General features: G+C 36.2%; 1 protein-coding gene across 2 annotated transcripts; it reads right to left on the reverse strand.

Moving 5' to 3' along the window:
- Positions 1 to 13,159: 13,159 nt before the first annotated feature.
- LOC111059188 lies at positions 13,160 to 45,577 on the reverse strand. Of its 2 annotated transcripts, XM_039438902.1 has the most exons (5): positions 45,439 to 45,577; positions 36,720 to 36,767; positions 26,243 to 26,335; positions 15,625 to 15,765; positions 13,160 to 13,406 (listed from the first exon to the last, which is right to left on the reverse strand). In XM_039438902.1, exons 2-5 carry the CDS (start codon positions 36,753 to 36,755, stop codon positions 13,326 to 13,328), a joined length of 351 nt encoding a protein of 116 aa, XP_039294836.1. In that variant the 5' UTR covers positions 36,756 to 36,767; positions 45,439 to 45,577; the 3' UTR covers positions 13,160 to 13,325. The 2 variants fall into 2 exon arrangements, with proteins under 2 accessions (XP_039294836.1, XP_039294837.1); XM_039438903.1 differs by lacking the exon at positions 36,720 to 36,767 and having other exon boundaries at positions 45,439 to 45,561.
- Between the last annotated feature and the right edge of the window lie 26,512 nt (positions 45,578 to 72,089).

A 72,089-nucleotide genomic window follows, 5' to 3' on the forward strand; every position in this document is an offset into this window, starting at 1 on the left:
GAATGCTGCAGAGACTCATGTCCCAAGTCTTGCAATACCCTGTCGAATAACTTGACATCATCAGCATACATTAGAAACATGGATGATATGAAGCTTTTAATGATGTTCATAAACAAGTTGAAGAGGAGAGGGCCCAAATGGGATCCCTAAGGGACTCCAGAGGGAGCCAGGAAAGGAGATGACATATGACCCTCATATCTGACAATCAGATTTCTGTCCCTCAGATGGCTGTTCAACCACTTGAGCATGACACATGCACCTCATAACCCTCCAGTTTGGCCACCAGGAGAGAGTGGTTAACTCTGTCGAAGGCCTTTGAGAGGTCTAAATACAGGAAATCGACCTGGCAGGCATCCTCAAAGGCACTCATCACATATTCCTGGAACAGGAGGTGGACACAACCTTGCTATGTAAAACAAATATCTGATTTTCACAAGTGCGATTTAGCTTCCATATTTTTGGAGTTTCAGAATATGAATTACCCAGTTGCAAATTTTGATGATAACATTAGAGCTGAGGAACATTTCAGTAATTTCTGTAGGTATATGAGCTTGACCATCAAGAGGTTCACACTCATGAGAAGGGTTCATGTCTCTAGTTTCCCTAAGTGGTTCCATTGAATTGAGAAGATTGATTGTAGCCAAGAAAACTGCTCATAGAAAGTATTAGGCAATTGGTAGTATTCAGCTCTATGAAGTTTTTTGCAATTTGAGGGATCAATGTCGTGTTTTGACAAGAAGATGTTACAATAACTATTTACTTGGAATAGAGGAATTTTTTTAGACAAATTCTAAATCTTTCTGGACTCATGTGGATGGTTTGAGAAAAGGCTCAGCCAGACCTACTTTTATGAGACTGGACACAAAAAGTGCTGCAACTCCTGTTGATAAGTAGTGTCAACTCTTCGCTGATTATTTTTCATCTATTTTTGTGCAGGACACGGTTAATGTCCCGACATTTGATTTTCGTTGAAACCAGTTAGTTCCATCCTGCTGCATTACTCCAATCAATATTCAACGCAGATTGGAAGCTCTGAATGTTGGCAGAGGAACTGGGCCTGATGAAAAATATCCCTTCCTGTAATTAGGTTCTTCTGTTCTGGCCATTCACCTGGACAGACAATACAGTCTGTAATTGCCATGGTCTATGAGAGCATTGTTATGGACCACCTGTATTTCCACCTGCATAAAATGATGAGCTTTGGTGATAAATAGCCTATTATACTCATTGGAGAGAGTGAATAATTTGAAGAGAGTCATTGAGAGAGATTTCAATGTAATTTTAGTGTTATTGTTTCATAATATTATGTGATTATCACTCATTCTCAGAGTATTTTAATTGTATTTCAGTATTCACTTATACAGTCCTTTGAAGAAAATGACGTTGAGAAATGATGAGTTTTGGTGATAAATATCTATAGGCTGTAGTCATTGAAGATAGTAACATTTTCGAGTTTGATTCAAGTGTCATTTGAAGAGGCTGGAATTTTCGAATTTAGTTTTAATGTTATTGTTTCATATTTTGTTATTCTCAGTCATTCTCAGAGCATTATAATTTAATTTCAGTACTTAATTTTCTAGTCCTTCAATAATGCCGTACCCACTTATTAGGCACCTGTGATTTTCTATACTTTTATATATTATCATATATCTCTCATACTTTGTTATTGAATGTCAATAAACATCTATAAAATACATGGAACAATTCAATAAATTTTTACTATTCATAACTGATCACTCTCAGAATAGCTTATCTCCAGAAAATGATACATTTTTGGAAATTGATTACGGTCATAATAGCGTAACTAGAACAAGGTATTCATTTTTAATTTTATTATTTGAATATTCAATAATTCATCGAAATGAATGCACTGGTAGAAGCACAAGGTTCATACAACATTGACATGTGAATTCTAGGTTGTTGAAATTTATACAGACCTCAGAAATAGTGAGGGAGTGTGAACTCATAGTTGGTTTTTGCTCTCCTGAAAAGTTGGGTTTTTGTAGATACGCTACTATGACTTTTAACCCTCGCAATGTAACTTTTGTTACTGTATCGATTTTTTATTGGATGTAATATTATATAAATTTCAGATTAAAGACATTTGTATTTTATTAAATATAAATTTTATTGAAATAAAAATACTTTATTACACAAATGCAATAATTTATCCATACTTTCAGCTTGATAGACATAGGCCTACTCGATTCAGTGATAGAGCTATTGATAAATTCATCTCAACCAAAAATACTTAATAATAACCTGTATCAGAATCGTAGGAGAGGTAAATCAAAGATAAACAAAATTAGATGTAACTCTTTTTTAGAAAATAGGCTCCCCCAAACCTGAACACATTGAATCTGTAGTATAAAGAAACCCATCAGGAGAATGTTTTTCAGTTAGGTAAAACCTTTATTAGGATGTTATGGATAGTTCCAACACTTTGCATTTACTTTTTAATTTATTAGTTTAAAAGTTTTTTCACACACTTTATTTACACTGTTCTTTCACATTTCAATAATAATTACACTGTTATTTCACATTTTATTTATACTGTTCTCCCAAACTTAATTAAATTTTCCACTCACACGTTATTTACACTGTTCTTCTACACTACTTCATGTAAACCGCGTTGTTTTGTAGAATTGAAGTTCTTCCTTCTTCTCGCTCGTATCCATTTTCTTTTCAAAGTTTCATCTTTTGAAAAATGAAATACTATACGGAAACTTTTGGAGACTTGTTATAATTCCCGCGACAATTATAGGTACACAACAGTATCCCATGATTTAAAACCCAAATTCATTATTACTTTTCACAAACGAATATTAGAAGAATGATAAACAAAACATATTCATTGAAATGGAAGACCGTGAAAATTGAATTTGTAATTCTTATTTTGTTGATTACCATATCAGATGTGATAACAAGCATCAGCGCTCTTATTTCGCTTGCTTACCGCCAGTAGATCATGGATCTACATGTGATGACGTCATAGTTTATTAGAGATCAGTTGTGGGGCTTGAAGCAGTACCTACTATTACTTACTATTACCTATTATTAAGTAATAGTAGGTATTGCCTGAAGTAATAGTAGGTATTGGTATAATTGACTTCAATGATTATGATTTCATTCAATGAGAGCTCATTTCACATAATAATAACAGCTGGCATCAAAATAAAAATGTCTAACATGTTTGAAATTGAAACAGTAGCAATCATCAACATTATCATCTTCATCTGATCTGAAGTATACAAATTACAGTATGATTCACATCAATGTGTCAGCATTTTCTGAATTGGGAGCATTGATGCTATTGAGGAGAATTATTACTGACAGTCAACGAACTGTTATGCATATTCTCCAATATTTATAATGGAAGCTACCTTCTATTTTCTTTGGTAAAACAATCAATGTTTGAGAATAATATTGATGCATGGGAAAAGCGCCTTACTTCTATGGAAGATATTAATTTCTACATTAGGAAAAGGAACCAACAGATATTTGGCAGTTTTAATAAATAACCCCTTTCTTTCGCCCAAGTTCAATTTTGGCCGAATTCCCTCATTCTTTTCAAACAGATTCCACAACGGACACTTCTGAAGGTTTGAAAATACCCTCCATATATCATACTGAATTATTAAAATTTCATCGAAATTGTTTAAGCAGTTATCGCGAACGGATATACAAACAAAATTAAATTAGTCTTGATAGAATAGGATCAATTGATAGAAGCAACTTCCGTCATAAAATTTTGTTTTATGAAAAAAAAACTATCTATACTCCAAGGAATAGCTCCGATTGAAGCAGCAGTTCCCAATCAATTTGTTCCCGATAAATAAATCAGTGAGTCAGTGAGAAAATAATTTTAAAAGTATAGATAGATCCACTAGACATTATAAGATATACAAAATATATCCACTAGACAATGTAAAAGCAAGAGGACAACTAGGAACCTTGAGGTGTTGAGTTCACCTACCCGGGCTGATTCTTGATCAACTGATATCATGGTGATGTAATGTCACCAGTTTTATATAGCAATTTTTACTTTCCTTGCCCTATTACCAAAGGTAAGGAAAATATTGCTTTCCAAAAAAATTAAGGTACCCTGATTTCAAGTTTCCTATACGTTTCAAGGTCCCCTGAGTCCAAAAACATGATTTTTGGCTGTTGGTCTGTGTGTGTATGTGTTGTAACGCTCCTTGAGGAGTTCCTGGCTTTTGACTTGAATAATGCCCCAGACAGAGACCTCACATGACAGATAAAATCTAACACTGAATCCTCGGTGTTGTAATCTCAAATTTATGAGTGTGTGGATGAATACTATAGAACACCAGGCTGAAAGATTCAGTATAAGATTCAATTTAATAGTCCAAATCGCGGGAGGCACAAACTCCTGCACACCCTTCATCTGTTCAATGACTATCTCTATGAGAATAATATTCTTTGCAAGTATGCGTCCTAGTGTAGCAATTGCTAGACACCAGATTCAGAAACCTTAAATTATTACCTGTATTGTAGACAGTGCACAAAATCAAACAGTTCGAGCAAGGAACTTGGTGCATATAATTTGCGGGATTGCGCCACTAATAAATTCCGACGGTCTAGGCTAGGTTTGATATACCAAATGCCGTTCGGAAGATACTTCGCGGACAGAATCTTTCCAAGTTTCAGGCTCTATTGTATGATTCTTTACGCTGTAGCTGCTCTGCTCTGTGGTGGGAACCTTTATTCCTAAGTCGAAGTAGGGCACAGATAGAAGCTGAGATATTGGCAGGTAAGGACAGAGAACGTATAATCTCGATCTGATCCCACTTAATATTTCCACTTGGATCTGTTCCTTGAACCAGATTTGGATCAATTATATCAATGATCGTTTCTGATCGGTGCTTAACAAGTACAAACGTGCCAAACACAAAATCTGAAGGGCTAAAGGAATAATCGAACTCAGGAAATAAAGTATTAAATTTGAAATATATTGAGCAGTAATAATAATTACGGTAACAAACAGTACAGTTTCAAGATTTGATAAACAGGTTTTTGAATAATTTTCTGCTATGATGCTGGGCTATCATGCACGTTCTTTTTACAAAGTTTAAAAATTCTTAAAGATGAATAATTATGATTCCAATGATTTAACTAGAAAATATTACAATATGTGAAATTTAATCAGGGTCGTGGTTCAGGCAGATTAAACGACCACAAAACTTACAATTACAATTCAGTACACTTAAGCTATTTGCGCTTTCGACGTGGCCATTGATAATTAGCGAAGAAAAATTTGAAGTAATTTCTGTACTTTTCGAAGCGTAGGGTGGTGCCCCATAAAATATAAAAGAGAACACACGTGATTCTTCTTGGTATGGTGGTTTCTTTGAATTAATTTAGATTCGATGGTTCGTCCAAACTTCAATCTTCAGCACATGGGAGATTTTTTATAAATTAATTATTTCCTTCATTCATCAAAAAATGAATAATAAAATTTAGATTCATGGAAGTAATCAATTGATAGAATAATTTTACAAATATAACGAATAATATTGCCTCAGATATAGGCTAACATTTAAAATACATAAATTTAACAAATAAGAATCTCACTAGAAAAATTGTCCTTTTTTTATTGATTGGATGTACCCACTGGTCCCGTGCTGTCACCGAATACAATAAAAGCAGCTCATTGTCATTACTACTGCTGCTGTTGGAGTCATCAAACCAAGGTAAGCCACAAGAAAATCCAGATTCACACCACGGGACCGTCGGAGTTGACATCTCCCTGCATACTGACTGGAAACGTAGCCGGTATAGCATCGCAACAGTCGTGGCGGTGTGAATTGGCATGTGGCTAGCGTGGCCGGCGTGGCATGCGTCCAGCCACGCACGCCACATGCTGTGTGGAATGGCATTAAATGCCATTAGAATTTCAAAAACATTAATACAAATTCAGATTTTCAACATTCAAGGTGTAGAGTTTCGACTCTACATGTTTTTCACGGTTTTCTCGAAAACGGCTCTAACGATTTTCTTCAAATTCATAGCATGGATAGCTATTCATAAGCCCTATCAACTGACATGAGTCTCATTTCTGGGAAAATTGCAGGAGCTCCATAATATTCTAGAGAAAAATGACGGATAATTTCTAAAAAACCATGTTTTTCACGGTTTTCTCGAGAATGGCTCTAACGATTCTCTTCAAATTTATAGCATGGATAGCTATTTATAAGCCCTATCAACTGACATGAGTTTCATCCCTGGGAAAATTGAAGGAGCTTCATAATATTCTTAAGAAAAATGGCGGATAGTTACTAAAAAACCATGTTTTTCACGATTTTCTCAAAAATGACTTGACCGATTTATTTCAAATTCATACCCTCTATACTTATTTATCAGCTCTATCAACTGGCATGAGTCTTTTTTCTTGTAACTAATGGAGTCCACCCCATCCTTGAGAAATGTACTTTGTGAACTCCCTCTCCTGCATGAGGTAGTTAGGTAGAGCAGTTTATAAAAAGAACACAAAGTCGAGATATTTCATCTGTAGAGCAGCTGTTTTGACGACTTTAAAAGAATCATCGAATTTCACAATTTACACAAAGAAAAAAGTACTCTGAAAACAATTATATATACACATATACAGTAGTCTGATCGTAGTTTCAAATATGTTGCCACCAATCGTCATTATGTCATTCCCCTAGATTATTCTCATTTGAGAATGAAGCTTACAGTTCAATGAGCAAGGAAAGTTGTGTGAGTGTACCACACCAGATTTTTACTTTCCTTGTCCTATAACCATAGGTAAGGAAAGTATTGCTTTCCGAGAAAAATTAAGGTACCCCAATTTCTAAATTTCTATATATTTCAAGGTCCCCTGAGTCCAAAAAAATGGTTTTTGGGTATTGGTCTGTATGTGTGTGTGTATGTGTGTGTGTGTGTGGTGTGTCTGTGAACACGATAACTCCATTCCTGATTAACCGATTGACTTGAAATTTTAAACTTAAGGTCCTTATATCATGAGGATCCGACAATAACAAATTCAATAAAATTCAATTCAAGATGGCGGAAAAAATGGCGGCTAATCATTAAAAAACCATGTTTTTCACGGTTTTCTCGTAAACAGCTCTAAAAATTTTCTCCAAATTTATACCATGGATAGCTATTTATAAGCCCTATCAACTGACATGAGTCCCATTTCTGGGAAAAATTGCAGAAGCTTCGTAATATCCTTGAGAAAAATGGCGGATACTTACTAAAATAGTTATTTGTGCAACTAGTGCGGAAAGTGACAGTTTGCTGCACCGAAAGAAGCGTTTACGCACGAGCCGTAGGTGAGGGCGGAATGGTTTCTTGAGTGCTTGAGAGTAACTTTGCGCACATATTTCACATTGAATTTTTTCTACAGTTCCCATTGAATATGAAAAGTGGTTGATTCTGGATAAAATGATGGCTGAAGTCCATCAAATGTTTGCCTGTATAATTTTGTTATTAATAACAACTTATATTTATTTTAAACTTGATAATCCAATTGGAAATCAATAATCGATAATATATTCAAATTAAAAATTAAATCAATCCAATCAATTTGAGAATTTGAATAATTTTGAGTAAATCTCAATTTCCAAATAATTTTTCAACCACTCAATTTATGAATGAGAAAAATATTATTTGAAATAATGAATAATTAATAATATTCAAAATGTATAATTTAATGAGTTCTAATTTTTATTTATTTGAGAATCAGAAAAAATATAGATAGAACAAATTTTCATTAAAAATGCACGCAAACAATGTCAATATGCAAAGTATTAAGAGTGTGCAAAGTAATACTTTGCGCACAAGTGCGGAAAAGTGATTCTCTGCGTTCTGTAATCAGTGTAGGAGTGGTCTCGATTCCAGGTAACTGAAGGAAAAAACATGTTTTTCACGGTTTTCTCGAAAAGGCTCTAACGATTTTCTTCAAATTTATACCATGGATAGCTATTTATAAGCCCTATCAACTGACATGAGTCTTATTTCTGGGAAGATTGCAGGAGCTCCGTAATATTCTTGAGAAAAATGGCAGATAATTTCTAAAATATATGTTTTTCATGATTTTCTCAAAAATGACTTGACCGATTTTTTTCAAATTGATACTCTGTATAGTTATTTATCAGCTCTATCAACTGGCGTTAGTCTCCATCCTGGGAAACTAATGGGGGTCCACCCCATCCTTGAGAAATGGACTTTGAAACCTCCTTCTCATGCATGAGGTAGGTAGGTAGAGCGGTGTATGAAAAAACACAAAGTCGAGATATTTCATCTGTAGAACAGCTGTTTTGACGACTTTTGAAAGAATCATTGAATTTCACAATTTACAAAAAGGAAAAAGTACTCTGAAAACAATTATTATATATACACATACTAGCCGTCAGGCTCGCTTCGCTTGCCATATCCATCTAGCCAGAGGGCTCCGCCCCCTGGATCCTGACTGGATCGTCCAAGAATAAGATCAGCAGGCTCGCTTCGCTCGCCTGCATTTTTCATTTGAGCATTTTTATCATATGTTAGGACAATCCAGTCGGGGGTCCAGAATAAACGTCTGGCTAAACGGATATGGCAAGCAAAGCGAGCCTGACGACTAGTTATATAATATTCCCAGGATTGAAGTAGTAGTGCCCAATCAATTTTTCCGCGATAAATGGATTTTAATCTTCAACTTGGTGCCAACCTAACAAAATCAACTCAACTTAATTCCAATCTGACAAAATTATTAATTTAGTTGCCAGTTAAGAACTGTTTCGAAGAGGTACTCTAACTAGATTGTAGTTCTATAGTAACATATGATATGGAAATTAAAATTATAATTGAGAGACTAGGAGAAGAAGAATATACATGCTAAAAGTCGAGCTTTAAACCCTTAAAAACAACCCTTAGAAGTAGATATATATTACCAATCCTGGAGCAAATGTCCCAGAAACGCCTTTAACCTCAAGGTCACCCAAAACGATCCCAACCTAACCTCAAGGTCACCCAAGACGACCCAACCTAACCTAAAGGTCACCCAAAACGACCCAACCTAACTTCGAAGTCACCCAAGATGACCAAACCTAGCCAAGGTCACCCAAGACGACCAAACCTAACCTCAAGGTCACCCAAGATGACCAAACCTAACCTTAAGGTCACCCAAGACGACCAGACCTAACCTCATGGTCATTCAAATCAAAAATAATAATAATAATAAAAAATAAAAATAAATAAAACACATAAAATCGGAAAAAAAATTTAAAAAAAATTAAAAACACATAAAATTGGGAATTAATGAAAAAAAAAACAATGAATAATTAAAAATCAGAATTAAATAAAAATAAATAAGAATTAATTTCACGACTTTTGGGAGTGGTGGGAGACTGTTTGGCTAAACCTAACCTCAAGGTCACCCAAGACGACCAAACCTAACCTCAAGGTCACCCAAGATGACCAAACATAACCTCAAGGTCACCCAAGACGACCAAACCTAACCTCAAGGTCATCCAAATAGAAAAAAAAAATTGAAAAAAAATATTAAAAAAAAAAAGACTGGCCGCCGCCAGTCGCCCCACCACTGCCAGTCACCCCGCCGCCAGTTGTCTGGCCGCCACCAGTCGCCCCACCACTGCCAGTCACCCCGCCACCAGTCGTCCAGCCGCCACCGGTCGCCCCACCGCCGCCAGTCATCCGGCCGCCACCAGTCGCCCCACCACTGCCAGCAACCCCCGCCCCCGCCGGTCAACCGGCCGCCGCCGGTCGCCCCACCGCCGCCAGTCATCCGCCGCCACCAGTCGCCCCACCACTGCCAGCAACCCCCGCCCCCGCCGGTCAACCGGCCGCCGCCGGTCGCCCCACCGCCACCAGTCATCCGGCCACCACTGCCGGTCGCCCCACTGTCGGTGACCATCCCGCTGCCAACAGTCATCCTGCCGAGGCTGGCAATCATCCAAATCAAAAAAAAAAAAAATAAATAAAATAAAACACATAAAATCAGGAATAAATGGAAAAAAAATTTAAAAAAAAAATAAATAAAAAAAAATTCGGGAATAAATGGAAAAAACACATAAAATCGGGAATGAATGGAAAAAAAATTTAAAAAAAAAATTTAAAAACACATAAAATCGGGAATAAATGAAAAAAAAAACAATAAATAATAAAAAATCAGAATTAGATAAAAAAAAATTAGAATCACTTTCACAACCTTTGGGAGTGGTGGGAGACTGTTTGGCCGAACCCAACCTCAAGGTCACCCAAGTCGACCAAACCTAACCACAAGGTCACCCAAGTTGACCAAACCTAACCTCAAGGTCACCAAAGTTGACCAAACCTGAGAAAAAAAAGTGATTGATAAAACAGTAAATCAAATCAAATGTTTATTTATTGACATGAAAAGGTTAAGACAAAAATATCTATCTTCCAGCATTGTCTTCATAATCCAATCGTGGGTTGAGTTGACAATATTGTGGAACTCCATCAATCCAGTGGGGACTGCAATTGGTCTGGGAGATGACTCATTTGCCGGGCAGGCTCCTTGTCTTGCTGCGGCCATCGGTCGCCCCACTGCCACTGGTTGTCCAGCCGCCACCGGTCATCCAACTGCTGCCACCAGTCGTCTGGCCGCCGCCAGTCGCCCCACCACTGCCAGTCACCCCACCGCCAGTCGTCCGGGCCCCACTGGTCGCCCCACCACTGCCAGTCACCCTGCCACCGGTCGCCCCACCACTGCTAGTCACCCCAGCCCCCGCCGGTCGTCTGGCCGCCACCGGTCGCCCCACCGCCGCCAGTCATCCGGCCACCACTGCCGGTCGCCCCACCACCACCGGTCACCCCACTGTCAGTGACCATCCTGCTGCCAACAGTCGTCCTGCCAAGGCTGGCAATCATCCCGCCGGCTGGGGTCAGGATGGCTTCAATTTGGCAGTGACTCTTCATATAGGTAAAAATCACCTTACTTTACTTTTTTTGACAATTGACAGTTGACAGTTGATAATTGACAGTTGACAGTTGATTGACAGTTGACAGTTGATTGACAGGTTAGGTTAGGTTAGGTTAGGTTGGGTTAGGTTGGGTTAGGACTTATCAGTAATTGAACTGACTAACTGACCACTGGGTGGATGACACCCCAACCATGCCCATACAGACATGTGACAGGAGGAGTGAGGGTCATTGAAAATATCCATGTTAAATAAGCCATGTCTATCTTCAATGCTATTTTGATCTCTAGAGCAGCATGGCCATGTTGATCTAGAGTGACGGGTCTCCCATGGACATCTTGATCTAGTAGGTCTACCATGGACATATTGATCTGGTATGATAGAACTCCATGATCATCTTAGTATAGAGTGACAGGTCCTGCATGACCAACTTGAGCTAGGGTGATAGGTCCCTCATTTATGCCCCCAATGCTGGTGGGCGTGGCCATTGGTCATGTGACAGAGGGAGGTGGAGTGGGGGTTGCTGAAATTGCATCGTTGAAAGTAAAGTAAGGTGATTTTTCATATGAAGAGTCACTGCCAAATTGAAGCCGTCCTGACCTCAGCCGGTGGGATGATTGCCAGCCTCGGCAGGATGACTGTTGGCAGTGGGATGGTCACCGACAGTGGGGCGACCGGTGGTGGTGGGGCGACCGGCAGTGGTGGCCAGATGACTGGTGGTGGTGGGGCGACCGGCGGGGGCTGGGGTGACTGGCAGTGGTGGGGCAACCGGTGGCGGCCGGACGACTGGCGGCGGTGGGGCGACCAGCGGCGGCCAGACAACTGGCGGCGGGGTGACTGGCAGTGGTGGGGTGACCGGTGGCGGCCGGACAACTGGCGGGGTGACTGGCAGTGGTGGGGCAACTGGCGGCGGCCAGTCTTTTTTTTTAATTTTTTTTTTTTTTTTTTTGATTTGGATGACCTTGAGGTTAGGTTTGATCGTCTTGGGTGACCTTGAGGTTAGGTTTGGTCATCTTGGGTGACCTTGAGGTTAGGTTTGGTTGTCTGATTTTTTACTATTTATTGTTTTTTTTCATTCATTCCCGATTTTATGTGTTTTTAAACTTTTTTCCAATTTTATGTGTTCTATTTTTCTTTTCTTTTTGATTTGGATGACCTTGAGGTTAGGTTTGGTCGTCTTGGGTGACCTTGAGGTTAGGTTTGGTCATCTTGGGTGACCTTGAGGTTAGGTTTGGTCGTCTTGGGTGACCTTGGTTGGGTTTGGTCATCTTGGGTGACCTTGAGTTTAGGTTGGGTCATTTTGGGTGACCTTGAGGTTAGGTTGGGTCGTCTTGGGTGACCTTGAACGGGTGGCCGTTAAAGTCGTTTCTGGGACATTTGCTTCAGGATTGGTAATATATATCTACTCTTATAGTTAAAATATTGCCAAAAGATTTCTTAGTGCGCCTCTAAAGGACCAACTGAACATACCTACCAAATTTGAACGTTTTTGGTCTGGTAGATTTTTAGTTATGCAAGTGAGTGAGTGAGTGAGTGAGTCAGTCAGTCAGTCAGTCAGTCAGTCAGTGAGTGAGTACCATTTCGCTTATATATATATATATATATATATATATTATATATTATATATATATATATATATATATATATATATATATATATAGATAGAAGATAGAAGATACAGAAGTCTGATCGTAGTTTCAAATATGTTGCCGCTAATCGTCATTATGTTATTCTCCTAAATTATTCTCGTTTGAGAATGAGGCTTTCAGTTCAATGAGCAAGGAAAGTTGTGTGAGTGTACCACACCAGATTTTTTATATAAAATCATAGTAGCCTTTTTTTTATTCCTTCTATTGGCCACTTTGGATAGCAACACTTGTTTGACAATAGCACCAAGATACTAGACTGACTCCACAATATAGAAAAAACAGATTCTAGATATGCATTTGAAGAAAGGAATGAAATGAAAGGTTTTCCCCTGTTTTGTTGCTATTCACCTGCCTCTTGCTATCCACCTCATCTTATGATACGTCAAAAAATCGACGTGCCTGGTTCTAAAACTGGTTCCTGCGTTAACTTTCTATATATTTGTTGAAATACTTTTAATAAAATTCAGACATTGCTTTTATACATTTATTGGAATACTTTCGATGAAATATCGAAGTGTGGAAGTTGATTTGAAGCCTTACAAAGTGGAATGTGTTTTCAACCAGTAAATAACAATAGAATCTCACACACAAAACACAATTTTAATAACAATACAATTGGAATATATTCAGAGTAACCAGTAAATTGTGGCCTATAACATTATGGCCAACTTATCCAATAGTGAACTGTGAACATATCATTGTTATAATTAACAAGATATTGATGATATACGTCTATTTTGTTAGTTCACTTTGCCTTGTTGAATCCAGCTCGAATCTGTTCAACTGTCGTGGATTTCCCAACTCCTTTAGGTGAAACCCAGGATTTCTGTGTTCAATAAAATCAAAAGGTAACGGAGGCAATAAGTTAATTGATTGAAATAAAAAACTAGAACACTAATAAAATTATGTTTCCCTTGCAATGTTTGTATATTGGAATTCACTTTTGTGACTCAGTCAGTCGTTATGAGATGAGTAAAATCAAAGCTACTCAGTCACTTGTTTCAAGACTTGAGCAGCCACTTTTCGACTACAAGGATTGCAGGATGGCTGCCCTTGATGAAAGTGCTTGGTGATGGAGTGAGGCACTGCCTGCCTGACTGACTAGGTAACCTGGCTGCCTGGCAGTTTGCACGTCCTGGATGCCTAGTCTTATAATTTTTCAAAGTGATTTCATAGTAGAAGAGAACCTTGGGAAGTTCTCTTTCCATTTGTATAGAGATCACCTTCGAATGAGTACTTTGTTGATTATGAATTGAGAAAATCCAATGAGTTTTTCATGACTAGAAGTGGGAGAGAAGGAGAGGGTATAATGTCCCTGAGGCCATATGAGGAATATGTCGTCCCCATCTCGTTTCTTTCACTCACCCATGCCAAACTGGTTCACACAAGCAATACCTCCAGGTTTGAAGATGAATATTATCTTCAAACCCAGGGTACAGTCATGGGCACCAGGTTGGCACCATCCTATGCAAGCCTGTACATGAGCCTCCTTGAACATGATTTCCTTTCCAAACAAACCCTATCAAACAAACCTGGATATGGCTCCGTTTCATTGACGACATATTCCTCATATGGCCTCATGGACATTATACCCTCTGCCACTTCCTCAATCAACTCAACTCCAACTACTCTGTCTCCTTCACCTGGAATATTTCTGAATCCTCCGTCAACTTCCTTGATGTCAATGTAATCATTTCCGATTCCAATGCCGTATCCACCAGTACTCTCACAAAAACCACCCACACTCAACAGTTCCTACACTTTGAGAGTTGCCATCCCTACCACATCGAAAGATCCGTCCCTCGTTCCCTCTCAGTCCGAGGCCAAAAAATATGCAGAAATACCCACCATCTTGACCAGTACCTCACCAAAAACCCCACCAATCCCTCCTGAAATGTAACCATCCTCAAACATGTTCATGTAATATGGGGAATATTGAGAGTTTTGTATTGTAGTTTTTTTCTGTGCCTTTCTTTCAGGTTGTTGAACTGATCAAAATTGAACTGAATTTTTCCAATATGAACTCTAATGAACCTTGTTTTTGATTGTTGAAGAATTTATTCATGCACAAAGTAAGCACCTAATTTTTGTGTTGCCATAAAAGATTTGCTAACTTGCTTCTTATCCATCCATATTATTGCAGTCTTCTAGCATTTCCATAGTACTGGCTTGAATTTCGTAATGAAATTAATGCAAACGTATTTAGAAATGTATTTGAACCGTGTGACCCCACGACGTTTTAAACTGAAATCCAGGCCGGGCGTTCCACGTGTTTTCTTGCAAATCAGAAAATTTGAGTAGAAGAGCGGCAGTTCTAATCGAGTCGTCACCGCGAGAAGATGTAGTCGCAGAACAAGTCTCGGTCTCTAATTTAGGCTTCGGCCTAATTAGATGAAAAATCTCCTTATCATTTTATTTTGTATAAATTAAAAGCATGTAGTCTGAAATATAGTACCGTGGTTGAAATGTAAGCGTGAGTGATTGTGAGTGCCGATTTATTTGTTAAATTTTCAATTCAATGGTGAGTGCCAAAATTATTTTATTAAGTTTGAATAGATTGACCAGATAAATTGACCGAGGCCCTGAATTTATTGTAGAGTGGGTTAGCAAATTCTTGTCTAAATATCAAATTCTTATCCAAATATTCATAATTATTGAATTGTTTGAATGCAACTAATAAATTAATGTCAGAAGCAATTCTTCAAAATCTTTTATTTCACGTTCCTGGCTCGTGATAAGTTACTTAGTTGCTAAAACAGGTGTTGTTGAACAATAGTGAAGATCTTGGCATTTGCATGAACGAATCCATCCAAAGCTCCCAACCGTGGATTCAAATAATTTAAACGGTTGAGTGGAGATTTTTAAAGCAATTATTATATATTTTTTCTTTGTTACAAAATGGGGTGCTAACAAAGTCCCTGGCCTCCCACCCTATTACATTCACATTGATTTATGTATAATTCTCCATTATATGATCAATGAACATACACAAGTCTCTTTCACATTTTAAATAGAAATGAGATAGCAATATCATTTCAACATACCTGTACACCATCCTTGTAGAATGAAATTGCACCATCGTATGGGTTATTAAAATGTACATTGAACGAAGATGGATTATGCTCATGTGCATCTTCCACACCATAGTAACACTTGAATTGTGGAAACTCATCTTTGCAGTAGCCCTGTAGAGAGGAAGTAGCACATTATATTATTTTCAGTAGGCTATGAGTAGCTTTTATAAGAAAACTATTATGAGTCAAAAATACAGTGATTCCCAGAATATATACTTCACAAGCTGGCAGGCTCACTAAGCTCGCCGCCTTATTCACCTAGCCTTTGATTAGTTATGTTCTCATATCCTACATGCTTGTAGATATAGAAGTGTGTGTCCCAGATGGGTGAATCAATAACAAACTTATAATCTCTGTTTTTCGAGAAAAACCTTGAGAAACGTTCATCCACTATCAGCTGGTAACCCGTGCTCCGTGAGAGTGTGTTCAAAGTAAAAATAGATTGGTTTTAAATTCATAGTTCCATCCTGATATTGGAATCATTGACAACTGTGATAATTTCACAGTTAAAAACCATTTGATTGAGCTTTTATCGCATGTAAACTTTATGTAACTGAATAAATGAATTTGTTTAAATTATTAACATTATAAAAAACTAGCCAGGGCTCTGCCCTCTGAACCCCCGGTTGGATCTTTCAGAAAAAGGATTAGCAGGCTTGCTTTGCTCGCCAGCATTTTTCATTTGCATCTGCTTTCTTCCGTCAATAAGTCAAAAGAGACAGACTTTTAGGCTGGATTGAATCATCAATTCTATTGGAATCATGCGGTGAGAAATTAAAAAAATCTGGTGTGGCGCACTCACACAACTTTCCTTGGCGTTATGAAAATTGATCACCTGACGCTAGTGTAGCCTACACGAGCATCTCAAGTCCACTTGTAAACAAAGATCTGAGCCAGCTGGTGACAGGACAATAACGCTGGAGACATACGAGTTCTGCTATCTCTTCATAGTGAATCATTTAATAGAATCAACAGTTGCCAACTGTTTGCAATTGGATAATCACATTTTCTCGAATTTCGAGCTTATTTTCAATTTTAGGTGAAAATGTTACAGAACATTAATTTCTAGAGATTTCCATGCTCGATCTTTTCCACTCGAAAATTGTTTGTTTCAATTGTATCTGGAGCCTGATAATCGGGAATCCAAAATCAAACTTCGCATAGATGGAGCGGAGCTCCTGAAATTTTTACATATATGGGACTTGTGACAGTTGAGAGAGCTAATCAATGACTATTTTAGGTATGAATTTAATCAGAATCGTTGAAGCCATTTTAGAGAAAATCGCGAAGAACCCTGTTATTGACAACATTTTCTCCATTTTAGCCGCCATCTTGAATTGCATTTGACCGAAATTGTTCGTGTCGGATCCTTATAGTGTAAGGACCTTACTCTCCAAATTTCAAATCATTACGTTGATTGAGAGACGAGATATCGTGTACACAGACGCACAAACACACACACACACACACACACACACACACACACACACACACACACACACACACACACACACACACACACACACACACAGACCAATACCCAAAACCCACTTTTTTGGACTCAGGGGACCTTGAAACGTATAGAAATTTGGAAATTGGGGTACCTTAACTTTTTTCGGAAAACAATACTTTCCTTACCTATGGTAATAGGGCAAGGAAAGTGAAAATCTCATGCGTGACCTTGGAAGATTAACAAACTTCACATACTTTTTAAATAATTGGTGAGTGACGATGAACCCTGATGACGGAATTAAAATTGGAGAATCGAGGGTTCGATAGATATCAATGGTACAAAATTGATTACTTTTAACAGTTATAACTTCAAATACCAACTTTTATTAAACTCAATGCTCCGCAAGAGTCCAAATAAAAACTTGACTACTAAAATCTTGAAGAATTAAAAATAGGCCTATAACCATCCTCGGTAAATCAAGTATTGGAAAATATCCATTAATAATAAGTCTGAATGAGTAACTGAAAAAAATCTGGTTTGGCGCACTCACACAACTTTTCTTGCCATTATGAAAATTGATCACCTGACGCTAGTGTAGCCTACACGAGCATCTCAAGTCCACTTGTAAACAAAGATCTGAGCCAGCTGGTGACAGGACAATAACGCTGGAGACATACGAGTTCTGCTATCTCTTCATAGTGAATCATTTAATAGAATCAACAGTTGCCAACTGTTTGCAATTAGATAATCACATTTTCTCGAATTTCGAGCTTATTTTCAATTTTAGGTGAAAATGTTACAGATCATTAATTTCTAGAGATTTCCATGCTCGATCTTTACCACTCGGAAATTGTTTGTTTCAATTGTATCTGGAGCCTGATAATCGGGAATCCAAAATCAAACTTCGCATAGATGGAGCGGAGCTCCTGAAATTTTTACATATATGGGACTTGTGACAGTTGAGAGAGTTAATCAATGACTATTTTAGGTATGAATTTAATCAGAATCGTTGAAGCCATTTTAGAGAAAATCGCGAAGAACCCTGTTATTGACAACATTTTCTCCATTTTAGCCGCCATCTTGAATTGCATTTGACCGAAATTGTTCATGTCGGATCTTTATGCTAAATTACAAATCAATCAGTCCAGTAGTTCAGACGTGATGATGCGTCAAACATAATTTTCAAAGGAAAGTTGTGTGAGTGCGCCACACCAGATTTTTATATTTTTATATCTCGTTATCTGGTTATTTATGTTCTCGAAAACGGCTCTTACGATTTTCACGAAATTTGGAACATAGTAGGCTTATGATATTGAAATTCGGTTTCACTAGGTCTCATCCTTTGGAAAAATCGCTGAACGACATTAAAAGGATGATTTATCCATCCTTGGCTGGAACAGCTGAGGCTTCCGTCGTCTGTGGATAGTGAAAAGTGGGCGAGTGATTCTGTGGAAAGTCAAAATATCGCATCCCCGAAATTCATAAGCTGACGTATAGCCAGCTGTTAAATATAAAGACAATCATTTGAGAGAATTGTGTCCTGTTTATCGATAAATAGAAATAACGAGCAAAGCTTGGTGCCCCAATATTCGTTTACAATATGATATCCCAGTAGTGCTAAAGAAGTTTCAGGGCTGAAGGATTATATGATTTGGGATCCCTATTAGGCTGGCTACACACACATAAATTTTGGTCGTTCGATAAAAAATCGAACACCCAAATTCCTATAGTAGCTCAATGAAATAAATGGGTGATTATAAACACGTCGATCAACGATTTTTATCGTACGGACGCCGTGTAGGTAGTGGTCATCTCTTGTCTCGACTAAACACATCCGCCGTGTAGTGGTCGTTCAATGGTCGTGACGAATGTGATCAAAGCGGCATACACATCGAATTTGAAGTTCATATGAACTTTTATCGAACGTCTGAGTAGACTAGTAGTCCAGTCAAGAAAAGGTTATAGAGGGAAAAGTTTGGGAGACAATTTTTGACCCCTCATTTCTGTTTAGGGTAGTAAGGAGGTAAACATATTCAATTCAATTCAATTCAAAAAGTTATTTATTTCACAAGTCTTACAAGCAATCACAGTGGTAGGCTACATCATAGAATAAGAATACACTTTACAATAAAAATAAGACAATGTCAGCACCACAGAAATGACAGCGATATACAAATATATATTAAGAAATATTTACTCTCGCAGAGGCATTACTGCCTGTGTGCGAGAATGAGTATAAGGTAGGAATAGGCATATATAAATATTTCGCAGTACTTGCACAGATCGGTTAAGCTTGTTGAAATTTCAATAATAGTTACACTAAACCCCCGTCCCCCTGAGAATGAAACTACATTTTTCCTCCCTATCCCTATGCCACCCCCTAGAAACCCAAGAAACCCCTTCCTGCCCCCCATAAGTGACGTTCCCCCCATCAAAACCCAAAGACCTTAAAGATGCATAGACTCACATACAGCGCTAGTGTCGTACTTGGAATTGAAATCCGCCATTGAGGGGGCAACCCATAAGATTATTACATACCAATGCCACCAATGCCTTTGTGATCTATTGTATTACAAATATATATAGATATAATACTCGTGCTAAAATACCCCAATGGCGGCCTTCAATTTCAAGTAAGAGCTATCATTGGGAAGGCATAGGCATTGTGGGTCTATATCTCTTTAAGGTCTTTGTCAAAACCAAACAAACAGACGAAGAAACAGATCACCCACAAAGGCGTGAAAACGCCAACACCCACACATACACACACACACACACACACACACACACACACCTTAAAAAAAAAGAATCAGGAGATTCAGAAAAATAGCCAGTATAATGATTAAAATTTGTAATAGTGACCGGTGATAGAATGTGTAAAGACTTATGATTTTATTAGTTTTTTAGCTCATTTGAATCCAGCCCTAGAATCTAAACTCTGAAGTAATCTATATTTCACAACTCTCGCCTCTACCGATACCCCGAATCCACCTTTTAATTGCTATTTTGAATGCAGATGTTTTATAGTTATTGAAGTCTGTTGCAGCTATAGGTAAGTTTTTTAACAGAACATGGGCTATGTAGTATGAATTAGGAGTGAAGATGGTTTTATTTACCCTTGGCATTTGGTTATTGTTGTGAATTACTTTCCTTGTTGTATAATTATGAGTGATAGTATTGAATATGTCAGAATAGTTTTTGAATATGTATGTTGCCAAAGTTCTGATGAATAATCGCCTTACATCAAGCACCTCCATCTCCGCGAAAACCGCCTCAGTCGAGTAGTCCCAACGCCTCCCAAGTGCAGCCTTTAGAATCAGTTTTTGTGTAATGAATAGAGGATTCAAAATAGATCTGAATCCTCCTCCATAAGCTAGGATCATTCCTTCAATAATTGATTGAACAAATGCGTGATAAATTGTTAGGATTTCGTTCTTGTTCAAATATTCTCTAAGTTTCCTAAAAACATAAATCATTTTTCTTAGTCTGCTGTTCTGATAAGCAACGTGTGCAGACCAGTTGAATCTATTATCAATAATCACACCTAGATATTTATAAGAGTCTACCCTTGCAATTGACTATTGACCTTGCAATTGAAATATCAAAAGTCCTCACCACTAACCCTTGTGCTAAGGGGGTGGGGGTGGTTCAAAGGTACCATTTTTTGGTATCTCGCATTTAACACGAAAAATATGTATCTTACGGGGACATAACTGTCAGACACGAAATTGAAGCTTACATAATTTCCTGCAATATTTATATCACAACTTTTCTTCATCTTCTCTAGTTTTCGAGATATCAGCTCTTGACGGTGCGACATTTTTGGAAAAACCACGTTTGCCTCCAATTTTTTTCTATTCTTTCTCTCATAACTTTTTAGAAATCGATGGGGAAAATCCATGCTAATTATTAGCTTATAGAGCATCAAATTCTTTTCAATTTTATGTATAATTTCACAATTTTTTGCATTTCCCTACAACTATTGCAGCAGCTTCAGTATTGAGTGTGAAATCTCCATTTTTGCAACAATAGACCAATTGAGAAAGGAATTTGGAGGGAATGTTTTGAACACAATTTTATCTTTGTAACTTTTGTTGAGACTAGTTAGGAGGAGAACATATCATAAGTCCCAATCCCTAACTCATGTGCTAAGAAGATGAGGGTGGTTTGAAAGTTGCATTTTTCAGCGTTTTTCTCCCGAAAAACAAGTTCCTTTAAGGTTTGAAGCAGATTTACTATGTCAAATGTACAATAAACACAAAATATTTTTCTACAGAACTTGTAGTAAGTTTAATTTTGAAGAGAAAGATGTAGAGTCTATAATAGACAAACGCAACCTTGAAAAAATAATCCTTAATTACATACAAAACGCAAAATATAGAGCTCAACAGATTTTGTCTATTTCTCATGTTCTTTGTATGTAATATTAAGGATTATTTTTTGAGGTTGCATTTGTCCATTATAAACTTATTCTGCATCTTTCTTTTTGGAATTGAATTTTCTATAAGTTCTGTAGAAAAATATTCTGTGTTTATTGTACATTTAATAGTAAATCTGCTTCAAACCTTAAAGGAACTTGTTTTTCGGGACCAAGTTTCGCGTATTTCGTCACATATTTGCGCAAAAATCCGCCATCTTGTTAGGAAGTTCCGCATTGTGATAGTATTGATGGGAGGTTCAGATCACTTAACTGATCCGGATCAATTGATTCCGTTCACTGCCGCGAGCCAATCAGAAGACCAGGATTGGAACTTCCTAAGGTCACGTGACGTGTGTAGTATTTGCACCGTGTAAAAAGTATTGGTTGGATAGGTGTTTGATTGACAGTTTCCATTCTGTACATATTCTGTGTCCGTACGATAAAAATAGTTGATAGATGATGTGTTTGTAATCACCCATTCATTTCATTGCGCCACTATAAAAAATGGACATTCCATTTTTTATCGAATGACAAAAATCGATGTGTGTGAAAAGCTAATTTTGTTTGAACGTCTTGCGTTCCATCGGCTTCACTACCACATAGCAATCAGATGGCTAACAGCTGATGCAAATCATTAAAAATGCACGACCATGATCAAAATCGTTATAAAATCGATGTGTCTGAAAGCTACTTCAAATTTTGGTCGTACGGTAAAAATTTGAACGAACTTTCATTGAACGACCAAAATCGATGTGTGTGTAGCTAGCCTAATTTTTTCGGATGGTTGGTCAAGTCTCTCCTTGTTTTACACAGAATATAGAAAAGCGAAGGAATCGCTCAATAGCCGCCCATCTTTGGCGGAACATTGGCATTTTTCCATAACCCTTCCAGTTCAACATTTTTATACCTTAGCTGAGCTTGTGTACCAAACTTGAGCATTGCCTCTTAATCAGTTCTGGAAAAATATGAGAATACGCTGAAATAACACTGAAATAACGCTAGAAAACGCTAGGTATACAATCTCAGAAAATATCTCAATTTTGGTAGCTCATCCAATGGGGTAGTTGCAGTAATCCAATTTGGAGGTTAAACTTGAAGTAGGACTAGTATCCTGGACTATATCCATACTAGGTGAATATCACTTGATGTAATATTTATTTATAATGTAGAAGGTTCTCATAATATGCTACAAGCAGTTCAGCAGGTGTGCTGGAGTCGAGGAATGGACTACTTAAGCTGTGCTCAATAGACAATTGAATTTTTCATTCTCATTGAACATTAATATTGCCAATTTCCCAATCATCACCTGCCATGACCTTACTTTGAACAAGAGCTGTCTGGAGCATGTCAAAGCATGTCTGGAGCATGACAGAGGACATTAGAGATATTATTAATATGAATAATTTAGAAATTAAGGTCCACGAATATACAAGAGTAACTCGAACTTCACAGACAATTATTGATAATATCCTCACAAATATAGAAGGTTGTAATGTCAGGTTAGGTAGCTCAGATCTGTCAGATCATAACTATCAAATTTTAGATGTTAAGCTGCAGGGCCAGAATCCCAGCAGAAAAAAAACTTTTGTGAAAGAAATTCAGCAATATGAGCTAGGAAATATAAATTGTTTGAAGCAGGAACTGCTTCAAGAAAATTGGAGTAGTGTTTATAACAGTTGTAACCTAAATTACAAATATAAGCAATTCATTGATACTCTAAGATTTCACATTAGTGTATGCTGTCCAATAAAAAAAGTCAAAGTAAAAAGTAAATTAAACAAAGTAGATGAATGGATAACTGAAGATATTCTTACTCAAAGAAATATTGTTAGGGAAGCTTATGAGGAATTTAAATTAGTGAGGGATGTTCCGAGTGAAGTCAAATACAAATGTCTAAAGAAAAACTATGCAAAAGAAGTGAGGAAAGCTAAGTGTAAGAAAACAGCTGAAATATTAACAACTAGTACCAATTTTAACTCTGCTGTTTGGGAGGTAATTAATAGAAATAGGAGAGCAGCTCAAAAAGATACAGTTACTAATGTCCCTAGGATAATCGATGAACATGGAATTTATATGGATGATAGTATAGACATTTGTAACTTTTTCAATAAGTATTATCAACAGGTTGCATATAATCTCCAAAAGTCACTGAACACTAATACTTATAATACAACTACATTAAATGCTGAGCCAATTGAAAAGGTATTTAAATTTCATCCATTATCAAGAGATGAGTTGTCAAGAATAATAAAAAATTTGAATAACAAAAAAACAGTAGGATTGGATGGGGTCTCAAGCAAAATTTTAAAAGAATGTGAAAATGAATTACTGGACCCTTTATTGCATCTCCTTAATACTTCACTAGAGCAGGGTATTTTCCCTGATGATCTGAAACAAGGAAAAATTTTGCCAATTTTCAAGAGCGGTGATTCTGAAAGAGTTGAAAATTATAGACCCATTAGTATTCTAAATGTAATAAGTAAAATTTTTGAAAGAGTAGTTTTAAATAGGCTGTTCGAATAGAATTTCTTCCAAAGCTTGGAAGAAATTAACTTCATATGTGATGAACAGCATGGGTTCCAGAAAGGGAAATCTACTAAGACTGCAATAGTATCCCTTGTTGAAAGACTAATAGATATAATAGATTCAGGTGAGAAGGCAGCCACAATATTTCTTGATTTATCCAAAGCTTTTTATTGTGTGAACCATAGAATATTATTGGAAATACTAAAAACTGTAGGTGTGAATGGTATAGAACTAAAATGGTTTGAATCATATCTCATAGGTAGAAACCAGTGTGTTGAGCTTACCAAGGTGGATGGGAATGAAATAGTAAAAATTAAATCTCAAAAACTGGAGGTCCAGGCTGGAGTACCTCAAGGCTCAATTCTGGGTCCCTTACTGTTTCTGTTGTATGTGAACCAATTACCAAAAGAGTTAAAAGATCACAGAGCTCTGTTGTTTGCTGATGACACATCGCTTATCTTTAACAATTATTTATTAGATAGTCTAGAAATAAATGCTTTTACTGGAGTACAGTCAATTGTCCAATTCTTGAAGCAAAGGCAATTAACAATAAATAGTAAGAAATGTCAATTCCTACAATTCAAAAGTAAATATAATTCAGTAGAGGATAGAGAAATAAATGTGTTTGTAGAGGAAAATGAATTAGACCAAGAAGAGAAAGTAGCATTCTTGGGAATTTTATTGGACCGTAAATTAACATGGCATCCTTACATTGAGAGGATATGTAATAAGATATCATCTGGAGTATTTGTCCTGCGGCAGCTTGCTAGGCTGAATGATAAAAAACTACTGTTAACTGCTTACCATGGACTTATACTATCTCATATTAGGTATGCTATTTTAGTATGGGGTAATTCATCTCAACAAAATATGGACAGGGTGTTTAAGATTCAAAAGAAGGCACTCAGATGTATAGAGAAAGTGAATAGGTTAGACTCTTGTAGGCCTTTATTAAAAAGCTTGGTCTATTAACTGTGCCATCTTTGTATGTATATGAAGTTGTAATGCATGTGAAAACGAGTGGTGTGATCCAGAATTCAGATGTTCATGAGTATAATACGCGAAACAGAGCAGATTATCATATAATGGGTCACAATAGTAGGTTATTTGAACAAAAACCAGATTATATTGGTAGGAAATTTTATAACAAGCTACCTCAAATCTTGAAAAGTAATGATGATTTGAAGATTTTCAAAAAACAAATTAAAAACTATTTAGTTGATAGAGCTTTTTATAGTGTACAAGAATTCCTTTCAAACCTAAACTAGGTTGAACTACTTAGTGTTAGAATTATTATGTAATAACATGACTTGTCTTATACTCCATGACTGGAGTCTTTAGGACGTAATCTTAAAAAAAAAAAAAAAAATGTATGAAATGATATCTCTAAAAAGAATTATCAAGAATAAAATTGAATATAATTTTTTCTCATTCACTGAAATCCGTCACAATAGGTAGCCAACTAAAATGAAATTAAATAAAATAAAATATTTTTATTGGCAGAAACGAAAAATTACAACATCTTAAAAATAGACATAATAAAAGCAATACAAATTTTACAACATTTGAAAATACTATCACAGAATAAAATGAAATGCCAATTGACCTGTTTGAGAAGGTGATATAGAAAAACTAGCGCTAAAAAGTAGGTAGTTACTGAGGCCGACAGTCATAGGTGAAACATATTACATAACAGTATCGATGATTTATCAATTTTAGCTTGGTAGTATATTGTGCATTATTATGATATACAAGGTTATAAGGCTACATGGGAATTCTAAAACAGGTATCTATATTCTCACATTCCATTACAAATCGCTTGACATCTATCAAAAACCTTGATCTTATCTTGCCTTATGCTCATTGCCATTAACGCTTCTATCAATGATAAAACTTATTCTAAGATCAGTAGAGAAAATGAAAATTTTGCCCTCATTTCTTATTTGTTGAGTAACTATAAGGCCCAATTCACACAGAAGTGACTTTCTGCCACTTCCACGCCGCTCCTATTTGGTCCAATGCAAACCGGAGTGGGGTTCACCACGTCACTTCAGTGTGAATTGGGCCCAAGACGCTTCTAATTTGTAAAATTCATAGAATAATCACTTTCACTTATTATTGCAATCTACAATCTGAGCAGAAATACTTTATCTATTTAAATTAATTCATGCTTCCTGTGTACAACTTACATCTAGAACTCCTATATTGTTTGTGGGATCTCCAGGTACTACGAGGATAATTGCGAATGAGCCGCCACTTTTCATCGCTGCTTGAAACTCGTCCTGCAAACAATGTCATTTGTACATCAATGGACTCATAAGAAGCATTTTCTCTTTGGGGAAGACGGTTGTTCCCAACCGTGGCTACAATTTACTTCAGAGAGGAAAAGCACCTCAGTCCTGTTATCCTCAGAATGTTGAGGGTTTGTTGAAGATTGAGCTATGGGGCACAAGTTGAAGGTGAATAGTTAAAGAAAATAGAATGAGATGAAATAAAATAAAATAGAATAGTAATCTATATTTATAAAAATGAATGTCTGTTTGTGTGTTTGTTTGTTTGTTTGTTTGTTTGTTTGTTTGTTTGTTTGTTTGTTTGTTTGTTTGTTTGTTTGTTTGTTTGTTTGTTTGTTTGTTTGTTTGTTTGTTTGTTTGTTTGTTTGTTTGTTCCCTAGAGACTCGAAAACTACGTGACAGAATAGCATGAAAATTTGGGAATATGTTGTGTGAATATTGGTGATGGTTTCTGAACAGAAATTTTAATAGGGGGGCTAATATTAATTGTTTATCAATCCACTTTACAGACCTATGTTTTCGATATTTGCGGCCGAGCGGCTACCGAAGAATGGAAAGATGATAATGATTCAAGATCATATTGTGATAATATTATGATTCAGCATCTAAAGTTACCAGCTGTATAATAAACACGTCACCCTGTGATGAATTGTGTACTGGTATTGAAACGGTAGTTTGAAGTTGAAGATAGTGTAGTTAATTGGTACCAGCTGTTGATAATCGTTCATCAGAAGAGCTATACGAATAATTATCACTCCCCTATAATTGAGAAACTGGAAAATGTTGGAAAAAATTATTTACCTCATGAAAGAAAGTTGTTCATATTGCATTCATTGATTACTGAAGAATGACAGACTAATTTACATTTTTTAAATTTAGCTTAGCTTTTATTCATCCTAAAATAGAAGATGGAAAGAATATGGAATTCTGTGTAATTCATCTTAAATCGCATATTTCCTGGACCATCTATTGACTATCAACAACTATGAAAACATCAAAATCATCTTTGAAATACTGATTTAACCTATCTTTTTTTCAATTGAACACTCTACTGATACAAATATTACCACCAATTGATTGAGAAGAATAATTATATATTTAAAATAATGAAGCTAGAGACACACTTAGCTTTTATAGACTTCACAAAGGCTTTTGATTCAGTAAATCGCAACTTACTATGGTCAATTCTGGATTCGAGAGGATATCCCAAGCATATAATTCAATCTTTGCAGAGCCTATATGTAAAAACGACTATACGTTTACAAGTAAAGGACGGTTTGAGTAAGGTCATTGATATAAACAAGGGTGTAAGGCAAGGATGCTGTATATCTCCGACATTATTTATTATTCACGTGGACGACATGTTACGAACATGGAAAAATTTGGCTGACTCAGGTATACAGCTATCAGCCCATACATCTGTTAACTCAATCATGTATGCAGATGACCTTACAATAATTCAAGAGAATGAGGACGCCTTACAGAAAGTGATGTTTATGCTGGACAGAGTTTCTCAGAAATATAATTTGAAGATATCAGCTAAGAAAACAAAATCAATGGCTTTCAAAGGTAAATATCCATCCAGAATCAAGATAGAATTGAATGGGAAGATAATAGAACAGGTGAAAAATTTCAATTATCTTGGCAATGATGTAACCTATGATACAGATAAAGATATTCATAACAAAGTATCAAAGTTCCAACGAATATGTGGCAATATTCATAGAAACCTCAAAAATAAAACAAGGCAGGATACTAGAATCAAATTCTTCAATACCATTGCTGTACCAACGCTGCTTTACGGAAGTGAGAATTGGATCCACACACGTAGAGTAGACAGCAAGATTCAAGCTGCAGAAATGAGGTTTCTAAGAAGTGTGTTTGGCTGCACTAGAGCAGATAGAATCAGAAATGAGGAGATAAGAAGAGCTTTATCTGTTACACCTTTACATGGAAAAATTATTCAAAACAGAATAAATTGGTGCAGTCATTTGAATAGAATGCCTCCTGGACGAATACCTTTGGAGGCTAAATGCTATAAACCTACTGGGAAAAGAGACATGGGAAGACCGAGGAAACGATGGGTGCCGGAACAGGTTCTTTAACAAACCTAATCCTTGAAGTGAAGAAGAAGAAGAAGAAAATAATGAATGCTGCATGACTAAGCACATAGGAAGTCCACATAGGAAGTCCCCATAGGAAGTCCGTATGGAGATGTAAATGAAAATATTGATTGTCAGATAAATTCCATGATTCACCAAATAAAGTCGAGTGTGACTGAGATAAATTGACTTTTTGGCGGTACAAAGTTCGCCGGGTAAGCTAGTAATGTATAATAATCCAGTCAATGAATAATTATAGAGGGAAAAGTTTGGAAGACAATTTTTCACCACACAGTTCTGTTCAGAGTAGGAAGAAAATAAACATACTGTAACGGTGGGAGGCCAGGATAAATTATGATAGAACCCCATTTTGTAATGAGAAAAATATACTAATAGTTATGTGAACACTTAACTAGACCTCACGCAGTTTTCTCATCCACAAGTATCTAATGTCACCTGTTTGGAATGTTAACAAACTCAGTTCACGTTTGAAATTGTGTTCATCCATTTCCGTGATAATCTTTCCATCTGATGAAAATATTCCTTGAATATTTGATTTTTTCTTCAGACAAAAATATTATAGTTTCTCCAGCATTATTTAGTTCATTCAATTATATTTAGTTTATTAATTTACTAATTTATTCTCATTTATTTTATTTTATTTTTTTAATTTTCATTCAATTATTTCTGTGGACAATATTTATCATAAAAATTAATCAACTAATAAATCAACAACATTTTTAGTTGTAGGCAATATTCTACAACATAAACATTTCTTCAATCCCCAATTTTTTCTATTCAGAATAATCAGTTATTTTTTTAGTTGATTTTTCAACTGAATTTCCAGTTTATCAGGTACAATAATTATTATTTTTATCCTATTCAAATTGAGAAAGACACATTTATTCAAAAGAGAAAGCAATAGGAATGCCTTATACACACATTAGTGCATCAGTTTGGAGTTAATGAATGCAGAATGAATGAATGAATTCGAAATTGTGAGGTCTAGTGGTCTCGCTCCAATTCGTGCTGTATATATGAGACCATGAGACAGCTCATGAAAAAGCGGCTATGAGGTACAATTGGATACAAAGCGCATGCGCCGTTAAACGGTGCATTTCTCTTGTGTCACTCCAGCCATCTGTGTAATCCACTAGTCAGCTGATTGATTATGAATAATTGATTAGAATGTCCTATTCCACCCTCTAGGTTTCCTAATAATTGCGAAGTATTGCTACAACGCGGACTAGCTACAGTCGGATATGGGTCGGGGTCAGTAGCCGTACTGACAGGTGGAGTTACCGGACCTACACTTCTCCCTCTATCCTGATTCTTTACCCTCTGCATCTTTCGCGAGATTTTTAATTTCAGGGGAAGAGTGTTTGTCCGTGCCGTTACTGGCTGATTCGGCCCTCGGCCTTTGGAATACAGGGTGGGTTTTAAGGGAGATTAAGATAACCCTATACAAGGAGACGGATCTGACTATCAGATCCCTACCAATAATTCTATTTATAAAGGTAGTACGCAATCTGAACCAACTGCGAATTGACGGCGAGCAAGCTGTACCTGCAAGCCCGGGATGTGGTTTTTCTATGGGGCTTAAGGTGAGGGCTATGGAGTAACGGTATGGCGAAACTATGGAGTTGTTAGTGATATTTAAGATATCGTCAAATAGAGCACGGTATAGGGTGTAAGCTATAGAGAGTAGGGTGCAGGGTATGAGGTATACGGTATAGGGTATAGGGAACAGAGAATCAATAATAAGATTATTATTCTCTACAGCAAATAAATATCTGCTCAATAATCCGCAATCTGAGAATTGCGCTCTAGCTCTCAGCAAGCTGGACCTGCTAGCTAAATACAGTATATCAATTTCAATTATGTGGTAATTGAAGTTTAGAGGATAAGGTTTTAGGTGGAGGATTTCTGAATCGCGAGCCTGCAGCTGCGAAAGGATTTTCAGCAATTCTGAAACTGCTAAACAGGATTTCCGTGCTAATCTGGTGACTGCGCGCCGGTTATTAAGGGCTAATCTGTGACTGCCCTTAAGGGTATGAGAATCACTCTCAATCGTCCAAAACGCTTTTAAATTAATAGTCAGTATGTCGACTATTATGAGAGGATAGAAAAGATTTTTCACAGACACAGTCTGTAGAATAATATCGGGAAGACAACAGTCTGTCGTTGTCAGGGTAGGAAAGGATTCTTCCAGGATTTTCCACAAGGAAAATATCGAGTCAGAGACTCCTAATTCAGGAAAAGATTTCAATAGACTTTTCCAAGTAATTGCCAGTCTAAGGACTACCACAAGATCGATCTCTAATTTGCAACTGAGATCACGGGAAAATTCGTGAATTTTCCACAGGTAAAGCCAGCAAATAATATTTGCTATTAAAGAAGACAGGTTTCTAAGAATTTTAGAAAGGATTTGCGGTTCTGAAAACCCGCGACTAGGACGATCTCGATTCTGAAACTGAGATCGGGAAGGATTTTAACACAGGAAGAATTAAGAGAAAGAAAGAGAAAGGATGCCGCAGTCTAAAAACTTCGGCGAGGAAGTCCTCAAGCTGTACCTGAGAGCTAGAAGGACTTTAGTAAAGGGAAAGTTGAGAGAAAGAAAGAGAAAGGACGTCGCAGTCTACCAACTTCAACAAGGACGAACTCAAGCTGTACCTGAGTTCTCTAGGAAATTATTGGAATTTTCCTACTAGGAATTACATCAAGTCAGAAACTGCTAAGAAAAGTTAAAATACTGGGCCACTCTATAGTATGAAAACCAAGCGAGGAAAACTTACTATAAATGATAATAATTTCTCTGCAGGGACAAAAATTAATCGAGAAAACTATTCTCAAAAGGAACAGGGATTTTCCCACAAGAATTAAAAATTAATTGAGAAAAACTATTCTTAAAAAGGACAGGGATTTCCCTACAAGAATAAAAATTCAATGAAGAAAAATCACTCTTTAAACTAAAGGCCACCTTACTACAGAGAAGGAAAAATATACGGACTACCAGTCCTGACATACAATTACCTGAATCGACGTGGATACTGATACGGAGAATAGCGAACCAATTCTCACTTCCCGTATTATAATTAAAAACGTCGTGAAGTGACAGAGTCGAGGCTTATAAATTAAGTACTCAAAAATAATCCGCTATAAGAGCCTAGCTAAATTTCCCACTCAACTATTTGTAGCACAAACTTGAGATCCCTCACAGGTTTCAAACCAAGGATAACACGTTCACCCCCAGTGATACGAATTTAGGAAAAATAGCTGACAAGAAAGAAAAACCCACAAGGGAGTTCTAACTCCGAGTTGTCTGGAACTCGGCCTACAATATTCTATGTTAACACAAAATAGAATAATAATTAGTATCGGGAACATCGTAAGGAGAGGAGATTTGCGACCCGATCTCACGCTCAACCACCAAACAACTGCTTCTCTCCCAGGTCATCTTGAAGCAGCACCAGGTTGCTGAAAATTAGGAGGCCGGGGGAAAAGAGATTGCCGACCAATGGGAGTCTGAAAAGACGATCACGCCACTGGTCATGTGACAGGGTTTGAATCCACTAGTGCTGATGCTAAGGGTGCAGCTAATGATGACAATGATACTAATTGCTACACTAAATCAGGCCGGTAAACAATATTTCTCACCAGAAATTACAAGAAGAATGATACCGACTCAACTCGGTAGTCACTTATCTTTTTGATGATACGGATGCTGCTAATGCAATACAAAATACGAGAATGCTCAGAGTGGTAAACAAGATCTGGAAATTTCTGGTTATGATGAATCTGTTGCTGATGATTTATAGGGGTTGGCGACGATGGTGATGATGGGCATACACTACTACAAGTCTAACAAGATATATCTGGAAGTCGACCCTATTCTTATTCTAAAACAGAATAAATTCGCTAAATTATACATTAGACGACGGCTCTACGTCCGTCACAAAAATTCACTTTGTGACAACTGAAACGAAGCTGAGGTCTTGGTTTCGACTCGATCGGCTTTTGTCTGTTTGTTTGTTTTTATTTGTTTGTTTGTACCGCAATTACAGTCGCAGTTATTGTCCGATTTGGATGAAATTTGGTATGCAAGCTCTTTGGAACAAGGCGCAGAAACGTATGTGTAATGATTTTTGATAAGACCTCTGTTTTTTTTGTAATTTAAAAAACCGTAGACTGACCTTTGAAGATACAGCAATTCATGTTCATACTTTTTCGCATCTATTTTTATGAGTACATGGTGACCGAGTTAGTTAGACAGTGGCTTCTCACACTGTGTAACCCAGGTTCAAATCTCGTTCCTACCAATTTTTTTTTGCAGATGATACTAATTGTTTTCTCTTATTCTAACTAGTAGTTCTGCGAACAGTAGACCTTGCTCATGAATACAACTTCAGGGCCAGTACAATAAGTACAGAATATTGTCAAGATCTAGCCATGACATCTATTATTTTCTCCATTGAAAGTGCTAGAGACACTGTTTGAAGGGACACTGGACTCATGAAGGAGGTACCTATATATCAAATACATACAAATTTCACCTTTCAAATGAAAAAGACTAAGAAATTGTCAAAAAACCACAGATTCATTGATACTTAGAAAGACCAGTTTTGGTCTTTATCAGAGTTTATCAGAGATTGACAATGGTGTAATCATCGAAAGCAGTCTTTTCAAGTATCAATAAATATGTGGTTTTTTGACAATTTCTCAGTATTTTTCATTCAATATGAATAATCACCACAATATCAACTTCTCAACTACACAAAAAGAAAAACAAAATTAACCTTTATACCTTTACATACACATTTTTTTTCTAAAACTGCAGTATTGGACTTCAAAACAATGAAGATTTTTTTAAATAATCTATACAATTGATTTGATGAATCAATTCAATAAAAATAATAGTAATAATAATAATAATAAGATGATTCAATTTTATTATTCTATCTAATCATAATAATTTATTTTTTCATGATATATATCATTATTATTCTAATATGAGATAAAACAATTAGTATCATCCGCAAAAATAATTTGGTAGGAATGAGATTTGAACCTGGGTCCCACAGTGTGAAAAGCCACGGTCTAATCAGCTTGGTCACCATGTGCTTGTAACAATAGATGCGGAAAAGTATGAACATGAATTGCTGTATCATCAAAGACACATCCTTTCTGGATAGAGGTTAGTCTACAGTTTTTTTTCAATTACAAAAAAACAGAGTTCTTATCAAAAATCATTACACATACGTTCCTGTGTCTTGTTTCAAAGAACTTGCATACCAAATTCCATCCAAATTGGACAATAACCGCAACTGTAACTGGGGTACAAACAAACAAATGAAAACAAACAAACAGACAAAAGCTGATCAAGTCAAAACTAAGACCTCAGCTTTGCTTCAGTCAATTATTCATAATCAATCAGCTGTACAAGTACGAAGTCAGCTGTATGAAGCTCTTCATCAGAGCATGAGAAATTATATCGAAATGAGGAATCTTAATGCCTTTTCATATAGAACTTGATGGTTAGGCTTCATTTTCCATAGGCTTCATACGCAGTCAGCTGTACGAAGCTCTACATTGGAGCATGAGAAATTATATCGAGATGAGGAATCTTAATGCCTTTTCATATAGAACTTGATAGTTAGGCTTCATTCTCCAACTTTCAAATGAAGAGCCAGCCGGAATGGTGATTTCTTGTGGAGTAGAGTCAAGGGGATAGGTTGTCATGACCATAAACAACTACTTGTACCCTCGTAAAAATATACCATTGCCGTCAAGTTGTTATCCCGACTACTTGACAACTACTGGACCGGAGGTATCATCTAGTCACGACCGTAAATGACAACTTGACACCTCGCACCCTCACGACAGGGTGTACCCCAACTAGTTGTCACCTCCTCAGGAAGGGGACAACTAGACAGGTATGGCTCACGTCTACTTGTTCCCTAAAAACCGGTTTTAAAAGGGGACAAGTACTCGAGGTGGCACCTAGTCACGTACCCATTTCATACACACACTGTCCGCCATTCACTGGGTTAGAGTTCATCACAGGAAGCACAAAGAGCGCTCCTCAATGAGGATACAATGAAACATGATACACTTGAACATGCCCCCCACCATGATAGCATGCCTTCTAAATACTTCAAATTAATAAAAGGAATTGAAAGAATAGTGAAATGACAAAAATGAGAGTTACATGATAATGGAAATACAATTATTTTGTAATTGGTAGTAGGCATAGCTTGTTTATTGGTCGCTAGTAGGGGTAAAGTTAGAGTTCTGAAGAAAATCTGGAGAAAAGCTGCCCCAAAGCTGGCTCAAAGCTGCCCCCAAATCTACCTTGAAGCTGATTCTTGGTTCTAACCTTGCCCAATCCAATGTAATCTGAACTAACTTAACCTAGCCTTACCCCTAATCTCACAATAAATCTCAAATGAAGATCCTCATTCCCAATTTTTTGGAAAAAACAAGATCCAGCTTTTTTTTATTTCCTGAATAACTAAGAAACCGTTAATTTTACAAAAAAAATTACAAGAACAACTTTTCCCAGTAAATCTAATAACAAATCCATTGACACCTCATTTGTCAAGATTGAACAGAAAATAAGGATCAGTCCCACTCATGGGAAAAGTAGATCCAGCTTTTTTCAATTTCTTTAATAACTAAGAAACTGGTTATTTTACATAAAAATTACAGGGATAACTTTTTCCAGGAGATCTAATAACGAATACATCGACACCCCATTTGTCAAGATTGAACAGAAAATAAGGATCCTATGGAAAAAGTAGATCCAATTTCTTGAATAACTGAGAAACCATTAATTTTATCAAAAAGCTACAAGAATAACTTTTTTCAGTAAATCCATTTGTCAAGGGATCAGTCTAACCCAACTCAACTTTTTCTGAAACTCAGCAACAAGCACTCAGAATCTCTAATGATATTTTTATGTTGAGACCTAGCACAGCTCCCTTTCTTAAGTAACACCAACCTCAGCACTAAACCACATTTACCTGAATTTCCACGATTACCTGAAACTAACAATCTTTAATGGACAGTTAAGACAACTTCAAACATATTAAAACCTAGATTCATTATTCTTGGATTTCAAAAGAATAGGAAAAATGTTATAAGTGCTAACAGGTCACATTTTGATTTCTGTAATCTGAACAATGTTAATCTCTTTTTAAATGCTCAATCATTCCCCTATCAAAATATTGCTGGTAATAAACATTTATTGTATCACACGTTCTCTGAATTCCAAAATGAATACTATCCTTATAACAGCAGTACATCAATTGAGTATAAAACATTTGATGAATATGCACCATTGGTTGTTATAGACTGCTGTAGTGAGCAAAATGAACTATTGAAATCTGGTGCAATAGACATAAACTTGACATTGGTAACAACAAATAATTTCACAGAAAAAACCAGTGCCTACTGTTTAATCCTCTATGATAATGAGTTTGAATATACACCACTGAGTGGAACAGTAAAAAGAGTATTATAAATTTGAAAGAATCTTCTATAAAATAACAAAAATTTGGTTAAAAACTAGATTATATTCAAATCAAAAGTATTAATCTTCCAACCACTTCCACACTCTACAAATGTATCAATATTCTACCTTCAGCATCATCCCATTGATTACTAAACATAATCATTTTCTTCAAATTTAATTTTAAAGCATTTTATATTATTATTCGATTGATTAGCTTCTTTCAAAGCACAAGATATTTGAATACTGACTGTGATGATATAGTGTCAAATTTGCGCCATCTATATGAGCTTAGATTTTTCAAATGAATTCATTTTATTAAAGTTGAATAATGTTCTTGGTCTGGGTAACCAAACCTACATTTTTTTCTGGGTGTACTCATGTACATCTACAATTTCTTTCTGGGTGTACTCGAGTACATTATTCAACTTTAATAAAATAAATTCATTTGAAAAATCTAAAAATTGGCAACTGCGTTCCCACCTATGACTCTATCCATCACTTCAATTGACTGATCTCCCTCCATCACTCTGTGCTGCAAATTCCTCCCAGTCAAAAGTAATTTTGTACAGAGTATAACTCCTGATCAATATGTTTTTCGTTCTTAACTCAAGGTGAGGTTTGAACCTCACTCTTACAGTGAAACAACATGCTCAAATTCTCGTTAAAACAACATAAAAAGTAGCTCAGTACCCCGTTTCATTGAATTTTCAAAGTTGTAAAGTAACCTTTGAAACACTCTCTATGATAAAAAACTACTCACCCATGATTTGGCTTCTTGTACAAGCCCAAACATCATTCTTGGAAAAAGCTGTAAAAATAATTTGTCACTGAACACTCAAGTCTAAATAAATGAATTGAGACTTGCAGAAAATATCTGTGTTGCCAAATTATGTGTGATCTTGACATTTTCATGCATGCATGTATATCACTGGATATACTCAAACACTGGATTGTGTTGCCAAATTGCAAACATGCTTCATGTGGGCTTCCATGAGAAGATTGGAATTTCGAACATCTGGCAGCACAGATATCTTATGAAAGTCTGAACTTACTTCATACAGAAACAGAATATACACACACACAAAATCAAAAGAGTCTATAGCATAATAATAATAATAATATACTAATTGGGCAAAATCCAGTTTAATTTTTCTGCTGATCTTATTGTCCATGAGAAAGTGATTTGGAATGAGGTTTATTATTTTAGAACCTATGTAAATTAAGTGCCTCCTTATACATTCAATATTAAGCTGTGTTTTCGTAACGGGCAGAAGCAGAATCGATTGCAGCGCACCCAAGCGGGCAGAAACAGTAACATTCAAAGAACTAGTTCTTTGACATGAATTTTGCTTTATGTGTCATGGGTAATGAACTTTTTGGGTTGTCCAAAAGGTAATTCTAAAATGATTATTGGATATTTAATTCAGTAAAGTGAATAAATTGCTTTTTATAACTCAGATAACTTTTCCACAATTATTAGTCACTTCAATTATGCTAATTTTATGCTTTATAGGCATGTCAATCAAAGAGTTAACTTTTCATTTCCTATGCTTGAAATTTGTAAGGGTGAATTATTTGAAGTAACTGATTGTATTTCATTATTAATAAGATATTATTTTATTAACTAGAATCATTCCATTATTAATAATATATATTATTATAATTATTTTATTAACTAGAATCAATTGCTTTCAGAGTCAATGCATGTTCTTTGAATCACATCGTGTATAGGTAGGCCTACCTACAATGAGTACCGTATTCAACTTCAAAGGCCTATAGCGGCCTATTGAAGCTCTATCGAAAAAAATCAATTAATAAATGAGTGCTTTTACTTTTGGCATTTTTGGAATCTACGGGTTATATTACACCAAGAGAAATAAATATTGTTAACGTTTTTTAGGCAATTTTATTTTAGTCCCATTTTTGATCATTGGATAGGTACGGTCCCGGCTGATATATCCAGTAAAAGCTATACGAATATTAAAAATTATTATTATTATTATAGAACACATATGACATGTACAAAGTGTATTCAAACAGGCGAACTAATTCTAATAATTATTGTTCATATAACTATATATTGCTAGAATAAACAGGTTCTGTTATGGTACTTTAAAAAACACATAGCCTATTTTAAAATGGATAAATATCTATTAATTATAGAAGGTAACTAGTACCCTTGTGATATTCCAAAATGAAACATGATTAGTTTCGACTTGTTCAATAAGGACTCTCTTGACAATGACATAATTAGAAACTGCATGCTCATGCTTATTTTGAATATTTTAGGGTAGGCCTACTAGTTATTTTCTATAATTATTAAACATTAAAGTTGCCCTATTAAAATTAATACTTTATTAGGGTATTAATTAGAACTAGAGTAGCCATTCAAACTCCTTATTTACTATAATGTTCTAAAAGCTTATTAATTTTAATCAAAGCCTTGGAAATATAGCCTAGAAGGTAGAATTGAAAGTGATTATATTTGATGTGGCTTGGAACATAATATTTTCAACTTTTGCTTGAGTTATTTTTCATATTCAAAGAATTATTACCCCTTCAATGCAGTACATAAGTACTATTACTTAATTCTTAATGCAATACATAATTGTGATACCCTATTTTATATCCAATTCAAGTCTATTATTTAACTACACGTTACCTCTAGCATTTGCTAGTCAGCAATGTTAAATAATGTTATTATTTCCAAAAAAAGTAGAAGCCTTACAGAACCAATAAAGTTGTTAATAAGAGTTCGATGCTGTTGGGTTGAATATAATTTTAAAAATCCCTCAAGTATAAACCATCAAAACTCATTTTATTAGCTTCATGTCACTTGCTGTTTTATTCAAAACTACCTGAATTGAAGCAGTTTGCAGGAGCGATCAGAAGAAGAAGATATTATTATGAATAACATGAAATAAAAACATCAAGATGTACTGAAAAATGAATATATTTCTTAGATTAGTCCATCTCTTTCTTCTGTAGGCTACTACATCATACATGAATCATATCCATGGAATATTATTCATAGTTGATTTTCTTTGTCATCCTCTACTTCTGGCTGGTACACCTCTAGGCCTGAAGTTATTGATAATTATTTATTATTCATTATAAAAAAACTTTGCAAAGTGAATTCTGAAATTGATTGTTTGTAATCTGTATAAGTTTTTAATTATATTTCTTGGGAAGAAACCCCCAATAATGACAAAGTAATATTATATGAGAAATTCCAATAAACCAACAATCAGTTAATTATTATTGCATCAATCTGTAAGTTGTGTAATTCTGACTGATTGATTGAATAAATAAATAAATCTCCATGCAGGAATTGGGATTAATCAGTGTGCCCCAAGGTCAAAAGAACTTGTTGGTGAACAGCATATTTTTGGATACCATGAACAATTCATTTATTTCTGTGGTCAGTAGGCCTACTTCTCGACCGTTCGGTTTACTAAACTCTTCCAAAATGTACTGCATAAAGTAATTATTGGTTCTATATTTAAAGAAACAAGTTTAATGAAACAAATCGAAATATAATCAATTAATTGCTTAATCTGAAATGATGATTATCTACAACATTATAAGTAGAACTAAGTGATTTGAAAATGAATACCAAACTGTAAATACATAAATCTCAAAATAATGCAGGTATTTCATCCATGAATTCAATCATAAATTTTAAAAGGTGGAATCACTGTCATTAAAGCTATTATTCAGTGTTTTCTACCAGCACTTGCTGAGTGAATTTTTGAAGTCATCTATTCATAGTTCTAATGTATGGTCATTCATAAAGTTCAAAATTCACTCAAGATCAAGATGGACAGTTGAGAAGATTGTTTTAAAAACAATGTATTCACTTATCATTCAGGGAATAGAGCTGTTCATAATATTTGGATTCCTTCCATAAAGAAATAATTTATGTAACAAAATCTAATAATGTGATAACATTTTAACATCAAATTAAGTATTTAATGTTATCACATTATTAGATTCTGTTACATAAATTATTTCTTTATGGAAGGAATCCCAATATTATGAACAGCTCTATTCCCTGAATGATAAGTGAATACATTGTTTTTTAAACACTCTTCTCAACTGTCCATCTTGATCTCATGTGGTTTCACGTTGTTTTGAAATATTGTATACTGTAAGCTATTAATGATTTCAAAATTCAGTCAGTTTTTTAATTATTTTAGTCACATACCATAGCTTTATGTCTTACTATTGAATAACTAACATCAGATCGATAATAAAACATCGAAGTGGATAAACTTTTTAAAAAATGTGAAACTGTATAAAATGACATCGCCTATATAAAGTTTAAAAAATGAGTGGAATTTTATCTTACCTAACTATTCTTATTCTAACTATGGGTTCCAATGACTTTTTCCATCCTGGTCAACAAAAAAGAATTCATATGAATTTCCTTTCGAGCACATTCTCTTCAATATTTTGTTTGTAAATGGTACCTGAAAAAAGAACATATTTAATCTTTCAACATATATCCATTTTGGAGATAAAGTGAAGTTAATCATCAATGATAATACATAGTTTGGACTTTGAATAAATTAGAAGTGAACTGGGCCTCAATAAACTATTTACATAGTGTATAGTATACTATAGCCTACTTACATTAGACTATATACTATAGCCTATTACAAGTATATAGCCTACTTACATTTGTAGCACATAACAGAAAACACTTTAAAGTTTTATAATATAAATTAAAACAGGAGACACACGACATGGATAGATTAAAAACACTAAAAAACTTACATTACACACTCTCTGCTCAGTCGAGAAAAGGGACACAGTTCCTCGAAAATTTCCGATTCTAATGTAAGTTTTTCAGTGTTTTTAATCCATCTATGTTGTGTGTCTCCTGTTTTAATTTATACTATTTACATTGATATACCTGGGATCACGCAATATATTGATCAATAGAGCATGAATAAGTGTTTCAAATACATTACTATTTTAGTTTTAAATGAGTTTGGTAGCAATGGTCAACCAGAAAAATAGTACCTATTTCATCTTTTTCAATGGCAGTCTTTCAATATTCAATTACACTGACTCTGATCAAGTTATTTCTATAACAATCTATGTAATGTTTTCCAAGTGAATTAAATTAACTAAAAGAAGATTAATTTATGGATAGGTACCAAAGACAAAGTAAATGTTCTCATAGTCAGGTTAGTTTTGTTATTGTATTGATAAACTATGGGTTTGAATATTTTGAGGTGCAACAATGATAATGGAATTTTAGGACTTAGAATGTAATGAAATACTTCAAAGTCAAATGATGATGTTATTTTCAATAAATCGGTTTGTGAAAACTACTAGCTGCATTATAAAAAATGTATTTTGTGATTAGGCCAACTCAATGAAAGTGTAAAAGATTGTTAGCATGAAATGCTATCTTATCTTATCATGTGAAATTCAAAATGTTATCTTGGTTGAATAATGTTTTGAATCTGATCATTTCATGTTAACTTAATCAAGCAAGCTTGAATGAGTTTAAATCTAAATAGTTGATTAGATTTTTCTCTTTCTTGTGATAATTCTCTACCATACACAAACTGGCTAGTCTAGGCTTTACATTATTATTAAATACTAGAAGTTATACTTCAAATAAATAAATAAACTTCGTCAACTTCTAACTTCTTGAAAAATGAAAAAGATAGCAATTTAGACCTAGAGACTAGGTTATTAAAGGCCTACTAAGTAGACTACCTGAATAAAAATTGTAAACATGCTGGTAGGCTACTTATAAAAATATATTAAATTGTGTACGGTAGATCTAGCCTACTTTATTATGAGAAATTTAAGTCTACTTACTTGAATCCTCTATCACATCAGCAATTTTTAACCATATTCTATTTTTCAAATAGGTAATTCGTTGTGCAGGTCTGGAAAGTACAAAACTTTGAACTGTCGCATCAAATTTATAACGAATTTCACGCCTTTCTGTTGTAAATCCATTTTCAATTTCTCTTGTAAAAATTATAAGAATAAAGAAACCAATGGAAATATTTTATACCTCAATTTTCTACTACAAATTAATTTCACAGTATAATAGTAGCAATCCGAAATCTGACAACCAACAGCAAAATAATATATCAAAACAAACCATCCAAAATTAAAGATTGAGGTTAAAAAGAACATGGCGTCTGATCCAGAGAAAGATTATTCTGCCGGTGTCACGTGATCAGAGCAGAAAAATATTTCGAAGCTGTCTGTTCCCGTCGACAGAATCCCGAAATTAGTTCTTTTTCGACAAAACGGTTCACGAGCAGTGATCGGTCGAAGCAAAATAGCATTGTGATGATAGGCCTTAAAATGAACGGCGAAAGTAACAGTACCTGAGGAAGACCATAAGAAGTTAAGTCAGTTACACTAGATTGATCATTTATGGTTAGGGACTGGGTTCTATTACTCAGATAGCTTTTGAACATTTTAAGCGAGACTCCTCTGATACCATAGGACTCTAGTTTATTGAACAAAGTATTATGAGGTATTGTATCAAAAGCTTTGCGTATATCCAGGAAGACCACAATAGTTTTCATATTGGAGTTTATTTTATCAGATAAAGTATTGATGAATTTTATTAGAGTGTCAGATGTACTTTTACCATTTTGGAAACTGAATTGGTTCTTGTTGATTATTTTGTTGAGATTTGTCACGATGTATATCATAACTTCTTCTTCTTCTATATGCCAGCTCCGCGACGGAGATTGGCGATCATCAATGCAATTTGGATTCTATTGACTGCAGCTCGGAACAGAGATGTTGAGTCAATGTTGAACCACTCTCTCAGGTTCTTTACCAGGATGTTTTCCTTCTTCCAGGCCGGCGTCTTCCTTCAATCTTGCCCTCCATTATCAACTGCAGGAATCTGTACTTCTCATTGCGCATCACATGTCCAAAATACTGAAGCTTCTGACTCTTAATACAGTAAAGAGCCTCCACTGTAGTCCCAATTCGTTCAAATACCTCAGAATTCCTCACCCTTTCTGTCCATGAAATCCGAAGAATGCGCCGATACAACCACAGTTCAAACGCCTGCAGCTTTGCCTCCAATGCTTTCGTTAATGTCCATCCCTCATGCCCTACAACAACACTGGAATGATGTAGCACTTCAACAAACGAATTCTAGTCTTGAGAGCAAGGTTCCGATTGCATAAACCCCTCTCATTCTGAAAAATGCTGCCCTTGCCTGCTCATCCACTCCTTACTTCCTGGTCGAAACTCCATTTCTCATTGACACAACATCCAAGATATTTGAAGCTTTGTACACGTTCCACCAACTTACCAGCATTCTCACTGTTGCCTGAACACGTTCTCTGCTAACACCATGAACTTTGTTTTGCGTACATTCATACACAATCCATACTTATTGCTGGTTGTATTCACATGGTTCAACAGCATTTGGAGATCATCTGCACTTCCAGCCAACAACACTGTGTCATCCGCATACCTGAGATTATTCACAACTTCACCGTTGACAACCAGTCCACATGTGCATCCATCAAGAGCCTCAGAGAGGATAGCTTCTTAATATAAATTGATAATGTTGGTGACAACACACAGCCCTGTCTCCCCTCTACGTACTTCTACTTCTTTTGACAACTCCTTATCCATTGGACATTTGCTGTCTGGTTCTCAGTAGAGATTGGCAATAATCTGACATCATATCATAACTAGAGGGGAATTGAGTTTAAGGCTTGTTCTAAGACGCTTGGTTATCTCTGATGAAATCACAGAGGTCAACAAGCAGCCCAGCCGCTGGGCTACCGCTCAGCAGTGCTGCGCATCCTTACTCCCCTCCCTCTCAACTGAGGGAGGCTCGTGAAAGGCTAGTAGGTAAGCAGTCTAGTGTGGGTGTCCAGTGCGAGTGGTCGACAGAGGGAGTGAAGGAAGCAGCGCGCAGCTAGCAACATAGTACATCTCGTGCTTTGAGTGTACTCCAAATCCTTCGACGACTAGGAGTTGTGTCTGAGGTTAACGGGGGCTAATCGAAGACACTGGAAGCTCCGCGGTTCAGCACTCACTTGGACGAGTGTTGTTCGACCTTTCAAACGAGTTTGGGCAGCAACCTGCCTGTTTCAACCAGTAGCAACACATCAGGTTTTGGTTAAAACCTGACTGTACCCTAGTACGTCATCGCGGGAACCTCGAATAGTAGGAGAACATCGAGGAAGGCTGGGGAAAGCCTTTCCTTCAACTCCGCACACGATCCTGACCCCAGGAAGACACGCGGTGACCGAGAATTGGGACTTGGTGATCAGAGGTGAAGCCAGGCGTGCGGGCTCCTGTAGCTTGCCAATTCGCTTCCGAATAGCAGGAGGACCTCGAGAAAGGCCAGGGAAATCCTTTCCTCCGACTCCGCGCACGATCCTGACCCCAGGAAGACACCTGGTGCTCGAGGATTGGGACTTGGTGATTCAGCTCCTATAGGTGGCTCCTATACACACTGGTGCCCGAGATTAGTGACCCGGTGACCGACTCCAGTAATCAGTTACAAGACTCCCAAACCCTGCCACATCGGGAGTTAAATAGCAGGAGGACATCTAGTGGCAATGGGGAATGCTACTCCTGTTACAGAGGCCCCCCTCACGGCGGACACCAGATCATTCCTATTCCTTCTTGTACGAGCCCAAACATCATTCTTGGAAAAAGCTGTAAAAATCATTTGTCACTGAACACTCAAGTCTAAATAAATAAATTGAGAATTGGAGAAAATATCTGTGTTGCCAAATTATGTGTGATCTTGACATTTTCATGCATGCGAGTATATCACTGGATATACTCAAACACTGGATTGTGTTGCCAAATTGCAAACATGCTTCATGTGGGCTTCCATGAGAAGATTGGAATTTCGAACATCTGGCAGCACGGATATCTTATGAAAGTCTGAACTTACTTCATACAGAAACAGAATATACACACACAAAATCAAAAGAGTCTATAGCATAATGATAATAATATACTAATAGGGCAAAATCCAGTTTAATTTTTCCGCTGATCTTATTGTCCATGAGAACGTGATTTGGAATGAGGTTTATTATTTTAGAACCTATGTAAATTAAGTGCCTCCTTATACATTCAATATTAGTGTTATAGGTTACATCATTTGTTAGCAGTGGCCCTTAGATTATAATAATCAAGTGTGGAGTTTTTGTGAGAGGAAAATCGGATCTATATTTCATTAAGTACTCAATTACGGTTTTTACCATGAACAATTGTGCAAAATTTCAAGTTTTTACGCTCAGTAGTTTGGGCTGTGGTGTAATTTCAGTCTGTGGGGGCTTAGCCATTTATAGACATAGAGAAGATGAAGAAAACAAATCAAATGTTGCTTTTAAAGAAATTGACAACAAATTGCCGAAATTTTATGATATCCTAGTTGACATTCTAGTGTGAGAGTGGCTTTAAATTCAGTCGAAATGAATATTATAAATATGATTGATACTCACAATCGCTAGAAAACCCCAGAGTAGAGAGATGCATTGCAGCAGAGACGGTTGTAAGATGTTGTGAGGCGTTGTAAAATCTCAAGATTCAAGACCTTGTAAGATGTGAGACAACAATGGTATTTGCAGATAACACAAACCTTCTTATAGTAGATCTTGACAATTGAACTGATTGGCTCCACAGAAAATCAACAATCGTTGAGTTGCATTCCATGTCTAACAATTCAACAATTACAACAATGGAAGTCGTCGTCATGACTGTTTGCTGAAACTGGAGCTTTTGAGCTGAATCTATGATGACAAAAGTACTGGGTTTTGCGCAACGGAATCTGAATTTCTGTGTGTGTTTACATGAATTCTCATATCTCAATCACTTTATGTGGTAAATTCAATTCATCTATTGCAAATTTAGAATATTCAAGACATAAATTACAAGTAATTTATAATACGACATATCATTAAAAATATAAATAAATTAACATAATTATTCTTACATATACTTAAATATGAAATATAGAATCTAGGCATCACCAGCAAAAAGATATCCATATTCAAACATCTGGGGTGGTGCACTCACTCAACTTTCCTTACCCTTATGAAAATTTCCATTCAAGCTGGGTTTACACCAAAGTTATTAACAAAATGTTTATAACTTAATCCTTATAGATTCTATTGGATTGAACGCAAGTTGACAAACACACATGTTCATCATGTGTATGATGAGTTATGTTCAATCTAATATAATCTATAAGGATTGAGTTATTAACATTTTTTTAATAAATTTGCTCTAATTTCAGCTTTAAGGTCTTTGGTTACAATATTTTGTTTTGCAGTCATGGTATTATTATGCGTGTCCATCAGTATCAATATTCTCACATTCGAAAAAACTAATTTAATAGGTGATTAAAAATAATCAAATGAACTAAATAATGCTGAAGAAATTATAATATTTTTGATTGAAAAAAATAAATTTTCATTAGATGGAAAGATTATCACGGAACTGGATGAATATCATACAGGGTGATTCATAATTATGATAAAATAATTCAATACGTGATATTAGAGGTAAAAATAAGAAAAAAAGTTCCTATAAACATATATCCATAATCGCTTCATTAGCGAGCTATACAGAGTGAAAGATTTCGCCAGGAATTCAGTTCCTCTGGTGAAATACACCGATGCTCAATTGTTTTGGGACTAGTTTTTGAAAAACTTATGCTTGATTCATATGGAAAAATATCTGAAAAATTGAATAAAACTAGTCTGGAATCTGTAGTGTAAGTAGTTTTTGAGAAAAAAGTTGAAATATGCAAAAAATCTAAGTAGAAAAACACAGACTTCTACGTTTGATGCCCAATAACTTTCTTTAATGACCAGTAAACAAATAATTTTTCGCAATAAAAGTTGTAGAGAATTCAATTCTGAAAAAAATGATGTAAGCTGTGTGAACTGAATTTAAATAAAAGTTGGATATAATGTATTCTTATGAAGTACATTACACAACAAAATTTGCTGTTTTATGAGGAGAGAACTAATAACTCATAGGTTGTAGCTGATTGCAAATAGAACATTGATTTTAAGAACAGCTGTTCCAAAACAGCTGATTTATTTTGATTAAATAAAAAAATATTTAAAAGAAATTATCAGCTGAAAATTATTTTCAGAAATATTTTAGCTCACTGTTGAACAAAAAAACAAACTGTAAGTTAGGCCTACTGTAGCCGCGCTGTGTTTTTAGTTCAACCTATTAACCAGTTATTTGTAACCATTCCACTTTGCTTTTGTGTTAAGTGTTAACTTTTAAGAAAATGGCAGGTAATTTTAGACATTATTCATACTCCGAATTAGCTGACATGCATTATAATGTATGGAATGGGACACTACTGTAATAGTACTGAAGCAAGACGTTTGTATCAAGAGAACTTTCCTAACCGAGTATGTCCAAGTTCAAGGTTTTTTGCCACTATTCATCAACGCCTGTCTGAGACAGATTCTTTGATATCCAAAGAGCACATTTATGCAGGCAGACCCTGATCTACTAAGACTGTTGAGTTAGAAGAACAAGTTCTTAATGAAATTTATGAACATCCCGAGAAGAACACAAGAGAATTGTCAGTGCAGTTTAATGTCAATCAATCTATTATTTGGAGGATACTAAAAGAGCAACAATTACATCCATACCACCTCCAGAAAGTTCATACTCTATTGCCACGAGACTGTAGGCCTATTCCCCGTGCTGGTATTTGCCGATGGTTTTTAGTAAAACTTGTTTACCCAAACTTTTTAACAACCGTTTTATTTACCGACGAGGCACACTTTACAAGAACAGCTATCGTTAACGTCCACAACTAACATATTTGGGCAGCTGAGAATCCTCATGCCATTAATCCCAATCTTCCACAACATCAGTTTTCAGTAAACATTTGGGCAGGAATCATAGGAGATCATCTACTTCTGTTCGAGCTTCCTCCCAGGCTTAATGTCATAATCTACTAGTCTTTTGGTATAAGTTTAATGTCATTTAGATATGCTACTTTCATATTAAAAAAAACTTCTCATAAAAAAACGAATATTTTATTTGCAATCAGCTACAACTTATGAGTTATTAGTTCTCTCCTCATAAAACAGCAAATTTTTGTGGTGTAATGTACTACATAAGAATACATTTTATCCAACTTTTATTTAAATTTGGTTCACACAGCTTACATTATTTTTTTAGAAATAAATTCTCTACAATTTTTACTACGAAAAATTATTTGTTTACTGGTCATTAAAGAAAGTTATTGGGCATCAAACGCAGAAGTCTATGCTTTTCTACTTGAATTTTTTGCATATTTCAACTTTTTTCTCAAAAACTACTCACACTACAGCTTCCAGACTAGTTTTATTCAGTTTTTCAGATATTTTTCCATATGAATCCAGCATAAGTTTTCCAAAAACAATTCCCCAAACAATTCAGCATCGGTGTATTTCACCAGAGGAACTGAATTCCGGGGGAAATCTTTCACTCTGTATAGCTCGCTAATGAAGCGTTTATGGATATATGTTTATAGGAACTTTTTTCCTTATTTTTACCTTTACTATCACGTATTAAATTATTTTACCATAATTATGAATCACCCTGTATAAATTCTGGAATAGAAATATATTCTATTCATTGTTTAAATTAACATAAATATTATTAAATTATGGAATACAAATTCAAACGTGAACTGATTTTGTTAACATTTAAAACAGTTGACATGAGGTACTTGTGGATGAGAATACTGCGTGAGGTCTACTGTTCACAGAACTACTGGTAAATGATTTATCAATTTAAAATGTCTGGAAAAAACCCTAAGTAAACATAGAGCTTTCTGTCCTATCGTACCGTGACGTGTCGTCCCGGAATGTGAGTGTGAGCGCTGTTATCAGGTCTGGCTGCAACTGTCTACAACGTTGATATGATGGAAAGATACATTTTCTAGATGTTCAATGTTTTTGAACGGGTATTATTTATAGTCCACTGGACAGCTAATTTATGATGAATAATTCTATAGTCTGATTTATTCACTTTCCTTGCCCTATTACCATAAGTAAGGAAAGTATTGCTTTCCGAAAACAAATAATGTACCCAAATTTCTAAATTTCTATACGTTTCAAGGTCCCCTGAGTCCAAAAGAGTGTTTTTTTTGGAATGGTCTGTACGTGTGTGTGTATTAGTGTATGTGCGTCTGTGTACACGATATCTCATCTCCCAATTAACGGAATGACATGGATTTTGGAACTTGAGGTCCTTAAAATATAAGGATCCGAAACGAACAGTTTCGATCGAATTCAATTCAAGATGGCGGCTAAAATGGCGGAAATGTTGTCAAAAACAGGATTTTTCGCGATTTTCTCGAAAACGGCTCCAAAGATTTTGATAAGCTCTATCAACTGCCACAAGTCCCATATCTGTAAAAACTTCAGGAACTCCGCCCCATCTATCCAAAGTTGGATTTTAGATCCCCAATTATTAGGCTTTAGATACAATTCAAACAAAAAATTTCAAGTGAAAAAGATTGAGCATGAAAATCTCTAAAATAATATTTAGTAACATTTTCACTTAAAATTCAATATTAAACAATATTAAGAACAAGATAAGACAATATATTTATACTAATTATAAAACTTGTTACATGCTTAGTAGTGACGAATTAGATCTTATATTTTTACTAAAGTGAGGTTAGAAAATGGAGTAGCATGGAACTGAAGTAGTGACAATGAACAAAAAAGTCGTAAGGTCGATATATTGGAGTATCCTCGACTGAAGTCGTACGATTTAAATCGAGGTAGTGTGAGTTGAACCTTATTGTGGCAAATGATTTGTTTTGTTGAAAAAACAAACAACAGAACCTCAATCCTTCCTCAACCTCATCAGTTTCTTACTGAGGAAGCCTCATGTAAGAGGATAAAAAGCAATATTTTCGACCAAATTACGATTTTCTGTTGATTTATTTTATTGCTTTTGGGTCTTTGGGGATTTCATCAGTCCACCCACTGGACAGAGTTATGGACATAGTTAGTAGGATTGTAACTTATGAGTTGTGAGTATTTCTGGTAGAAATTCGGTTCGGATGGAAAGTAATGCTTGTTTGGAAGAACCAGATCTTATTTGTTATCTATTTTCGATAGAATATCATCCATATTATATAGAAAACAGTGAAAATCAAATGATTATGATCAGTGACATTGATCAATGTGTAATACTTGTACCACTTGTGATTGAAACCCCAATTAAGGTACCCCAATTTGACGTAAAATTCACTCTAGACTGTAAATACATTAATACATTCGAAACTAGCAGTGAACCCGTGATCCGCAAGGTCCAATCAAGAAGTTGATAAACTGAAAACTTGACCTACTGAAGTCTTGAAGAATTCAAGTAGGACTGTAACCATCATCGGTGAATTGAGAATCTATATGCAACATTTCAAGTTGATCAATAAATATTACAGTTGTGTTGTGTTTTCATCAGACATGATGATGCGTTCATTCGTGAATTTCCTATCCCGTTCGTAGATAAGCCAGTTCTTTCCTGTATTATATTATAGACTAGCCGTCAGGCTCGCTTCGCTCGCTATATCTGTCTAGCCAAGGGGCTCCGCCCCCTGGACCCCCGACTGGATCGTCCAAAAATGAGATCAGCGGGCTCGCTTCGCTCGCCTGCATGTAGACCTCAGTGGAACCTCTGTACCGAATTTGAACATATTATGTCAATTTGATCTCGAAAAACACCTGTTACTATATCGGCGTATCTTTGGCGAAAAAAATTCTTCCACCTCAGCTAAACCTGTGTACTGAATTTTTTTTATATAATTATTTTCATCAATTATTGAAAAAGGTGAGGAAACGCAGAAAAGCTGAGAAAAAGCTAATTTTTGGCGTATCTTTGGCGTTATTTCAAATTCCTTCTAATACAAAATTATTGCACCCCAGCTGAGCTCCTGTACTAAATTTGAACATTTTCTGTTTGTTTGTTCTCGATAAAGCTGAAAAACGCTGAAAAACGCAGATTTTGGGCGTATCTTTGGAAATTTTTCCAAATCCGTTCTTATTGCGCCTCTAAAGGGCCAACTGAACACACCTACCAAATTTGATATGTTATGTCATATTTTTATCATATGTTAGGACGATCCAATCGGAGGTCCAGACTAAACGTCTGGCTAAACGGATATGGCGAGCGAAGCGAGCCTGACGACTCGTAATATAATATACCCGGGAATAGCTCTGATTGAAGTAGCAGTACTCAATCAATTTTCCCGCGATAAATCAGGACCTCCTAAATAGGTATTTACTAGGTACTGGATAAATTGGTATTTAGGAGGTCCTGGATGAATTCATTTCAATCTTCAACTTGGTGCCAACCTAACAAAGTCAATTCAACTTAATGCCAACCTGACAAAATTATTAATTTAGTTGCCAGTTAACAACTGTTTCGAAGAGGTACTCTATCTAGATAGATTATATGATATGGAAATTTCAATTATAATTAAGAGATTGGGAGAGGAAGAATATACATGCTAAAAGACGAACTTTAAACACTTAAAAACAACCCTTAGAGTTAAAATATTGCCATATATCTTATAATATAAGATTTCTTAGTGCGCCTCTAAAGGGCCAACTGAACATACCTACCAAATTTGAGCGTTTTTGGTCCGGTAGATTTTTAGTTCTGCGAGTGAGTGAGTCAGTCAGTCAGTCAGTGAGTGAGTGCCATTTCGCTTTTATATATATAGATAACTTCACCGCATCGCATTCAACAAGAATTCAATTTTGAACTGAAAATAGGACAAAAGTCATGAAGTTTAAACATAATGTATCTTTGGACAATTTCTATCTAAATTTGGGAAAAGAACAGATTTGGGCTATAAGCCTTTTTGTTGTTTCCCCAATCATTTATAATTGAGAATGATATTGTATCTATAAAAGAACAAAGAAACTAAAATTAATAGTATGAAGTGGATTTCACTCCAATAATGTTGATTGAACCGATTAATATTCTGGGGTGGTACAATGAGGTTGAGTGGTATAGAGGACTTCAAAGTCCTAACTCCGCCTAATGAAGAATTTTTCATTTCATTTCATTTTTTTTCATCATTCCACTGAAATTAATAACTAATCAATAATCCAATAACCTTGACTGGGACAATTATTTGTGCTGAAATTTTACAGTATATGAAATTGAAGTCATTATTATTTCACAAAATATCTTCACAATTCGAATTTGATAAAATTGAAACCGAAGGCATTATCATTCCCCAAAACATAACCTTCTCTTTCTAAAAAACTATTTTCATCATAACAACAAATCTCCACACAAAGACATGATCTTCTCAGTAATACAAACCTTGTAGCAAATCTTGAGAGACAAAACTTCAACAAGTAGCGTTTCTAATAAAAGCGAGACAAATCCAAGACTATATTCAAAATTTTACAACTTTTCAAGCAATAAAATTCAGATGAGAAAAGTTCTCTTCATAGGCAGGGTAGCGACATTATAATTCAATAGAGATATTTATATTCTATCCCACAAGGCCAGTTGAGCCGGCTCAATCTAAGTCATGCGCATTCTATTTTCAGAAAGAAAATTCACAGAAGTTGGAAAAGTTTTCAATTTTCTTCCGCAGCGAAGCAGTTTTCTTAGAAGCCACTTTCAGTTGGGGAATGGAATAATTTCTCTCATACATATAAATTGTTCTTTGGCATAGTCCTCAGCTGTATTCCTAGCTTTTTTGATCAGGGAATTTATAATCATCTTCTTTGATAAAAGTGAACTCAATTCTTAAGCTATACGTCACAGTGGAGTAACCTATACTCGTATTTCTTGTTGAAGAAAATCTAACATGGGAATAAAAATTAAATTTCCCTACTATTTTTTCGAATATGATTATCACTATCCTTCAATGTTTTTTTTTTCAAGATGAGTTTTCAACTCTGTCAGAGAATTGGAAATAAGTTGAAGTGAGATTTACAATCTGTCAGCAATCCTTATCAATAGCATCAATCCTTCTCATTCAAACAATGCTGACAAACAATAAATTCACTTTATTAAAACTAACTATCTCTCCGGTATTACTCTCTCTTTTTTTGAAGGAATCTTAGCTTTACAAGATTATAATACTTCAACATTCTGATACCAGTTATTAGAGTTTGATACGTGTGTAACAACCGAAACTGGTATCACGAATTATTCATTTATTCATTTATTAGGTTAGCACAAACATTACAATAATCGGAAAAGAAAAAATAGGCTATTGCCCAAAACTTTTCCAATTTCCTAATTTAGTTTCAAATTGTCCAAATTTTATACATTGGTTATGTCCATTTCAATTTCATAGACCAAATCACAATCTGAGAATATAGATTTGAATAAAGTTTGAATGAATCAGTGGTTTCGACGATATTAATTAGTTTCCATTCAATATGGATAATCTCACATTTACACTGTATCATGCCGCTTGACTAGCTTTGACCAATGACAGTAGAGCTCGACCTCCATTGGTCAACAGCTAATGGCCAATCATAGGGTTTCTCCCACACTATATTCGCTTGCTCAATGCTGCATTCAGTTCATTGGAGATTGATAATAGTGAAACAACCGGAACTAGTATTTCAAATTGTTTTGATAAATTACTGGTTTTGACAATAGCAACTCTTTTTTATTCAATACAGATATTCAAAACATAATTTTCTTGTATTGAAAATTGATTTGGTGTCAAATCATTTCAGCGAATAGTATTTCTCACAATACCAGAGACCAGAATAACCGAAACTAGTATCTCAAATTATTGTTCTAATGAGATAGTGGTTTTCACAATATCGAGTTGTTCCAATTCGATACCAATAACCAAGATATGATTATCTTCAATATTATATTTGAAACTTTTTTGGTGTCAATTCATTGCAGTAAATCCTATTTTCAACGATTCATTGGTGTCGAAACAGTCGAATCTAGTACCGTATCTCAAATTGTTTCAATACATCAGTGGTCGCAACAATATTGAGCAGTTGCCATCCTATAAGAATATCTGAAGCATGATTATCTTGTATTTGTAATATTTTGGTGTTAATTCATAGAAGTGAATCCTATTTCTAAAAATTTCTGAGATCAAAACAACCAACATTAGTACTGTACCACAAATTTTTCTGATAAATTATTAGTGATTTCGACAATATTGAATGATTTTCATCCGAAACCAATATCAAAAAACTGATCATCTAGGCCTACTATTTGATACTCTTTCAATGATATCATATGGCTCTAAATAATTTTGTCAAATTACGCAAAAATGTTCCAATTAATGGTGGTGATTTGAGTGTGATATTTTTGTTTTTTATTCTGTTTTTAACCATCAAAATTTAAAATTCTTAGTTTCCGTTGTTTTTTTTAGTGAAAATGGACTAAATTTTAGAAAATTGGAATCATAACCTAATTTCGGACTTTTAAAATGTTATCTAAATTGGGAGAAAATGGTACAAGGAGTATCCTTAGATTTTCTCTCCCAATCAGTGCTACTTTGTAAAAATTATAGATAAATAAAAAAAATGTTGATGTTAATTCATAGCAGTAAATCCTATTTCTACCAATTTCTGAGGCCGAAAGAGCCAAAACTAGTACTTTATGATAAATTGTTTCAAAAGTGAGTGGTTTTGAAAATTCAGTTATTTCCTTCCAATACTAATCTTAACGGTAATAGACCAACTATTTTCTCTAAAACTATTTTAGGGTTAATACATAGCAGTAAATCCAATTTCCAACAATTCCTGGGACCAAAATCCCATCTAGTTTATCTCGAGAACCTATCTGACTATTCTAATTCGTTGCTGATGTCAGCAAAAAGTCGCAATGGCGCTGAATAAAGCATGTTTGTACTTTGGAAGCGTTCATTGAGCTGGCAGTCTAGCTAACATGCTCTCCTTAGAGACTTTCCAGATTGGAATTGGGAATTACTACTTGCTTTTCAAGTAGTACGAACAATCTTATTACTTCCTGCCATTTTCATTCTTCTCATCCTCCTCCTCCTCCTCCTCCTCCTCCTCCTCCTCCTCCTCCTCCTCCTCCTACTCCTCCTCGTCTTCTTCCTCGTCGTCTTCCTCCTCCGCCTCCACCTCCTCAATCATCATCTCCTCTCCAACCTCATCCAACTACTCCTATACCTCTCCGACTCCTCCTCCTTCTTCTTCTTCTTCTCTTCCTCCTTTTCCTTCTTCTTCACCTTCTCCTCCTCCTACTCCTTGTGTAACAAAATGTATTGTGAGGATGAGGGGTAGATGAGGATGAAGTAGCATAGAAGGAGGACAGAAATTGAGAAATTGTGAAGAATGAGATTATTGTGAAGTGGGATAAGGAGAAGGAAAGGAAGATGAGAGAAGGATGAAAAGGGGAAGAGGTAGAAGTGGGAGTAGTGGGGGGAAGAGAAGCAGGAAGAGAAAGGGAAAAATGAGGAAAGGAGAAAGGAGGTGAATGAGAAAACGATTAAGAAAGGAGAAGAAGAAAAAAGAGTGATGAGATGAAGAGAAGAAGTCAAAGAGTGAAGAAAGGAGAAGAAAATAAGAATGAGAAGACGACGAAGGAGTATGTACAGCATATGGAGGAGAAGGTTGTGAACAAGATTTGAAATGAGTGGACATCTAATTTCTAGTTTCTTTTCCTCCTCCTCCTCATCCTCCTCCTTCTCTTCCTTCTTCTTCTTCTTTTTCCCCTCACACACATAACCTTCTTCAGTTTTGTTCCCCTATTCATCCCAAAACTACCCTGTTTCTCAGCATCGAACACTTATTGTACTGTTTACCTAACTCAACTTTGCTTCTTTGCGACTTGTATTTTAAAGTAGTTCCCGTTCTTGAACGCTTTTCAAGTATTTCTTTCTCAATTTATTTTGTACGCTCTCACTCTTCCTCCCTCACTCTCGCTTCCCCACCTATTATAATCTCTCTTGTCACTCTCTTATCCTCTCTCAATCACAATCTTTCCCTTCCCACCTAACTCTAGTTTCTCAACACTATAATATGAACCTTTCTCTGTATCTTCACCTCTGTTATTCAGCATTTACCCCCACTCCTACGCACTTTGTATCAGGATAAAATTGCTTACCCACCCCGCACTCCTGAGCGTTGCCAAAATTATTGTCTACGTTTCGTCTACTCTCTCCATGATCATATCACCTCAGCCCACATTGCTAGTTCAACATTAAAGCTTCACGATCAAAGGCTTTTTCGAATAGTCAAGCTTGTTAGAGATATCTTGAAATACGGTAATCCGAACTATTTTAAAGAAGATTTCAAATTTGTCTCTGAAGGTAGGAGGATAGATGCTTCACATACTAGAACCGGAGAAAGTACTTTAAGGATACCCAATCATCGAACTACTATTTTCATAAAATCCTTCTTAGTCAGTGCCTGTCGTGCATGAAATGCACTTCCTGTTTCTATCAGGTCCATCGAGAGCCGAGCGAACTTCATCCTGACTTTAAAAAAACATCTTTTGAACAAAATATATATATATATATATATATATATATATATATATATTATATATATATATATATATATATATATAATATAAACTCATATTATTTTAATTATCCACTGCATATTACTGAAAGTTGATCACCCTGATCTACTTTCAGCCTACTTCATTTTATCAATCAATAATTTGATCTTATCCACCTATATTATAGGTAGTTTAGGTAGTTTATTATAGAAAATTTTACTCTATCAATTTTCTGTTTTTTTTTCTCTTAAATATTTATATTAATTAAAACTTTTACAATATTTCCATTAATAAATGAATCCTTAGTATAATTAATTAAATTAACGTTTTGGTAGAGAGTTAGTGGGGAGGATATTTTTAATATTCTTTCCGAAGAATGGACATTGATATGTCCAAAGCTCCGCCAATTTATGTAGATGCATAACAATATAATTATCTATAGTTATTATATTACAAATTACTTTTTCATATCATATACAGTTCAATAATTATTTTCTTAGTCTATATTATGTAAATTGATCTATAATTTTGCTGTATTGTAAGCTATTGTATATAAGTGAATAAGCCAGTATATATTGTAATCTACATAAATAAAGTACTCAATCAATCAATCGATCACTCCTTACCCACATCCCAACGTGTAGCGCGATTTTCTAATCTGGAAACTGCAATGTATTTGTATACTTCACTCCACTAAGAAAATTATCGCAACATATTCTGATCATATAAGTTTGAATGCTTGATATGTGAGTTCATTGAAAAGTCTTCATTTGTCATCCATTCTCAAATTGTCTATTCATCAATTACAAGTCATAATACATACATGTTTGGACGAAAGCAATACGTTTATAGCGAGGGCCTCTTAATCGAATGGCAGTGTTTGATTATATCATTGGTGTTGCTATTCTTGTCTATCTGCAGACAAAGCAGATAGCGCTATCCTTTTCGAGCTACGCAACTTTGACAAATCTTTTGATGTATGAATATAATCAATGGACAAATATTAAATCTCAATATTTATTAAATAAAAATGTTTATTCTCTCCACGAATAGACATAATATTGATTATTTTGAACGAGAATGAACAGTTATAATCGCATCAGATATATTGGTATCAGCTATCCTATATAGAAGGAAGCGGCAAGGCAGATAATCGTCAACGTTGTTCTCCTATCTTTCTCCACTGCTATTATAACGTGGACCTCACTATAAATAGAGTCGAACCTCTGTATAACGAAGTCGATTATCCCGAGAAAAAATTCGCTTGAGAGAGGTATTCGTTATTGAGCGGTTCTGTCAAGAAAACTGCCACGATCCTATGGATCTTATAATATTGTATCACGGCGGTAAATAAATGAATATGGTACATAAAACATATCATTGCGAACGGTAGGGTACATATTATGCCAATATTAATATGGAAATTTGAAAATTCATGCTGTTTGAAGAAAACATGTTTTTTGAATATTTTTAGAATGTAATAAGTAAACTCACCAATTTATTTTCAGAAAGCTTGATTTGTATTATTAGTAGAGTTTAATCAAAAACATAGGTCTACTCTGTAGCAATATTTTTCAACTTTTTACACTACTATTATATGGAACGCAAAATACGGTTATTTTGTCAATAACTTCACTATATACTATAATAACTCAACTTTCCTATTTTTTTAATGTTTTATATTTGGAAAAGTGAGTAATTTTCGTTTGAATTTTGTTATATTCTTCACTGTATCTTCTACTCATTCACCCTCTCACTCTCTCTCATCTTCCGGCCACTCACTTTTCCTTGTTCCTTCATTCTTCATAACCTCCTTCTCTACAGCCTAAACAAAAACTGCGACAGAGCAACACAATCTTCATCATCACATCATGTCAATTTCTCTTTCTCTTGTAGTTTTCTCTACATCAGATCTCATTTTACCTCACTTATTTTCTTTAATTCTTTGGTTCTATTATTACTCACTGTATCTTCTACTCATTCACCCTCTCACTCTCTTCCACCTACTTGCCACTCATCTTTCTTTCTTTCTCCATTCATCATCATCTTCTTCTCTACAGCACCAACAAAAACCGTGGTAGAACAACACAATCTTCTGCTCCCTGATCCAATTCTCTCTACTCTGATTCCTATTTAAAAGTTACAAATTCAAGCTCGCACAATTTGAGATCTTCATTCCACTTTCTTCAAAATCCACCCTCAAACTTATCTACCCTCCTTCTCTTCCTCCTCTACCTCCTCTACCTCCTTTTAATCCTCCTCCTCTTCCTACCCCTCATCATCCATATCCTCCTCCTCATCCTCTTCCTCCTCCTCCTCCTCATCACTTCCTCCTCCTCCTGCCCATCATCATCCTCTTCCCACTTCTTCTCCTTCACCATCTTCTTTTCCTCTACCATGTTCTTCTCCTCTACCATCTTTTCCTCCATCTCCTCTTCTTCCGCCACCTCCTTCTCTTACTCCTCCTACTCTACCTTTTCCTTCTCCTTCTCCTCCTCTTCCATCACCTCCCCTCCTACCTCCTCTTTCTCCTTCTCCTCCTTTTACTCCTACCTCTCCTTCACCTCCTCTTCTGCAACCCATCACTCTTGAGACTCCACCATCCCAATTTGAAAAGCGGTAAACTAGTGTAGTCTTCATTTATTTTTTTATTTCTTTTCCCACTATACTTCAACCTCATCCAAAGTTTCTCATTATTTTGTTCATTCGTTGCCCTCCTCTGTTTCAAGAAGTGAATCGTGAAATGTCCTTTGCTTCCGCGAGGTAGTCTTGGGAATAAATAGACTCAGATTTGTGTTTTTCTTAGTTGAACGAAATAGATAAACTGAGATTTGTGTTCTTCTGAGTTTGTGAGAGTCTTAGCCCGCCGCAAAGTAGACCCACGCTAATCCACGAAAAGCAACCCACGCCGTAGGATTTCTTGTAAACCATTGCTATAGAATTATTTATAATCAATCAGCCAGAAATGGATTATTCATTGTATATAGTACACAGATGTCAAGAGAACCTAGCAATGTTTTACAAAACATCCCACGGCGTGGGTTGCTTTTCGTGGATTAGCGTGGGTCTACTTTGCGGCGGGCCGCAGTCTGTACGCACCTTATGAACCAGTGTAATACTAATTAGCGGGCCTTAGTTCTCATTCTAGAACATTCTATGGAACAAGAGTCTCTGAGATCTACATTAGTTATCATATTTCTCTGTTAGGAAGCCCAGTTTTGGAGTCTCAGTATTTGTTGAGATTCTCCTATTTATGAGAAAGATCCACAATAGATATTAATTAAAGTTCTTTTTTAGGAAACCAAGTGTTAGTGCCGGTTGCACAACAGCCGGTTAAATTTTAACCGTGATTAACTTTACAAGAAACAATCAGGGAAGGCGTTTTTCAAGACGTTGATTAATTCCACGAGAACCAATCAGACAAGCCGTCTTTTCAAAAATGCCTTCTCTGATTGGTTCTCGTGAAGTTAATCACGGTTAAGATTTAACCGGCTTTTGTGCAACCGGGCCTATGTTTTTGGAAGTTTGAAATTCATTGCTGAGAGTGACCGAGAATAATCGTCGAAGATACAAACGGACAACGACTCCAGCCTCCAGACGTCAGTAGGAACTTGATACGCTAGTTCAGAACAAAGATAAAGTCTCTTCGTCTTCACACCCAGCGTAGCGTAACTAGAGATACGTCTTTGGAAGACGTGTAGCCGTCTCATCTTCCAATGTTGAATCAACGCTACGCTGGTGTGATATGGGCAGATTGATTAACACTAGGAGATACGTCGGCTACTTCTTCCGAAGACGTATTTCTAGCTTTACGTAGCTGGGTGTGAAGTCTCATACTACAGAATACATTTCATGATACATAACATAGAACATATAGTTGCGTACAGATATACGCCGATCATGAACGTTACGCGAGATGTTACGCAAGGGTCCGCTAGAGGTTCACAATATGTTCAACGGATGAACGCGCGCTTGTCGTATTGTTGACTTCGCTACAACCCAACCTCACAAATGTGAAACGTTCAATCCGGCTGATCGAGTGACAAACTGAATAAAATATTCTGACCAGGGGATTCTGGGTAGCCTAATTATACATTATGTTTAAATAATAAATTGATGATAATATTATGTTTGTTGCATCTATGTTGATGTTTTATTACAAAAAAGATTGTCTGTCAGGTTTTTGAAAGGTGAAGGCGTGGCGTGGTTAGGAGTTTAGCTTCTTTCTTCTGAATTATAATATGCTAGTACCTATTATTAAAATGCTTTCATAATTTTACATTATTTAATTTTGATAATTAATTGTTGATTTTGATAATTTCATATGCTAGCAAAGAGATCGTAACTAATCCTACAAAAACATCAACCGCGCATGTGCAATTATTGGTTAGTTCGCCTAGGGACTTGCCAAGCTCGCGCTCTGTTATGCGCTCTGTTCGCGTTATGCTCCTTTTACTCCTACCTCTCCTTCACCTCCTCTTCTGCAACCCATCACTCTTGAGACTCCACCATCCCAATTTGAAAAGCGGTAAACTAGTGTAGTCTTCATTTATTTTTTTATTTCTTTTCCCACTATACTTCAACCTCATCCAAAGTTTCTCATTATTTTGTTCATTCGTTGCCCTCCTCTGTTTCAAGAAGTGAATCGTGAAATGTCCTTTGCTTCCGCGAGGTAGTCTTGGGAATAAATAGACTCAGATTTGTGTTTTTCTTAGTTGAACGAAATAGATAGACTGAGATTTGTGTTCTTCTGAGTTTGTGAGAGTCTTAGGCCCGCCGCAAAGTAGACCCACGCTAATCCACGAAAAGCAACCCACGCCGTAGGATTTCTTGTAAACCATTGCTATAGAATTATTTATAATCAATCAGCTCAGAAATGGATTATTCATTGTATATATTACACAGATGTCAAGAGAAGCCTAGCAATGTTTTACAAAACATCCCACGGCGTGGGTTGCTTTTCGTGGATTAGCGTGGGTCTACTTTGCGGCGGGCCGCAGTCTGTACGCACCTTATGAACCAGTGTAATACTAATTAGCGGGCCTTAGTTCTCATTCTAGAACATTCTATGAAACAAGATTCTCTGAGATCTACATTAGTTATCATATTTCTCTGTTAGGAAGCCCAGTTTTGGAGTCTCAGTATTTGTTGAGATTCTCCTATTTATGAGAAAGATCCACAATAGATATTAATTAAAGTTCTTTTTTAGGAAACCAAGTGTTAGTGCCGGTTGCACAACAGCCGGTTAAATTTTAACCGTGATTAACTTTACAAGAAACAATCAGGGAAGGCGTTTTTGAAAAGACGTTGATTAATTCCACGAGAACCAATCAGACAAGCCGTCTTTTCAAAAATGCCTTCTCTGATTGGTTCTCGTGAAGTTAATCACGGTTAAGATTTAACCGGCTTTTGTGCAACCGGGCCTATGTTTTTGGAAGTTTGAAATTCATTGCTGAGAGTGACCGAGAGTAATCGTCGAAGATACAAACGGACAACGACTCCAGCCTCCAGACGTCAGTAGGAACTTGATAGGCTAGTTCAGAACAAAGATAAAGTCTCTTCGTCTTCACACCCAGCGTAGCGTAACTAGAGATACGTCTTTGGAAGACGTGTAGCCGTCTCATCTTCCAATGTTGAATCAAAGCTACGCTGGTGTGATATGGGCAGATTGATTAACACTAGGAGATACGTCGGCTACTTCTTCCGAAGACGTATTTCTAGCTTTACGTAGCTGGGTGTGAAGTCTCATACTACAGAATACATTTCATGATACATAACATAGAACATATAGTTGCGTACAGATAACCGCCGATCATGAACGTTACGCGAGATGTTAAGCAGGGTCCGCTAGAGGTTCACAATATGTTCAACGGATGAACGCGCGCTTGTCGTATTGTTGACTTCGCTACAACCCAACCTCACAAATGTAAAACGTTCAATCCGGCTGATCGAGTGACAAACTGAATAAAATATTCTGACCAGGGGATTCCTGGGTAGCCTAATTATACATTATGTTTAAATAATAAATTGATGATAATTATTATGTTTGTTGCATCTATGTTGATGTTTTATTACAAAAAAGATTATGTCTGTCAGTGTTTTGAAAGGTGAAGGCGTGGTTAGGAGTTTAGCTTCTTTCTTCTGAATTATAATATGCTAGTACCTATTATTAAAAATGCTTTCATAATTTTACATTATTTAATTTTGATAATTAATTGTTGATTTTGATAATTTCATATGCTAGCAAAGAGATCGTAACTAATCCTACAAAAACATCAACCGCGCATGTGCAATTATTGGTTAGTTCGCCCTAGGGACTTGCCAAGCTCGCGCTCTGTTATGCGCTCTGTTCGCGTTATGCTCTTGCATGACCTTCGATCATCTTGCGATCTGCTCGTGTAACGTTCGTTTGCGGAGCAGAGCGTAAGGCCCGCACTAATCCACGAAAAGCAACCCACGCCGTGGGATGTTTTGTAAACCATTGATAGGCTTCTCCACACATATGTGTAATCATATTACATAATCTCATTATATTGAGCGAGCAATTCCTGTATTATTATATATCCGGTTATTCTTATATCTGGTTATTTTCATATCTGGTTTTTTTTATATGTGGCTATTTTTATATCTGGCTATTTATGTTTAACGGATTTCGAAAACGGCTCTAACGATTTTCACGAAATTTAGAACATAGTGGGTTTATGATATAAAGATTCGATTGCACTAGGTCTCATCCTCGAGAAAACTCGCTGAACAACATTAAACGGATAAATCATCCTTGGCTGAAACAGCTGTGGATAGTAAAAAAGTCAGTATGTGAAAAATCAAAATATCGCATCCCCGAAATTTATAAGATGACGTATAGCCAGCTGTCACATAATTATATACACGATCATTTTAGAGAATTGTGCTCTGTTTATCAATAAATAAAAATAACGAGCGAAGGTCGGTGCCCCGATATTGATAATAATACATGCATGATTAATCCACTTGTCAGCTGATTGATTATGGATAATTCTATAGCAATGGTTTACAAAACATCCCACGGCGTGGGTTGCTTTTCGTGGATTAGCGTGGGTCTACTTTGCGGCGGGCCGTAGTCTGTACGCACCTTATGACAAACATGGAGGAAAACAGTGTAATACTAATTTGCTGATTACAAAGAACTATCACTGCCTCAGGAAATTTTAGTGAACTGTTCTGAAAGTTTAAATTCCGACCACATCCACTATTGGATTGCAATTTGGAAAAACTCTCACCGTTAAACCCTGAACTAATGAAACACCCATAGCCCACCAAAGTACGACAGATAAGACAAGGTTTGGAAGAAGTAATGGGGAGGGGAGTGACAGAAGAGATTTACGTTCTCTAGAACAAAAAGAGAAAAAGACAGAAGACAAAAACGCAAATGGATGGTTAATTGCTTGTGAGAGCGGGTCGAGGATAGAGGAGGTGTTAAAAAAGAAACTGACAAAACAAGAGTTTTGAAGAAGAAGGAGGAGAGGGGAGGAGGAGGAGGAGGAGGAGGAGGAGGAGGAGGAGGAGGAGGAGAAGAAGGAGGAGTGGAAAGGAGAGGGAGTGGATAGACGGTAGGAGATGAAGGAAGAGGCGAGTTAGAGGAGGAGAAGAGGAGATGAAGGAGTAGGTTATTGCTGATAATAGTGAAAATCATGATGATCATGATGATGATGATGATTAAGAGTAGGAGAAGAAGAAGGGGGAAGAAGACAACAGTTTGATTGAGGGAGGAATAGAAAGAGGGAAAGTGGGAGGAGGAAGACAGGGTGTTGGTGGTGAAGGAGGAGAAAGAGAAGTAAGCTTAGTAGTGTGATGAGAAGAAGGGAAACAAGAAATTGGAGGTAAATAAGAAAGCTTAGAAGAAAGAGGAGACGAGAGTGTAGTATAAGGAAATTTGAAGAGAGATAAGAAAGAGAGGGAAGAATGGTGAAAAGGAAGATAATATAGTGGTGCTGAATCTGGATGGAGACGAAAATGAGAACGGAGAAAGAAAAAAGTAGTACAAGAGAAAAATCAGGAATAGATTTAGAAAGAGGAGGAAAGGGAGTGAGAGGGAAAGATAAGAAAACGCTCAAGGAGAAGAAAGAAGATGAGATTAAGACAAAGTAGGAGTAGCAGGAGAAAAGTAGTAGGAAAAGAAGAAGAAGAAGAAGAAGAAGAAGAAGAAGAAGAAGAAGAAGAAGAAGAAGAAGAAGAAGAAGAAGAAGAAGAAGAAAAGAAGAAGAAGAAGAAGAAGAAGAAGAAGAATAAGGAGATGGAGAAAGAAAAAGACAAAACGAAATGAAAGAATCAGAAATAAATGAGGAAGGAGCAAGAGGAGGAAGAGTAAGAGTGAGAGGAAGGTGAGGAGTAGGAGAAGGGAGTAGTGAAGAAGGAAAGTAAAAATGGGTGTCGAAATTTACTAACCGCATCTCCTTTTGGTCTCCTCCTCCTCCTCCTCCTCCTACCCTTTCTCCTCCTCCGAGGAGGGACCAACTTAAAAACCAACACCCCTTGTAACTAATGCTCTTACAAATGGAACCAAACATTTCCTGGTCGTTAGGATGCGCTGGGGTACATATTATTTGTTATGAGACGCTAGCTTTGTTTTTTCCACGCTTTTTGCAACATCCAAACAGCTCCTCATTCATTCATTCCCAAAACATGGTGATAATGGAGGCTCCCTTCCCCTTCAAGGGGTCCTTGTTACCCCCCTCTAGTCACAAGTATTCCTCCCCTGGAAGGAAGACGTCCCCGCGAGGAAACCTCTCAATATTTCTTGCGCAAATCAAATCAAATTCCGAGCGATTTAACACCATTTGCTCGTCTCAACTCCAAACAACGAGTATCATACCGTTCTACAGCCCTGAGCAAGCATATTCTGTTTTTGTGTCGGTCCGTTAACTGACGTTTTGTGTTGCTCTGTTAACTGACGGTCCGTTAACTGTCGACTTACTGGCTCCTCAGTTTTGTGGTTGCAATTTCAATCTTCATCAGTGTGCCAATGAGACAAATCTCCCCGAAACTAACTTCCCGTTATGTGTTTCCTAAACAAGAACTGTGAAAATAATTTGTAGATCTACTTTATGAGTGAGAAATGATGAACAACTTATAAGAGCTCGGTTTTTTGGATGCCATTTGAATCTTTATCAGTTTGCTAATGAGATAAATCTCTTCAAAACTAACTCCTCGTTATGAGTTTCCTAAACAAAAACTGTGAAAATAATTTGTAGATCTACTTTATGAGTGAGAAATGATGAACAACTTATAAGAGCTCGGTTTTTTGGATTCCATTTCAATCTCCATCAGTGTGCCAATGAGACAAATCTCCCCGGAACTAACTTCCCGTTATGTGTTTCCTAAACAAGAACTGTAAAAATAATTTGTGGATCTACTTTATGAGTGAGAAATGATGAACAACTTATAAGAGCTCGGTTTTTTGGATTGCAATTTGGAAAAACTCTCACCGTTAAACCCTGAACTAATGAAACACCCATAGCCCACCAAAGTACGACAGATAAGACAAGGTTTGGAAGAAGTAATGGGGAGGGGAGTGACAGAAGAGATTTACGTTCTCTAGAACAAAAAGAGAAAAAGACAGAAGACAAAAACGCAAATGGATGGTTAATTGCTTGTGAGAGCGGGTCGAGGATAGAGGAGGTGTTAAAAAAGAAACTGACAAAACAAGAGTTTTGAAGAAGAAGGAGGAGAGGGGAGGAGGAGGAGGAGGAGGAGGAGGAGGAGGAGGAGGAGGAGGAGAAGAAGGAGGAGTGGAAAGGAGAGGGAGTGGTTAGACGGTAGGAGATGAAGGAAGAGGCGAGTTAGAGGAGGAGAAGAGGAGATGAAGGAGTAGGTTATTGCTGATAATAGTGAAATCATGATGATCATGATGATGATGATGATTAAGAGTAGGAGAAGAAGAAGGGGAAGAAGACAACAGTTGATTGAGGGAGGAATAGAAAGAGGGAAGTGGGAGGAGGAAGAAAGGGTGTGGTGTGAGGGAGGAGGAAGAGAAGTAAGCTTAGTAGTGTGATGAGAAGAAGGGAAACAAGAAATTGGAGGTAAATAAAAAGCTTAGAAGAAAGAGGAGACGAGAGTGTAGTATAAGGAAATTTGAAGAGAGATAAGAAAGAGAGGGAAGAATGGTGAAAAGGAAGATAATATAGTGGTGCTGAATCTGGATGGAGACGAAAATGAGAACGGAGAAAGAAAAAAGTAGTACAAGAGAAAAATCAGGAATAGATTTAGAAAGAGGAGGAAAGGGAGTGAGAGGGAAAGATAAGAAAACGCTCAAGGAGAAGAAAGAAGATGAGATTAAGACAAAGTAGGAGTAGCAGGAGAAAAGTAGTAGGAAAGAAGAAGAAGAAGAAGAAGAAGAAGAGAAGAAGAAGAAGAAGAAGAAGAAGAAGAAGAAGAAGAAGAAGAAGAAGAAGAAAAAGAAGAAGAAGAAGAAGAAGAAGAAGAAGAAGAAGAATAAGGAGATGGAGAAAGAAAAAGACAAAACGAAATGAAAGAATCAGAAATAAATGAGGAAGGAGCAAGAGGAGGAAGAGTAAGAGTGAGAGGAAGGTGAGGAGTAGGAGAAGGGAGTAGTGAAGAAGGAAAGTAAAAATGGGTGTCGAAATTTACTAACCGCATCTCCTTTTGGTCTCCTCCTCCTCCTCCTCCTCCTACCCTTTCTCCTCCTCCGAGGAGGGACCAACTTAAAAACCAACACCCCTTGTAACTAATGCTCTTACAAATGGAACCAAACATTTCCTGGTCGTTAGGATGCGCTGGGGTACATATTATTTGTTATGAGACGCTAGCCTTTGTTTTTTCCACGCTTTTTGCAACATCCAAACAGCCTCCTCATTCATTCATTCCCAAAACATGGTGATAATGGAGGCTCCCTTCCCCTTCAAGGGGTCCTTGTTACCCCCCTCTAGTCACAAGTATTCCCCCCCTGGAAGGAAGACGTCCCCGCGAGGAAACCTCTCAATATTTCTTGCGCAAATCAAATCAAATTCCGAGCGATTTAACACCATTTGCTCGTCTCAACTCCAAACAACGGGTATCATACCGTTCTACAGCCCTGAGCAAGCATATTCTGTTTTTGTGTCGGTCCGTTAACTGACGTTTTGTGTTGCTCTGTTAACTGACGGTCCGTTAACTGTCGACTTACTGGCTCCTCAGTTTTGTGGTTGCCATTTCAATCTTCATCAGTGTGCCAATGAGACAAATCTCCTCGAAACTAACTCCCCGTTATGGGTTTCCTAATCAAGAGCTGTGTCAATTATTATCGTAGATGTAGTTCATGAGTAACAAACGGTGATCAACTCATAAGAGCTCGGTTTTTTGGATGCCATTTGAATCTTTATCAGTTTGCTAATGAGATAAATCTCCTCGAAACTAACTCCTGATTTTGAGTTTCCTAAACAAGAACTGTGAAAATAATTTGTGGATCTACTTTATGAGTGAGAAATGATGAACAACTTATAAGAGTTCGGTTTTTTGGATGCCATTTCAATATTTATAAGTGTGCCAATGACATAAATCTCCTCTAAACTAACTTCCCGTTATGTGTTTTCTAACCAAGAACTGTGATAATAATATGTTGATCTATTTTATGAGTAACAAACGATGATCAACTTATAAGAGCTCGGTTTTTTGGATGCCATTTGAATCTTTATCAGTTTGCCAATGAGATAAATCTCCTCGAAACTAACTTCCCGTTATGGGTTTCCTAGCTAAAAACTGTGATAATAATTATTGTAGATCTATGATATGGATAACAAACGCTGATCAACTTATAGGAGCTTTCGTTTCCCCTTGTTAAAGGATCTGTTTGACAGCTTCTTGTCTCTTTTTACCCAATCTTGTGGGAATAACCTAATAATTTGATTAATCTCAATCAAGTAATTCATCCAATTGATAGAGCAAATGATATGGCCCGTTATATATGGGAATGAAAATATTCAAATCAATTGATTCTTTATTTTGACATCAATAGGCTACAATAATTTGAAACAAAGAATTTTTCAACGTTGAACAGTAAATAATTATTACAGCATCGCATAATTTTCTCACAATGTAATATAAATAATGAACATTATTCAAAATTGCATACCTAATCAATACGCCTATGCATACCTAATCAATACCTAACAATATGCAAAAAAAAATCACTTTCATCTTACATCAGAGTAATTGAGGGCTTGAGTTAAAAAACACTCAGGGAATTCCTTATTGGATTGTGTTCCTACAAATTAGCAGATTTCCTTGTTGGTTAATTTTTGCAGTAGCAGAGGTCTTCGGGGTGATTTGCAGCATTTATTTGGGATTTTCGTTGAATAATAATTATGAATAATATTCAATTTAATCAATCTCTATCAAGTAATTCAGTATTTGTCAAGTCACTTGATTAAACCGATCTTAAACCGTCAGTTTCCTACAGAAATTTATCTTTGTCCTCACCTTTTTTCCAATATTATGAATGAATAATTCTTTTTCCTTCAGTTTCTTATAATAGTTTTTCCTTATCAACGCCATCTCCCAAACTTATAAAGGAATAGTATTCTAATTTAATCAATCTTCATCTATTAATACAGTACTTGTCAAGTCGCTTGATTGAAACGATCTTGAACCATCCGTTTCTTATAGGAATTTTTCTTTATGCTCACCTTCTCCCAAACTTGATTTGAAGGCATTGAGTAATCAATATTAAAAATAATGATTATTATTTTCTTATCTCAATAAATCATTCTTAATAGAGAAATGATTCAGTACTTGTCAAGTCACTTGATTGAAATGATCTTGAACCATCAGTTTCTTATAGGAATTTTTCTTTATCCTCACCTTCTCCCAAACTTGATTTGAAGGCATTAAGTAATCAATATTAAAAATAATGATTATTATTTTCTTATCTCAAACAATCATTCTTAATAGAGAAATAATTCAGTACTTGTCAAGTCACTTGATTGAAACTATCTTGATCCGTGAACTCTTCCTCGAATTTATGAAGGAATAATATTTCAGATGGAATTAAATAGAGAATGCATTTATTCAAATGCTAATTAATATATGATTATCATTTAACGAAAATCCCAAATAAATGCTGCAAATCACCCCGAAGACCTCTGCTACTGCAGGGGAAATTCGAATTTCCATCTAGCTGTTAACCCTGTTGTCAATGTCTGCAGTAGCAGAGGTCTTCGGGGTGATTTGCAGCATTTATTTGGGATTTTCGTTGAATAATAATTATGAATAATATTTCAATTTAATCAATCTCTATCAAGTAATTCAGTATTTGTCAAGACACTTGACTAAACCGATCTTGAACCGTCAGTATCTTACAGGAATTTATCTTTGTCCTCACCTTTTTTCCAATATTATGAATGAATAATTATTTGTCCTTCAGTTTCTTATAAGATTTTTCTTTGTCAATGCCACTTCCCAAACTTATAAAGGGATAATTATTTCTAATTAAATCAATCTCTATCAAGTAATTCAGTACTTGTCAAGTCACTTGATTGGAGGGATCTTCTACCGTGAACTCTGTGATTGAATGGCACCAAAGACACGACGCTATTGTTAGCTAGAGCTACGATTGATTTATTCCGCAATATCAGCAAGTTTCAGCAGTCGCGGTGTCAACTTCGCCGAGGCGGAACTCGAAATGAGTTCCTTGAGTTCGCCAGCCATTACCATTTTCCACGTCCGCCATCTTGGAAGTTGGAAAAGTATTTGAAAGCCAAATTATTTGTCAGCATCTTTGAAGAGGGATCATCGTCATTCCTGGTGTAGAGAGTCAGTAAACAAAACGCCGCTCGCTGCTCGGCGAATCTTTCTTCAGAAAACTCTTTGAGTGTCTACGTATTGTCAGATTCACTCAAACCTGTCAGAATAAGTTAAATGGGAAGATTTGATGTTGTGAATGGGGAATTCTGACAGTTTAAAGTATACATGATTCACTGCAAACTGTCAGAATTCTTTGAATGGAAAGCGTCGATGTTGTGAATGAGAAATTCTGACAGTTTGAAGTTGGTGTGATCCACTTGAAACTGTCAGAATTAATTGAATGTGAAGCTTTGATGCTGTTTATGGGTAATTCTGACAGTTTAAAGTGGATGTGACTAAGGCATCACCTACCGGTATCTTGAAGACAGCTCTGTGGACTTCACAAAGTATTCTGCTCCGCGATTTGCGTTCCGAATGGGTTTTGTGAGGGAATGAAGTTTTTGAGTTGGTTTGAGTTGAAGTATTTCGTCTGTGGAGTGAGTGTGATGGATTGGATATAGGAGGAGGAGGAGGAGGAGGAGGAGGAGGAGGAGGAGGAGGATGAGGAGGAGGAGGAGGAAGAGGAAGAGGAAGAGTAGGAAGATAAGGAATAGGAGGAGGAGGAGGAGGAAGAGGAGGAGGAGATGGAGAAGGAAGAGGAGGAGGATTTATTGAGTACTTTATTCATGTAGATTACAATATATACTAGCTATACACTCTTATATACAATACTGTAGCTTACAATACAGCAAAGGAAAATTATAGATGAATCTACATAATATCATAGAGAAACAATAGCATAAGTAGATATCCCATGGTATAGGGCGTTTATGTCGCAACTTTTACTGTTATCTCAAGCTGATAGTCCACGTAGTTCTTTCCTGTGAAGCTTTATGACCCTGGTAGTTTCTCATAATATTGTGCCATGCATCTACTTTTACCCGGTCAAAACAGTAAAAATCGACAGTAATCGGCTTGAGATAACAGTAAAAGTTGCGACATAAACGCGCTATACCATGGGATATCTACTTACGCTATTGTTTCTCTATGATAATATAGACTAAGAAAATGATTATTGAACTGTATATGATATGAAAGAAGCAATTTGGAATAACTATACATAATATTATTATGCATCTACATAAATTGGCGGAGCTTTGGACATATCAATGTCCATTCTTCGGAAAGAATATTCAAAATATCCTTCCCACTAACTGTCTATCAAATGAGGATGAGGAGGAGGAGGTGGAGTAGGAGGAGGAGGAGGGTGAGGTGGAGGAGGAGAAGAAGAGGGTGGATGAGGAGGAGGAGTGGGAGTAGGTGGAGGAGGAGTATGAGGAGGATGAGGAGGAGGAGGAGGAGGAGGAGGAGGAGAGGAGGAGGAGGAGGAGGAGAGGAGGAGGAGGAGGTGGGGGAGGAGTATGAGAAGGAGGAGGAGGATGAGGAGAAGGATCAGAAGGATAAGTTCTATAGTAAGGTTCACGTAATAAAGTCTATCCTAGTGTGACAAAGACGAAAGAGTGAGTCAGTTTCGTTGGCTAAAGAACCACTAGATCTGTATGATTGTTCAAAGATTAAGTTTTGGAAATTTGAAAGTGATTTATGAAATCAAACAAGAGTGATCGTCGAACATACAAACACACAAACCAACAAACGGAGAATGACTCGAGGATTTAGTCATCAGTAAGAACTCGCTATGCTTGTTCAAATATCCAGTGTTATAAGTAAAAAAAGTTCAGTATAAAATAAGTTGATACTTGGAGAAAATATCTATGTTGCCAAACTTTGCAGAGACTCTATTGCCAAATTGAATACATCCTGTTATATCAGCTTGCATTAAAAAGATTAAAATTTCGCACAATTTGGCAACACGGATATTCTC

The sequence above is a fragment of the Nilaparvata lugens genome, chromosome 12 (genome assembly GCF_014356525.2).
Source record: "Nilaparvata lugens isolate BPH chromosome 12, ASM1435652v1, whole genome shotgun sequence".
In the NCBI taxonomy this organism is placed as follows: Eukaryota; Metazoa; Arthropoda; class Insecta; order Hemiptera; family Delphacidae; genus Nilaparvata; species Nilaparvata lugens.

Bases quoted from the DNA above. Each gene is read 5' to 3' on its own strand.
- LOC111059188 (XM_039438902.1), bottom strand. From the start codon at position 36,755: ATGATGTTTGGGCTTGTACAAGAAGCCAAATCATGG. The intron at 15,766-26,242 runs GTAAGTTGTACA...TCCTCTCTACAG, and splicing joins ACAATATAGGAGTTCTAGAT to GGCTACTGCAAAGATGAGTT. The intron at 13,407-15,624 runs GTATGTTGAAAT...TATTGAACACAG, and splicing joins TCTACAAGGATGGTGTACAG to AAATCCTGGGTTTCACCTAA.